The 68,774-nt window shown below is 44.9% G+C and overlaps 1 protein-coding gene across 1 annotated transcript; it reads left to right on the top strand.

Moving 5' to 3' along the window:
* The first annotated feature begins 14,013 nt into the window (after positions 1-14,013).
* On the top strand, positions 14,014-68,071 carry LOC143982852 (cytochrome P450 2G1-like). Its single transcript, XM_077481904.1, has 9 exons — positions 14,014-14,276; positions 39,245-39,407; positions 40,891-41,040; positions 53,555-53,715; positions 54,288-54,464; positions 55,269-55,410; positions 58,788-58,975; positions 65,130-65,271; positions 67,665-68,071. Exons 1-9 carry the CDS (start codon positions 14,097-14,099, stop codon positions 67,844-67,846), a joined length of 1,485 nt encoding a protein of 494 aa, XP_077338030.1. The 5' UTR covers positions 14,014-14,096; the 3' UTR covers positions 67,847-68,071.
* Positions 68,072-68,774: the final 703 nt, after the last annotated feature.

Raw genomic sequence — 68,774 nt, 5'->3', positions numbered from 1 at the left:
CAGGAAAAATGCAGCGTTAAAAACGCGATTTTTTTTTACGTGTTTTGCATTGAATTCAGTGCACGTTAAGCCGCGTTAGCTTTCAGCTGCATTTTTCTGTCTCTATTCAAAAACCAATGGCTCCCTATGGGAGCCAATTGATTTGAATAGAAGTTGTACCAGAAGTTGGATCAAGATGATCCGACTTGTGTGCTGAGAATCTTGAAGGGGAACCCCGTGGAAATTTAAAAAACAATTTGCATGAGGTTCCCCCCCAAGGACGATACCAGGCCCTTCGGTCTGGTATGGATCTTAAAGGGAACCCCCACAATGAAAAAAAATGATGTGGGGTCCCTCCACGATCCATACCAGACCCTTATACGAGCACGCAGCCCGGCCGGTCAGGAAAGGGGGTGGAGATGAGCGAGCGCCCCCCTCCCTCCTGAGCCGTACCAGGCCGCATGCCCTCAACATGGGTGGGTGGGTGCTTTGGGGCAGGGGGGCGCCCTTGTCCAAAGCAAAGCACCTTGTCCCCATGTTGATGAGGACAAGGGCCTCTTCCCGACAACCCTGGCCGTTGGTTGTTGGGGTCTGCGGGCAGGGGGCTTATCGGAATCCGGGAGCCCCCTTTAATAAGGGGGCCCCCAGATCTCGGCCCCCCTCCCTATGTGAATAAGTAAGGGGTACATCGTACCCCTTCCCATTCACCTGGGGGAAACGTGTCAATAAAAAAAAAACACACAACACAGGTTTTTAAAGTAATTTATTAGGCAGCTCCGGGGGTCTTCTTCCGACTTCGGGGGTCTCTTCTGACTTCTCCCACTCTCCGGTGTCTTCTCCCGCTCTCCGGTTCTTCTGCCAGGCTCCTCCGCTATCTTCTTTCAGCTCTTTTGCTATTGTTGGCCTTGTCTTCTCTGCCGTCGTTGTCTTTTCTCTTCCGATATTGACACAACTTTCTCTCCCACTGTAATGCAGTGTACGCAGGGCGCAACGACCACGCCCCCCAGTGACCACGCCCCATGCCTATATAAATCGTTGCGACCCGCGTACACTGCATTACAGTGGGAGAGAGCCTTGTGTCAACATCAGAAGGGAGAAGACGACGGCAGATGTGCCATGATCTGCAATAATTTAACCCATCAACAGTGACACAACAAAATATCTGAGGAAGCCGAAGCAGTTATCAGAATCAATATGATGCAACCTTTATATAATATAGTCAATATACTATATGTAACCTCACCACCAGAACCTGGACAGTTCAAAGCCCCTGCTCTTGGAGCCTTGACATGTACCTTCTGGGGGGGGGGTGGGGGGGTTACCTCTCATGTGCTCTGTGAGCTTCCCCCCCCCCCCCGATGGCCACTGTATGATATGGCTGAGGTTGGGCCTCAATCCTACAGTGCCAGCAGCAGGTAGAGGTGTTGAACTATTCGATATCATATGTAAAAAATAAATAAATATATATATATATATATATTGTGATATTGGGGTGTTTAGCTAAATTGGTAGATGCATTTTTTAGTCCACATCAGGCAGGCGTTGATGGTTAAGGGCCTGGTAGCCCACGTTTATTATAAGAAAAACAAAATATTAGTCCATCCAGAAATCCCACGCAGGGGTCCAAGCTTAAAGCGGTTCTTCACCCTAAAGGGGAAGTTCCGCTAGTATTATCCCTCCCCCCCTCCGGTGCCACAATCGGCACCTTTCGGGGGGGAGGGGGGTGCAGTTACCTGGATAATCCAGGTATCTGCACCCACTTCCGGCCAGACCGCCGCATGGCTCCGCCCACCCCTGCATGGCTCCGCCCCCCCCCCCCCCGTTGTGTTCTGGGAAACACACAGTTCCCAGAGACACAGCGGGGGACCATAAGAGAAGCACAGCGCAACTCGCGCATGCGCAGTAGGGAACCAGGCAGTGAAGCCCTCATGCTTCACTTCCCGATTCCCTGACAGAGGATGGCGGCGGTGGCTGCAGCGAGACGAGCGATCGCTCGTTATCTGCCGCCGACATCGCTGGAACCTGGGACAGGTAAGTGTGATATTATTAAAAGTCAGCAGCTGCAATATTAGTAGCTGCTGGCTTTTAATATTTTTTTTTTAGGTGCAGCTCCTCTTTAAATTAAATACAGCAAAATCCAAACGAAAATGCTAGCCCACCTGGCTACTCTTCAGCAGTAGTGCTGCTATAGGTACTTGCCCTGTCCAACAAACTGCTTGGACGCACACAGCTTCAAACCCTTCGACACTCAGCACACGGCTCCTTGGACGCACACAGCTTCAAGCCCTTCAACGCACACAGCTTTGGACATGCACAGCTTCAAGCAGCAAGCTGCTCACACACCACCATCCTACACACTCTACTCCCAACATCCTTTCATTATATGGCCTGTCTGCAGCTGGGCACACATCCTGCTCGTTATCATCCAGACCTGGACACAGGGTTGGAGATCCCTTTTTCCTCCAATTTTACAGGGACAGAGCCTCGCTCTGTCACATATCCCCCCCCTTTGTTTCGATCCGGAGGGAGGAACACCAGCACCCATCATGATGGTTGGGACACCTCTGTGCTGGCTGTCAGCCACGTAGGCCCAACCTTTTTCCGGGTGTGCTTCCAGGAACATTCCCCCCCTTTGTTTCGACCCAGAGGGCGGAACCCCCAAGTTACTTTTGGCACCTCTGTGCCAGATACCATTTACAGAAGTACACTCCTGTCCAACCTCGCTTCTCCTAACGGGGAACTCTACCCAATGCCTCCTTTGGTGTCTCCCTCTAAGCCTTACTGTCACTCTGCTATGAGCTTTGATGCAACCTTCCCAACTTTTCTTCCGAGTGCATTTCCATAAGCACTTCCTCTCCTGAAATCTTAATGGGTTCCCGTTGGTCTTTCTACCAACCCTTCTGCCTCCACGCTTCAGGTTCCCAGGTTTCCCCAAAACTTTCTCAGCAGTACTGTTGTGAGACTGTAGGGGGCCTATTTCTATAGTGTTTAGAACGGAAACCCACCTCTTATTTCTGGTACCTGACTCAGCAGTCACTAATTGATTACCAGGTTTACCTGTACCTTTGGGCACCACATTATCATGTACCATTAACACATTATTTGGTTCATCATTGACAGACATATTCAAACCAACATTAGACCTCTCAATGTTGCACATGTCACCAATGCCTTTTTTTTCAAAATGTGCTAGGGCAGAGTCTGCAGAGGGCACGCATACCAGAGGGCCGCCATCACCCACAGGAACCTCACAGGACGCCACCTCCCCTGGGTTCACCCACTCTGCAGGCAGCTGTCCTACCACTTGACCCGTTCTGATGCCATCTGTATTTTTATCCACCGGAACAGGCAAGCTCTCGTCTGATCCACATACCATTTTTACCACGCTCCTTGCCCATTCCCCTGTCCCGGGGACCTTATTAGGTTTGTCACCTAAACCAAGCACTGGACTGGGGACCCCAGTCTCTTTAGTCACCTTTGTTTGAGCCCTGGTCAGGATCTCTGCTGCTTTCAGGTCCACACATGGCCCTTCCACCTCATGTGGTTTTTCTACTGGTACAGTATACACGCCCTTCACCAACTGACCAGCACCACACTGGACCATAGCAGCAGAAATGCTTCTCTTCTGGCTGTTAGGAGGTGTAACCACAGGCAATTTAGGCTTATTTTCAACTTCTCCAACATCTGTCTCAAATATTTCTTCTGGATCTAATCTAGCAGCATACGTAGCGGCAACTTTTAACAAAAGTAGCAAATTTAGGAATAAACCATTCCTGTCCCGTTTTGCTTTGCTCTGTACAGCCTGCCATACAGTGTTCCACCTAGTGGTACTCCGCAATACCAGACCATCAGACAGTGGAGGAGACACACTAGTATAGATTGGCTGTACATCCCAAAGTTCAAGCATCTCTTTTAATGCTTCGGTTATAAACCAGGCCCTTGACTCCAGACCTAAGTCCTTCCTGGGGATTTTCATGACACTGGGGATACAGAGAGACTCACTTGCTGAGACTTGAAAAGTTGCGACGGTTAACGGAACCTTCTCGCAGCTGGAGGTAAACACAGCCTGGTGCTCCACCAGAGCGCTGCCAATTGCTGGACTCATGCCCAACTTCTCAGGCTCGGCATCAGTGAACTGCTCCAGAACATTACCAGTGACGTCACGTTGACACTCCATGCCAACCTCAGTTTTGTGGGTCACGGACAATGTCTCTGCTGTGCCCTTATTTGGTTCATCCTGCTCACCAGGGTTAACCCCTGCAGCAGCCACCGCGCCCTCAGGTACAAGCTGTTCTGCAGCCCCTCCTGCTGGCCCAGCAGAAACCGTGTCCACCTTATTTTTGTGCATAAAAGCCTTATCTATCAGGGAGATAAGATTTTCACCCCAACTATTCCAATCTATTGTATGTGAGCTCCCTTCTGCGGTACTCCTCAGCACCGATCCTTCTGCCCAAGGAGACACATAAGAACAGACTGGCTTAGTTGCAGACTCATAACACCAGTCATTGTAAATCATGTCAGACTGTGGTAGCACAGGTTGCAATACCTCATATTCACCACCTTTCTCTGCTTGCATTTCATAAGCCTCACACACTTTTGCATTTTTCACAGGTTGTGTTAATCTACCATTTACCTGCACATTTTTAGTACTAGCAGCTTGCACTAACACATTACTATTACACGGTACAGTTCCATTCTGTCCCACCAGAGTGACATCGCAGTTGTCCAGGGCAACCTCTGACTCCAACACATGAAGTTCCCTGGAGATTCCTGTGGACAACTGTGCTGTCTTACCACCAGTTGCTACAGGCAACGGCCCACATTTGCTAACCCCAGGTTCTTTCAGAGCAAAAGTTTTCCCAACAGCATTAAACTTTTCATTAACAGTAACACTTATAGCATTTTTCGCATTTGTAGGTTGTCCTAGCCCATGGTCAACTTGAGCCTGATAGTCATTAGACACAACACTTTTAGTCATCAACACAGGTTCTATTTGGATTTTAACCCTTGCATTCCCACTATATAGGGAAAAGTCATTCTCAAGTGCACATTCAGTGGCCCCACTAACTGGGGTCACTCTCACATCGTCATGGACAGTCTCGTAACCAGTCCTTTTATACATGAAATCAGCAGTTCCTGCCATCATTTCATTAAAGACAGTCTTACCCACCGCAGTAGTTGGGGTCACCATCTTCATTTGAGTACGTCGTCTTATGCACCAGTCCTCTGCTGCACTTTTACTGGCCAACTCCTCCTGGTGGCCATAGGATGAAACTACAGCAGGCATCTCCCACCGTTTAGCACCCCCTGCAGGCACAACAGGAAACTTCTTGTTGCTAGGGATGACTGCAAACATATTTTCACCGGAATCTTGGCCTACAGACAAAACTTTCTCAGCAACATTATCTCCAGCCGTATTCCACAACCTAGGGCAAGAAAACATGCCATGCCCCAGCTGGCCACATTCCAGGCATGGTACTGGACGATTTTTTTCCAAAGCGATTCTCTCCTGGTGATTCCCAGCTGGCCGGTATGCACAGGCCTCTTTGTGGGGACGCTGAACCAAACCTCTACTGCAGCTCCTTTCAGGCATAAATTTCACTCCGGTTGCCATGGGAGACCGCACTCTCCCAGCAGAACTTTGCTGGCTCTCTCCAACATGATAAATTGGCTCCTCCTTAAGCCACTTTCCACGATCCTTATTAGACATAGCCCATGGTACAGAGATAGCCCGACTGGCTTCCTCTGCGTTGCTATGGGCAACCACTCTCATCCTCAGCCTTTGATCAGCCTCGCTCCTTGCATATAGCATGGGCTTCTCTCTGCTGGATCCCGTCTCATGTTGTGACACATTCACATCTTTCACAATAGCTGTTTTAACTGCATCAGCTTTGCCAGGGGCAACAACAGCCCTCTTCCAGTTATGGACATCCAGCGGCTTTCCCCTTGCACTGAGGGTTGGCTTCCTTTCCTCTGTAGCTTGGTTCAGTACTGCTAAATGCCGCTTGCACCAATCCACTGCAGATTCAAATGCTGGTGGACTCTCCATAACAGCAGTCACCTGTGCACTCATTGCACCAGTGTTGCTAGGGACAACCCCAGCCCCTTTTCTCCTTGATAAACGCTGATCAGGTATGTATGGGGCTCGTTCAGGCGGTAACAACCCCTCCAACCACAGAGCTCTGTCTCTCATTTCAGCAAACCTGGCCTCTTTTAAAGCAAGTTGCTTTTCTCTTCATGCAAGCTTTCCTCACCTGCACATTGCACACACTGATTGTGCTGTCTCATGCACACAAACACAGTTCATAGCAAGAAAAAAAAAAAACAAATTTGACTTTTCATTCACAGGTACACCACCTGCAACACGCAATGCCTTTTGCCTAGCTGCACTTCCACACACAGCCAATAGTTCCTGACTTGAACTTACTGTAGGGCAAGGACCCGGATTCCACCGTCTAATGCCCGCATTCGAACACCACTTGTGATATTGGGGTGTTTAGCTAAATTGGTAGATGCATTTTTTAGTCCACATCAGGCAGGCGTTGATGGTTAAGGGCCTGGTAGCCCACGTTTATTATAAGAAAAACAAAATATTAGTCCATCCAGAAATCCCACGCATGGGTCCAAGCTTAAATTAAATACAGCAAAATCCAAACGAAAATGCTAGCCCACCTGGCTACTCTTCAGCAGTAGTGCTGCTATAGGTACTTGCCCCGTCCAACAAACTGCTTGGACGCACACAGCTTCAAACCCTTCGACACTCAGCACACGGCTCCTTGGACGCACACAGCTTCAAGCCCTTCAACGCACACAGCTTTGGACATGCACAGCTTCAAGCAGCAAGCTGCTCACACACCACCATCCTACACACTCTACTCCCAACATCCTTTCATTATATGGCCTGTCTGCAGCTGGGCACACACCCTGCTCATTATCATCCAGACCTGGACACAGGGTTGGAGATCCCTTTTTCCTCCAATTTTACAGGGACAGAGCCTCGCTCTGTCACAATATATATCTATATATCTATATATATATCTATATATATATCTATATATATATAGATATATATATATCTCATATATCAAAAAAAAAATATATATATATATATATATATATATATATATATATATATATATATATACAGTGGGGATCGAAAGTTTGGGCACCCCAGGTAAAAATGTGTATTAATGTGCATAACGAAGCCAAGGAAAGATGGAACAATCTCCAAATGGCATCAAATTACAGATTAGACATTCTTAATATATGTCAAAAAAAGTTAGATTTTATTTCCATCATTTACACTTTCAAAATTACAGAAAACAAAAAAATGGCGTCTGCAGAGTTAATATCTTGTACTGCCCCCTTTGGCAAGTATCACAGCTTGTAAACACTTTTTGTAGCCAGCCAAGAGTCTTTCAATTCTTGTTTGAGGTATCTTTGCCCATTCTTCCTTACAAAAGTGTTCCAGTTCTTTGAGATTTCTGGGCTGTCTGTCACGCACTGCTCTTTTAAGGTCTATCCATAGATTTTCAATAATGTTGAGGTCAGGAGATTGTGAAGGCCATGGCAAAACCTTCAGTTTAGGCCTCTTGATGTAATCCCCCGTTGATTTTGAGGTGTGTTTAGGATCATTATCCATTTGTAGAAGCCATCCTCTCTTTAACTTCAGCTTTTTCACAGATGGCATCAAGTTACCATCCAAAATTTGCTGAAATTTTATTGAATCCATTTTTCCTTCTACTCGTGAAATGTTCCCTGTGCCACTGGCTGCAATACAACCCCAAAGCATGATCGATCCACCCCCATGCTTAACAGTTGGACAGAGGTTCTTTTCATTAAATTCTGTGCTCTTTCTTCTCCAAACGTACCTTTGCTCATTCCGGCCAAAAAGTTATATTTTAACCTCATCGGTCCACAGAACTTGTTTCCAAAATGCCTCAGGCTTGTCTATATGTTCATTTGCAAAGTTCAAATGCTGATTTTTGTGGTGAGGACGTAGAAGAGGTTTACTTCTGATGACTCTTCCATGAAGACCATATTTGTACAATTATCTCTTTATAGTGGAATAGTGTACCACAACTCCAGTGTCTGCCAGATCTTTCTGGAGGGATCGTGCAGTCAAACGTGGGTTTTGAATTAATTTTCTCACAATCCTGCGAGCTGTTCTGTCTGATATTTTTCTTGGTCTTCCAGATCTTGCTTTAACTTCCACTGTTCCTGATGACTGCAATTTCTTAATTACATTCCGAACAGAGGATATTGACATCTGAAAACGCTTTGCTATCTTCTTATAGCCTTCTCCAGCTTTGTGAGCTTCAAATATTTTCAGTTTCAGTTTTCTAGACAACTGCTTAGAAGAACCCATGGTGATGATTGTTGGGGCAAGGTCAGATGAGTCTGGCCATTTAAAACCTTTGAGATTGACATCACCTGGTCTTCCCAGACGATGATTGAGAACAATCCACGACACTGGCAGGTCTCAGCTTTGCAAAGGGGGCAGTGCATGCTATAAATTCTGCAGGGTGCCCAAACTTTTGCAGATGCCATTTTTTTGTTTTCTGTAATTTTGAAAGTGTAAATGATGGAAATAAAATCTAACTTTTTTTTGGCATATTATAAGAATGTCTAATCTGTAATTTGATGCCATTTGGAGATTTTTCCATCTTTCCTTGGCTTCGTTATGCACATTAATACACATTTTTACCTGGGGTGCCCAAACTTTCGATCCCCACTGTATATATATATATATATATATATATATATATATATATATATATATATATGTATAGATAGATAGATAAATAAACATATAAAATAGAGATGAAATATCATGCCCTCTGTTGAAGTCGAACCGGAAACCGGAAGTGACGTTGTGCGCTCCACCGCGCTCTGCCTTCTACCCAGAAGTGTAATACAGTGTCTGCAAGGAACAGCACACTTCCAGCGGATGGCTGGAGATGGTGATAGCGCCCTCTATTGTATTTCTTTATGCTTTTTGATTGCATTTTAAATGTAAGCAGCTAGGATTAAGGGGGGATTCTGCTGTATGGGTATGTTGCATTATAATAAACAGGATTACGCTATGTACATCTATCCTTGTGTTTTATGATACAATCGGAGTACCTTTACCAGTGGACCTTCTGGATAAGTGGGGTGTCAGCACAGAGCGGTGTTTGGACACTGATACAAGGCTCTCTTTCTAGTGGCGTCTGGTGAGTTTGTACCCCAGAGGGGTGTGTGCTTCACGATTTGGATAATTGCACTCTTACTCTGGTGGAAGGTGCACGCTAAGAGAAAAGTGACTGTGAATTATCTGAACTGTCCACATATCCATCTGCTACATAAAGACGGTTGGCCGTGGTGTTTGCCATTGCCCTATGGTTTCATTACCATCAATTTTTTATTTCTATTTTTATTTTATTTTTAGCACTGTTTTAGTATTTATCTGATGCAAGGAGGACTTTAGCTCTGATGATACTACTGTAATACTGTATTTTGTATTTTGCCCAAAAAACTTTATACAAAGAATTTAAAAAATATACACTCTCTGAGCAGATTTAGGCTAAGTTCACATTGGCTTTAAAAGCAGGCATTTGAGGGTCATTAAAAATTCCCCTCAAATGCCTATGCAAATTATACAAAATACAGCACAAAGTGCCATTCACATTATCAAAACATGAAGCGTTAGTGTTGCTTCAAAATTCAAGCCTAATGTCGAGTCAGGAGGCGTTTGAAGCCTTTCAACGCCTCCCATTCAAGTCTATGGTAACTCTTCCAAACACTCTGGCAGGCAGTTGCAGCATGGTTGCAGTGCGGTTGCGGGGTGTTAAAATTTGTTTATTTTCTGTAATGTCCTCCCTTCATACTGTATATTACAAATTGGGTCAAACACCAGTGATAAAAACAAAGTCCCAATGTGATAAAAAGGTTCTTTGGTAACATCCGCCACCTTCAATTGATTGATCCCGTGAAAGTCACCTCCACCATCAATAAAGTGCTTGCTTACCAGATTGCATGGACCGTCTATCACATGTGAACACATTAGGATCAAAACAAGCCGGCTGTCTAATCGCAGCTACCTGTTGTTCCAGGATTCTGGGGGGTGGCTCCTATTCCTCTGGAGGAATCTATGACATCACATTCCACGTATCTGCATTGAAATCAGAGGATTCCGGGCGCACTTTGGAATCTGTCTGTGATGTTTATTAAGTGGGGGTGGTCATTGGTATAGCTGATCCTGTGATGTTTATTGGGGGGGGGTAGGGGGGAGATAGTAAAACTGAGCCTGTGATGTTTATGGGGGGGGGATAGTAAAGCTGAGCCTGTGATTTTTATGGACGGGGAGGGATAGTAAAGCTGAGCCTTTGATTTTTTTTATGGAGGGGATGTCGTTAGTACAGCTAAGCCTGTGATGTTTATGGGGGGGGGGGGGAATAGTAAAGCTGAGCCTGTGATGTTTATGGACGGAGGGGGAGATAGTAAAAATGAGCCTGTGATGTTTATGGGGGGGGGGGAATAGTAAAGCTAAGCCTGTGATGTTTATGGAGGGGGGGATAGTAAAGCTGAGCCTGTGATTTTTATGGGGGGTGTCGTTAGTACAGCTAGGCCTGTGATGTTTACGGGGGGGGAATAGTAAAGCTGAGCCTGTGATGTTTATGGATGGGGGGAGATAGTAAAGCTGAGCCTGTGATGTTTATAAGGGGGGGGTCACTAGTAAAGCTGAGCCTGTGATGTTTATGGGGGGAGTCATTGGTACAGCTGAGTCTGTGATTTTATGGGGGGGGGGAGAATCATTAGTATAGCTGAGCCTGTGATGTTTTTGGGGGAGTCATTGATACCACTGAGCCTGTGATGTTTATGGGGGGGCGTTTTTATGGGGTGGGGGAGATAGTAAAGCTGAGCCTGTGATGTTTATAGGGGGGTCACTAGGAAAGCTGAGCCTGTGATGTTTATGGGGGGGGAATCGTTAGTAAAGCTGAGCCTGTGATGTTTATGGGGGGGAGTCATTGGTACAGCTGAGCCTGTGATGTTTATGGGGGGAAGAATCATTAGTATAGCTGAGCCTGTGATGTTTATGGGGGGGTGTTTTTATGGGGTGGGAGAGATAGTAAAGCTGAGCCTGTGATGTTTATGGGGGGGAATCGTTAGTATAGCTGAGCTTGTGATGTTTATGGGGGGGTAATAAAGCTGAGCCTGTGATGTTTATGGGGGGGGTCACTAGTAAAGCTGAGCCTGTGATGTTTATGGGGGGGGGGGTTCATTGGGACAACTGAACCTGTGATGTTTATGGGGGGACACATTTTTATGGGGTGGGGGGAGATAGTAAAGCTGAGCCTGAGATGCTTATGGGGGGTGTCGTTGGTACAGCCGAGCCTGTGATTTTTTGGGGGGGGGAGAATCGTTAGTATAGCTGAGCCTGTGATGTTTATGGGGGGGGGGGTGTCGTTAGTACAGCTGAGCCTGTGATGTTTATGGGGGGGAGAATCATTAGTATAGCTGAGCCTGTGATGTTTATGGGGGGGGGGGTTTATGGGGTGGGGGAGATAGTAAAGCTGAGCCTGTGATGTTTATGGGGGGGGGGAATCATTAGTATAGCTGTTTATGGAGGGGGTTGTTGCAAACACCAACGTTTGTTGTGTGATGATGAAATTCTAATGTGTGAATTGTGATTTTGCTCTCTGCACCTTCCAAGTCTGGCTTTGGCGCCTCCTCATTTTTTGTATTGTAGTCACAATAGCAGGAAGTCAGGAAATAACCCCCCAATGGGGTCACAGACAAAAATACAACCCTGAAAGTAATTCTAAAGTCTCCCAAAACAACAAAACCCTCATTGGATGGAGTTGGGAGCAGAGTCCCCTGAGGAACACAAACTACACACATGGGAATCACTCAGATAACTGACAACATAGCCTGCCATCACACACCATTGTATTCCAGCATCTGACATACAATAAAACGACCACAAGGGTCGTTCGTCATTCAGAATCTTACCCCTGACACGCCCCTTTAAAGGAGAATTGTACAAAAAAAAAGTTCTTTTTTTTTTACCACTATTATTCCTTTATATTGGCTTTTGGAATTTACAAATGCAGCAATTTAGGTGAAAGGTTTAGCACTGGGAAACGTTTTGATAGATAAGTAGTAGTGGATATTATATACAACTATATAGATCAGACCAAAATGAGGGACAAATGAGAGGGAAAGAGGGACATTGTTAAATATCAGGGACAGTTCCTCGAAATCAGGGACAGTTGGGAGCTATGGTTGTATGACAAGATGTCAGATTACAGAGGGTGGGGGAGGGGGGGGTGGATTTAATTGGTAGATGACAGTATAAATGTTTGTACAATCTAATATGCAGTTTATTACATACCTGGTGAAGGGTTCCTGCATAGCTCTGAAATGTTGCACTGTACCACTGTGATGTCAGCACTTGAATAAATGTTTGGACAACATTTTTCAAAATCCATGGTGTGCTGGCAATATTTACTTGGTACAACTTGAAATTCCAAAGGTCTGAAGTAACTGGCTACATGCAGTATTTCTCATGACAAGTTACCTTTTAACCACTTACGGACCGCCGCATACCGATATACATCCTTACTTTGAATAGGAATATTGTTGTTATGGCAGCAGCTAGCTACCATAACCCCGATATTCTCTTCTCTTATCCGGCGGTCCACTTTCCGATAAAAGTGGTCTCTGTGGTGGATTCGCTGCAAGATCACTTTTATCGGTGGGCGAGAGGACCCCCCCACCATGCTTCGGTGCCCTGCTTACCAAAGCCGTTGGCAGTGGCGGAGGCGATCGGATCTTCACCCCTGCTGGGCATGGAGACAAGTGAGGGGAAGATGGCCCCCACCCGTCTCCATAACATTGCAGGGCGGAAGTGACGTCAAAACAATCACTTCCACCCATAGCTCTTAAACCTTTTTTTTTAAATTAAATTACACATTTTTTTTACATTTTTTTATATTGCATTTTAGTGTAAATATGACATCTGAGGTCTTTTTTTACCCCAGATCTCATATTTAAGAGGACCTGTCATGCTTTTTTCTATTACAAGAGATGTTTACATTCCTTGTAATAGGAATAAAATTGACACAATTAAAAAAATAAATAAATAAATAAATAAATAAACTGTGTAAAAAAAAAAAAAAAAAAAGTAAACTAAATAAGAAAAAAAAAGAAATTTTTTTAAACGCGCCCCGACGAGCTCACGTGCAGAAGTGAATGCATACGTGAGTAGCCTGCATATGAAAACGATGTTCAAACCATACATGTGAGGTATTGTTGCGATCAGTAAAGCGAGAGCAATAATTCTAGCCCTAGACCTCCTCTGCTACTTAAAACATGCAACCTGTAGAATTTTTTAAAACCTCGCCTATGGAGATTTTTAAGGGTAAAAGTTTGTCGCCATTCCACGAGCGGGAGCAATTTTGAAGCATGTCATGTTGGGTATCAATTTACTCGGCGTAACATTATCTTTCACAGTACAAAAAAAAAGGGCTGACTTTACTGCTGTCTTATTTTGTAATTCAAAAAAGTGTATTTTTTCCCCAAAAAATGCGCTTGTAAGACCACTGTGCAAATGCGATGTGACAGAAAGTATTGCAACAATGGTAATTTTATTCTCTAGAGTATTCAAAAAAAAAAAGTAGGTTCTAAGTAATTTTCTAGCAAAAAAACTGTTTTTAACTTCTCAAAAAGAGGCTTGGTCTTTAAGTAGTTAATATTGACTAAAAATCAGATTAGAAACAAAAATCAAATAGTAATTGGTCCCATTCAAAGCCTTAGCTTTGACATAAGAGAAAAAAAATTGTGACCTTAAAATGCAAAAAAAAAGTTATGTGCTATAGATTTTTAATTCAGCTTTTGGAAGCATCCAGGTTAGCTGCCAGGATAGCATTTGTAAATTGCAATTTGCTTTTCTAGGAAAGTACCCAGACTGTGCCCCCTTCTTTCTATTCTCTATCAGCTCTTAAAAGAATGATTGGCAAAATGCCAATCAGCGCACACTGCAGGATTCAAAGAACTCCGGATTCTGGCCTCTTGGATGAAGTCCATGTAAACACAGAGGCTGCAATCATATATTAAATCTTTCACTAACAAACATGGAGGCATCAGAATGTGGGACTCTTCTCCTCACTGCTCTTCTTTGTCTTATAATTCTGTATGTTATCTGGAACCAGGTGTCTAATAGGAGACGACTTCCCCCGGGTCCTACCCCTCTCCCACTGATTGGGAACCTTCTACAGGTCAGGAATGGAGACATGGCAAACACTCTCATGGAGGTTAGTTGGTTTCTCTACAAAAGGGAAAGTATACAGTAGTGTATTGACAAAGTGTGTATTTTGAGACACTGTTGTCTATACCCTAAAGCAGACGAAAAGGCTTAAATAACCAACGTCTTAACTATTTTCTTTTATATCTGCCGCATACACTTTGTAAGAAATTTCGGTGGAACTACTTAGATCGCTCAATCAGCATCATAGACAGCACATCCACTGGGGCTTTGTGGTCCATCATGTGATTGCTTGAAGGAATATTAAAAAGGCATTTCCTTTGAGATTTATTACAAACTGTATGCAGCAAGTATAAGATCAATGGGTCATTTTAGCCTTTTGTTTTGTTTTAAAGCTGAAGTTTACTTATATTTTGCTATTTGCTATACATTATAGAAGAAGGTCGCCATGTGACTCTCTGTCTGCACCCTAACGTGTCCTGGGGTGGGTCTGCCACCTGTTGGAAAAACACTAATGCTGGGGGTTATTATTGCAGTCACTGACACTAATGCTGGGGGTTATTACTGCAGTCACTGACACCAACGTTGGGGTTATTACTGCAGTCACTGACACTAATGCTGGGAGTTATTATTGCAGTCACTGACACTAATGTTGGGGGTTATTATTGCAGTCACTGACACTAACGGGGGTTATTATTGCAATCACTGACACTAATGCTGGGGGTTATTATTGCACTCACTGACACTAATGCTAGGGGTTATTATTGCAATCACTGACACTAATGCTGGGGGTTATTATTGCAATCACTGACACTGATGCTGGGGATTATTATTGCAATCACTGACACTAATGCTGGGGGTTATTATTGCAATCACTGACACTAATGCTGGGGGTTTTTATTGCAGTCACTGACACTGACGTTGGGGGATATTATTGCAGTCACTGACACTAACATTGGGGGTTATTGTTGCAGTCACTGACACTAATGCTGGGGGTTAATCTTGCCGTCACTGACAATATCGTTGGTAGTTAATGCAGTCACTGACACTAACGTTGGGGGTTATTATGGCAGTCACTGATACTAATGCTGGAGGTTATTATTGTAGTTACTGAGACTAATGCTGAGTCTCTAACTACACATACAGTGCCTTGCAAAAGTATTCACCCCACTTGGCATTTTTCATGTTTTGTTGCCCTGGGCATATCAGGAGAAGCTGGGGCACACAATTAGAGTGGGCGTGCCATTCATGGAGATCCGGCCACCCAGCAGGACAGTCTGAGGCTTCGGCCTGCAACGAGGAGTGGCAGCCATCTTGCTCCACCTGGAGGCTGAGCTCCGGTGGAATACAAAGCCCAGGGGCACTTTTCTCCACCTGTAGATTGCCAGGGACATCCAGCCTGCCACCTGGGGCCCGAAGTCCTCCCTGAGTCACCCTGGGATCAACCAGAAGGGTCCTGGTAAGTGACGGCGGCCATCTTGGTACACCCGGTGGCCTCTCTGTCTTCCCTGGGCCCAATCCCCATCCACCCCCAGGAGCACTCTAGCCTGATCATCAGAGACATCCAAAGGGGTTATTAAGGGAGCATACACTTTTATCTGGCTGTATTTGCAGCCAGGGCCCTGGCTACAGAGAATTAGAGGGACGGCTATCTTGCTACACCTCCATCTCTTCTGGGCCCCATCCTAGACTCACTAACCCCCTGGAAATCGTGGCCTGGCAGCCTGTAGAAATAGACAAGGATACCCTCAAGAATCTACCCCCCATTAATACACGGGCTGCTGATACGGTCCCAGAAGCCAAGAAAGGCGGCCATTTTGGTTCACCCAGGCTGTATGCACACACACTCTTGAGCTCCCTCATCCCTATGAGCCTGGATCTCTACATACACAGCCTCAAAAGCAGTCCAATCAGATAAGTGCTCACCTGGGGTTTCCGTCCGTTCAACTCCGCAGAGAAATGGAACAATCATGTCTGGCTGAAGAAATGTCCTGCTGAGTCCCGTGACTAGGGATGAGCTTTGTGTTCGAGTCGAACATACGGTTCGCCCGTTCGGCGAAGTCCGAACGTTTTGGTCCGTTCGCACCAAATTCGTGTGACGCTCACGGCCCACAATGCACTGCGATGGCGCAGTGCATTGCTGGCTCATGATTGGCCAAGCATGCACTGTGACCCCGCATGCTTGGCCAATCGCAGCGCCAGCAGCGAGGAGAGCCACAATTGGCCACAGGCAGGATGCATGTGGCCAATCATAGCACAGGCTGTGTAGTGCACGCCCCACACTATATAAGGCCGCCAGTGCGGTGGCCTTGTATAGTGTGTTGGCGTCTGAAGCAGTTAGTGGGTGTTCTGTGTACCTTCAACACAGTACACACCAATCGTTTTCGGCCAATTTTCGCTATATTCACCTCACCTATATAGCTAGTGATCTATCTTTTATAATAGAGCTTGCAGTCAGTAGTGTTAGGAGCTTGTCCGTGCTGTCTGTGTGCTGTGTACCCAGTACATACCGCTATATCCACCTACAGAGCTCTTCTCTATTTGAGCCCACTTGCCATCTGCAGGAGTTATTGGAAGTTGTGTGTGCCTCCAGCACAGCACAGTAGACATGTGCAGAGTAAAATATTTCATTTCGGAATTTTGTTTTCGTCCGAAAACTTAATTTATTTAGTTACTCCCGAAATTCGTTTTTATTTATTTTGTTTTTCGTTCAAAAATTGCATTCGTCCGAAAATCCACATGAATTACGGTCGAATCTGTCTTTGAAGGCTTATGGTGTCTGTCGAATGTATAAAGAAGATTCGACGGAGCTAGTATATAGCATACTTTAGAACCCTATTAAAGTCTATGGGACTCCAACGTTCAAAATCTAAAGTGCTAATTTTAAAGGCTAATTTGCAAGTTACTGTCCTAAAAAGTGTTTGGGGACCCGGGTCCTGCCCCAGGGGACATGTATCAATGCAAAAAAAAGTTTTAAAAACGGCCGTTTTTTCGGGAGCAGTGATTTTAATAATGATTAAAGTGAAACAATAAAAGTGTAATATTCCTTTAAATTTCGTAGGGGGGGGGGGGGGGGGGGGTTGTCTATAGTATGCCTGTGAAGGGGCTCATGTTTCTGGTGCTTAGAACTGTCCCTGCACAAAGTGTCATTTATGCAGGAAAAAAAGTCCTTTAAAATCACTCGCAGCTATTATGAATTGTCGGCTCCTAATACAGAGAACACTCATTGAAAGTCATTGATAAAAAAAATAAATAAATAAATAAAAAAAGCGTGGGGGTCCCCCAAATTCAATTACCAGGCCCTTCAGGTCTGGTATGGATATTAAGGGGAACCCTGCCTCAAATTTAAGAAAAAATTAGACGTGAGGTTCCCCCTAAATATCCATAACCAGACCCTTCAGGTCTGGTATGGATATTAAGGGGAACCCCGCGTCAAATTAAAAAAAAATTGACGTGGGGTTCCCCCTAAAAATCCATACCAGACCCTTTATCCGAGCACGCAACCTGGCAGGCCGCAGGAAAAGAGGGGGGGACGAGAGAGCGGCCCCCCCTCCCTCCTGAACCGTACCAGGCCACATACCCTCAACATTGGGAGGATGCTTTGGGGGTCTGTGACCCCTCAAAGCACCTTGTCCCCATGTTGATGAGGACAAGGGCCTCATCCCCACAACCGTGGCCGGTGGTTGTGGAGGTCTGTGGGCGGGGGGCTTATCAGAATCTGGAAGCCCCCTTTAACAAGGGGACCCCCAGATCCCGGCCCCCCCTGTTTGAAATGGTAAGGGGGTACAAAAGTACCCCTACCATTTCACAAAGAAAGTGTAAAAACTGGTTAAATAAAACAAACACACTTTTGAAAAATTCCTTTATTAAAAATAAAAAAATAAAAAAAAGATTCCAGCGGCGGTAATCCACTCTTGCTATCCAGCGACGGACGGTCATCTCTTCAGCGATGGCTCATCTCATCCAGCGCAGCGAATCCATCCTTCTTCTGTCTCCGTGGAGGAGACACTGCAGGCATTCCGGCGGCTCGACGTTTCTTATATACGGAGGGCGGGGCCACCCGTCACCTGACCCCGCCCCCTCTGACGCAAGGGGAAACCCGGGGTTCCCCCGTGATGTATGGGTGACCCCGCCCCCCTCTGATGTAACGGAAACCTGCCTGTGTTACATCAGAGGGGTGTGGGGTCACCCATACGTCACAGGGAACCCCGGGTTTCCCCTTGCGTCAGAGGGGGGCGGGGTCAGGTGACGGGTGGCCCCGCCCTCCGTATATAAGAAACATCAAGCCGCCGGAATGCCTGCAGTGTCTCCTCCACGGAGACAGAAGAAGGATGTATTCGCTGCGCTGGATGAGATGAGCCATCGCTGGAGAGATGACCGTCTGTCGCTGGATAGCAAGATATTTAACCATTTTTTACACTTTCTTTGTGAAATGGTAGGGGTACTTTTGTACCCCCTTACCATTTCAATCAGGGGGGGGCCAGGATCTGGGGGTCCCCTTGTTAAAGGGGGCTTCCAGATTCTGATAAGCCCCCCGCCCGCAGACCTCCACAACCACCGGCCACGGTTGTGGGGATGAGGCCCTTGTCCTCATCAACATGGGGACAAGGTGCTTTGAGGGGTCACAGACCCCCAAAGCATCCTCCCAATGTTGAGGGCATGTGGCCTGGTACGGTTCAGGAGGGAGGGGGGGCCGCTCTCGGCCTGCCAGGTTGCGTGCTCGGATAAAGGGTCTGGTATGGATTTTTAGGGGGAACCCCACGTAAATTTTTTTTAAAATTTGACGCGGGGTTCCCCTTAACCACTTGCCGACCGCCGCACGACGATGTACGTCGACAGAATGGCACAGGCAGGCATAAGGGCTTACATGTACGTCCTTGCCTGCCCGCCGGTCGGGGGCCCGATCGGGCCCCCGCCCAGTGCCTGCGGCGGTCGGTATTCATTCGGGAGCGATCCCGGATGAGGGGACGGCCATTCATTCATGGCCACCCCCTCGCGATCGCTCCCGACGAATGAAAATGTCCCGTGACATAATTTCCTCTCCTGTAATGTAAACACAGGAGAGGAAGTGATGTATTCTCTCCTCCGTGTCGGTATTTTTCGTTCCGGCACCGAGGAGAGAGGTTCGGTGAGTTGCACCAACACACCACACATACAGTAGAACATGCCAGGCACACTCACACCCCCCCTTTACCCCCCGATCACCCCCCAATTACCCCTGCCCCCCCAGTCACAGTGACACCAATTGCTTTTTTTTTTTTTTTTTGCATTGGTGTCATTTGTGACTGTAATAACTGTTAGGGCAGTTAGGGTTAGCCCCCTTTAGTTCTAATGTGCCCCCCTAACCCCCCCAATAAAGGTTTAACCCCGTGATCACCCCCCGTCGCCAGTGTCACTAAGGCTGGGTTCACATTGCAGCGGTTTATGAGAACGAATGTGATTCGCACCGCACTGCAGTGCAAATCACATCCGATCTCTGTGCGATTCGAGTTCAGCCATACAGATAGTATGGCTGAATTCGTGTCGCACCCGCCGCACCCGCCGCAAATTCGCACGGGACCCTTTTTTTGGCCCGCAGCAGAATCGGATCGCATGGGTGTTCACACCATGCGATCCGAGTTTGAAGATCGCACTGCGATATGCGAACTGATCTGGGGGTGTCATTAACATTTCACTGACACTCCCAGCAGTTCGCATAGGGCAGTGTGAACTGCCGCCGGGAGGCATGCGATGCGGGAACCCGCCGCGGATTCATGGCGTTCCCGCATCGCTCCAGTGTGAACCCAGCCTAATAAGCGATAGTTTTTCTGATCGCTGTATTAGTGTCACAGGTGACGCTAGTTAGGCAGGTAGGTATTTAGGTTCGCCGCAGCTTTTTATAGCGCCAGGGACCCCCATATACTACCGCATAAAGCCCCCTGATTGCCCCCTAGTTAACCCTTTCACCAGTGATCACCATATAACTGTTACAGGTGACGCTGGTTGGTTAGTTATTTTTTTATAGTTTCAGGGCACCCGCCATTTATTACCTAATAAAGGTTTAACCCCCTGATCACCCGGCGGGTGTCTTTTTTGACTGTAATAACTGTTAGGGCAGTTAGGGTTAGCCCCCTTTATTTCTAAGGTACCCCCCTAACCCCCCCAATAAAGGTTTAACCCCGTGATCACCCCCCGTCGCCAGTGTCACTAAGGCTGGGTTCACATTGCAGCGGTTTATGAGAACGGATGTGATTCGCACCGCACTGCAGTGCAAATCACATCCGATCTCTGTGCGATTCGAGTTCAGCCATACAGATAGTATGGCTGAATTCGTGTCGCACCCGCCGCACCCGCCGCAAACTCGCACGGGACCCTTTTTTTGGTCCGCAGCAGAATCGGATCGCATGGGTGTTCACACCATGCGATCCGAGTTTGCAGATCGCACTGCGATATGCGAACTGATCTGGGGGTGTCATTAACATTTCACTGACACTCCCAGCAGTTCACATAGGGCAGTGTGAACTGCCGCCGGGAGGCATGTGATGCGGGAACCCGCCGCGGATTCGTGGCGTTCCCGCATCGCTCCAGTGTGAACCCAGCCTAATAAGCGATCGTTTTTCTGATCACTGTATTAGTGTCACAGGTGACGCTAGTTAGGCAGGTAGGTATTTAGGTTCGCCGCAGCTTTTTATAGCACCAGGGACCCCCATATACTACCGCATAAAGCCCCCTGATTGCCCCCTAGTTAACCCTTTCACCAGTGATCACCATATAACTGTTACAGGTGACGCTGGTTGGTTAGTTATTTTTTTTATAGTTTCAGGGCACCCGCCATTTATTACCTAGTCTCACTAGTGTACCCCTAAATTTAGGGGTGTCTACTTTCCAAAATGGGGTCATTTGGGGGGGGGGTTTGTGCCATCTTGGCATTTTATGGCCTTCAAAACTGTAACGCCCTTAGAAAGCCTGAAGGCGGTGCTTGGTTTTCGGGGCCCCGTACGCGGCTAGGCTCCCAAAAAGTCCCACATATGTGGTATCCCCGTACTCAGGAGAAGCAGCAGAATTTATTTTGGGGTGTCATTTCACATATGCCCATGGCATGCGTGAGCAATATATCATTTAGTGACAACTTTGTGAAAAAAAAAAAAAAAAAGTTTGTAATTTTCCCGCAACTTGTGGCAAAATATAAAATATTCCATGGACTCAACATGCCTCTCAGCAAATAGCTTGGGGTGTCTACTTTCTAAAATGGGGTCATTTGTGGGGGTTTTGTGCCATCTTGGCATTTTATGGCCTTCGAAACTGTAATAGGTAGTGAGGAGTGAAGTCAAATATTTACGCCCTTAGAAAACCTGAAGGCGGTTCTTGGTTTTCGGGGCCCCGTACGCGGCTAGGCTCCCAAAAAGTCCCACATATGTGGTATCCCCGTACTCAGGAGAAGCAGCAGAATTTATTTTGGGGTGTCATTTCACATATGCCCATAGCATGTGTGAGCAATATATCATTTAGTGACAACTTTGTGAAAAAAAAATAAAAAAAAATTAAAGTTTGTAATTTTCCCACAACTTGTGGCAAAATATAAAATATTCCATGGACTCAAAATGCCTCTCAGCAAATAGCTTGGGGTGTCTACTTTCTAAAATGGGGTCATTTGTGGGGGTTTTGTGCCATCTTGGCATTTTATGGCCTTCAAAACTGTAATAGGTAGTGAGAAGTGAAATCAAAAATTTACGCCCTTAGAAAGCCTGAAGGCGGTGCTTGGTTTTCGGGGCCCCGTACGCGGCTAGGCTCCCAAAAAGTCCCACATATGTGGTATCCCCGTACTCAGGAAAAGCAGCAGAATTTATTTTGGGGTGTCATTTCACATATGCCCATGGCATGCGTGAGCAATATATCATTTAGTGACAACTTTGTGAAAAAAAAAAAAAAAGTTTGTAATTTTCCCGCAACTTGTGGCAAAATATAAAATATTCCATGGACTCAAAATGCCTCTCAGCAAATAGCTTGGGGTGTCTACTTTCTAAAATGGGGTCATTTGTGGGGGTTTTGTGCCATCTTGGCATTTTATGGCCTTCAAAACTGTAATAGGTAGTGAGAAGTGAAATCAAAAATTTACGCCCTTAGAAAGCCTAAAGGCGGGGCTTGGTTTTCGGGGCCCCGTACGCGGCTAGGCTCCCAAAAAGTCCCACATATGTGGTATCCCCGTACTCAGGAGAAGCAGCAGAATTTATTTTGGGGTGTCATTTCACATATGCCCATAGCATGTGTGAGCAATATATCATTTAGTGGCAACTTTGTGTAAAAAAAAAAAATAAAATTTTTTTTGTCATTATTCAATCGCTTGAGGCAAAAAAATAAAATATTCAATGGGCTCAACATGCCACTTATCAATTTCCTTAGGGTGTCTACTTTCCAAAATGGGGTCATTTGGGGGGGGTTTGTACTGCCCTGCCATTTTAGCACCTCAAGAAATGAGATAGGCAGTCGTAAACTAAAAGCTGCGTAAATTCCAGAAAACGTACCTTAGTTTGTAGATGTGACAACTTTTGCGCAAACCAATAAATATACAATTATTGACTTTTTTTTTACCAAAGACATGTGGCTGAATACATTTTGGCCTAAATGTATGACTAAAATTGAGTTTATTGGATTTTTCTAATAACAAAAAGTAGAAAATATCATTTTTCTTCAAAATTTGCGGTCTTTTTACGTTTATATCGCAAAAAATAAAAATCGCAGAGGCAATCAAATACCATCAAAAGAAAGCTCTATTTGTGGGAAGAAAAGGACGCAAATTTTGTTTGGGTACAACATTGCATGACCGCGCAATTACCAGTTAAAGCAGCGCAGTGCCAAATTGTAAAAAGACCTCTGGTCATTTACCAGCAAAATGGTCCGGTCTGAAGGTGGTTAATAACCATACCAGACCTGAAGGGTCTGGTTATGGATATTTAGGGGGAACCCCACGTCAAATGTTTTCTTAAATTTGAGGCAGGGTTCCCCTTAATATCCATACCAGACCTGAAGGGCCTGGGAATTGAATTTGGGGGACCCCCACGCTTTTTTTTTAATTAATTTATTTATTTTTTATCAATGACTTTCAATGAGTGTTCTCTGTATTACGGAGCCCGACAATTCATAATAGCTGCGAGTGATTTTAAAGGACTTTTTTTCCTGCATAAATGACACTTTGTGCAGGGACAGTTCTAAGCACCAGAAACATGAGCCCCTTCACAGGCATACTATGACAGCCCCCCCAGCTACGAAATTTAAAGGAATATTACACTTTTATTGTTTCACTTTAATCATTATTAAAATCACTGCTCCCGAAAAAACTGTAGTTTTTAAAACTTTTTTTTGCATTGATACATGTCCCCTGGGGCAGGACCCGGGCCCCCAAACACTTTTTAGCACAGTAACTTGCAGAATCTTTTCTCTCTGTCAAATCTTTTTTCTCTGTCGAATATTTTCTCTATATAATCTTGGACTAATAGAGGTAAGGTTAGGCACATTCGACCACAGGTTCTATTGACAGATTGTTATTGTCAGAGTCATGTCGAATCTCCTATTCTATATCGAACTTTGTAACAATGAAAACGAAAATAAAGCATTTATTTATGTCGGATCTTTCGTTTTTCGGATTTTGTGCTTTCGTTATCGTTTGTCAAAACGAAAACGAAAATAGCTGAAATTCGGACGAAAATGCATTCGGACGAAAACGAATGCACATGTCTACAGCACAGTATACATCTGTATATACCCCTTTATCTCTGGTGTTCTATAATAAAGGCATCTGCAGGAGTTAGTGGGTGTTTTGTGCCTCCAGCACAATATACACCTGTATCTACCCTTTATTGCTGTTCTCTAATAGAGCCATCTGCAGGGCTTAGTGGGTGTTGTGTGACTCCATTACAGTATACCCCTTTATCTCTGGTGTTCTATAATAAAGGCATCTGCAGGAGTTAGTGGGTGTTGTGTGCCTCTAGCACAATATACACTACCCAACTGCTTTTTTACCTAACTCCCTTCAGGCCATTACCATGTCTGGAAGGCCAGCAAGGAGAGGCAGACAGGCGCGAGCCGATAAAAGAGGGCAAGCAGGCTCTGTGTCTAGAGACAACAGTGCTGGTCGTGGACGCGGTGCATTGTCATCAGCACGTGGCCATGGGACACGCTTGTCCTTCTTTTCGGCAGCTGGACATGTTGAGCCGCAACATGCCAACGACTTGGTAGAGTGTATGACCAAGCCCTCTTCATCCTCCTCATCCTCTCTCATCCAGTCTCAGGGTACTAGCAAAGCAGCTGCCAACGCATCGTCTTCCCTCCTCTCAATGTCATCATCAGTGACTCCTTCCCTAGACCCACCACGTCCTCCTGAGGAGTCTCCTGAACACTTTGAGCACAGTGTTGGGTACATGCTCCAGGAGGATGCCCAGTGTTTTGTAGCCTCTGATGATGACACTCAGCTAGAGGAAGGCAGTAGCGTGAATGCAGAGAGAGGGGATGCTCAAGAAGGACAACAATCTGGCAGTCATGTTCCACAAGCTGCAGCATACTGCCAGGTTTGCTACAGCGATGAAGAGGGAGGGGATGATGAGGGCACTGACTCCACGTGGGTGCCTGGTAGGAGAGAGGAGGAGGAGGCACATGTCCAACGAGGCAGGATGCCCTCCGGGGGCCAGCTTAAGGGAAGCACACCGACTGAATCACACCGCAGAGCTCCGCCTGTGCAGGGCGCTGCCTCTGCACGTTATTCTAAAAGTTCTTTGGTGTGGGCCTTTTTTGAGAAGAGTGCATCAGATCGCACCGCTGCTATTTGCAACATATGTCTCAAGCGTATCTCGCGTGGCCAAAACATCAGCCGCTTGGGCACCACATGCTTTTTTTTTTTAATTATTCTTTATTTATCAATTTTATCAAATAATCACATTTCTTACAGAATTCATCCTTTTTACATTGTCATCAATAAAAATCCCTTTTATACCCCCCCTCCCCCTCTCACTCGATCCTTCCCTTATAGCCATTCCTTAACATTCGAGTAGCTTCCAATAATTATCCGTTTTTTTTAATTGTAACCAATGCCTCCACTTATTCAGATACCTCTCCTCTGAACTTTCTGACTTAGAAATCATAGCTTCAATATTTCTTATCTTTTCCAGTCTCTCTACCCATTCCTTCATAGTGGGGGGATCTTGACTTTTCCATTTCCGTGGAATCAAAGCTTTAGCAGCGTTCAACAGACAAGGGGTCAGGGACCGACCATACGCTTCATCTCTATCTTCTGTGCTATGAAATAAGCACACCCATGGGTCACTCCTGATCCTTTCACCTGTTACATTTAAACTTGCTTCTATTATTTTCCCCCAGTATGCTTGTATTTTAGGGCACTCCCACCATAGGTGAGCAAAGGACCCTACCGCCGAGCAACCTCTCCAACACCCAATGGGGTTTTCCTTACTAATCTTATTTCCTTGCTGTGGGGTTATATACCACCTAGTCAGGAGTTTATAAGACATTTCCCTTGTTTGTGAGTCTGTCGCTACCGTATACGTACGTCTCAGTATTTTGTTTCTTTGTTCGTCATTGCATAAAGGGCCTATTTCCCTTTCCCATTTCCCCAGGTACTCAGGATATTTATTTTCCGTTTCCTCTATCAGGATTTTATATATTTTTGCTATCCTTTTTTCCAGACTATGCCGGTTCACTAGTAATTTTTCTAGAGGCCTCAACTTCTCCTTTCCCCTCAATGGATGCGGCAAGGCCTGGGCAAAATGGAATAACTGTGAGTGTCTCCATTTATCTAAAGGCTTGTGTCCCCACTTCCCTATAATTTCTTCATATGTGCATAATCTATCACCTACCATGACCTCGTGTAATCTAATACTATCTTTCCCAGCCCACCTACTGAAATATATGTACTCTTCCTGTCCTGGTCTAAAAAAAAAGTTATCCAACAATGGAATTAGTGGAGAATTATGTGTCCAACCATATCTCTTATTTATTGTGTCCCACACCCACAGTGCATTTTTCGTCAGTGTACTTGTGTTTGCCGCTAACTCTCTAGTTTTTGCTGGTATCCATATTAATTCTCCTATATTCTTTGTGCTTAAATTAATTTCTAATTCTGCCCAGTCCTTGCCTTCCTTGTTATATATCCAATCCGTAATGCGGGATAACATGATAGCCTCATAATACTTTTTAAGATCGGGTAGGGCCAACCCCCCTCTCTCTTTACGTCTAGATAACATATGCATTGCTACCCTCGCTGCCTTCCCCCTCCATATAAATCTTCCAATCATAGTTTTAAGTTTATTTAAATACACTGGGGATAACAAGATAGGAATCATTTGGCAGGTGTAAGTGAATATCGGTAAGATGAACATCTTTATAACATTTATTCTTCCCGTCCACGAGAGGGCTCTATATTGAATCTTACTCAGTTGCTGCTTAATTTTATTAAGAAGGGGGATATAGTTAGCCTCGAACAAACCTCCCATTTTTACCGTCAAATGAATTCCAAGATACCCTAATTCTTTCAAGCACCATCTAAACGGTAACTTCCCCTGCAACGCCTTCTGTTCCACTGTCGGTAGGTTTAGGTTTAGTATCTCCGACTTCGCCATATTCACTTTAAAATTTGAGACCTTCCTAAATTCTGTAAGTTCTTTCATGACTACCGGGATAGAGATCCTTGGGTTAGCCATATACAGTAGGAGGTCATCGGCGAAGCATGCTATCTTATACTCCCTACCCATTACTTTTATTCCTTGGATATCTTGGTTTCTCCTAATGGCTACCAGAAGGGGTTCTAACACCATTATGAAAAGAAGCGGTGAGAGGGGGCATCCCTGCCGCGTCCCATTAAATAACTCAAGGGGGCGGGACAGGGATCCATTGATTCTTATCCTGGCTTTGGGATGATCGTACAGAGCCTCTATCCATCTTCCCATCCTTTCACCTAATCCAAAGTATCTTAGTACCTCAAACAGGAAGCCCCAGCCGACCCTGTCAAATGCTTTTTCAGCATCAATCGATACCAGAACGGTAGGGGCTCCCTGTCTGATCGCCTCCTGCATCAACACAATAGTTTTCAGAACGTTATCTCTCCCCTCTCTCCCCTGAACGAAACCCACCTGATCTTTCTGGATCAAATCCGGTACATAGGGCCTCAATCGTTCCGCAATAATTTTTGCAAACAGCTTTATATCCGCGTTCAAGAGGGATATTGGTCTATAGCTTTCAACTGCCATGGGGTCTTTAGCCTCCTTCAAAATTAATGCTATATGTGCCAGCATTGTTTCTTCTCTAAATTTCCCCCCCCCCCCTCTCCTACCGCATTGAAGTACTCACATAGTTTTGGCGCAAGTTGTTTTTGGAATTTCTTATAATATAGGATCGGGAACCCATCCGGACCTGGACATCCTCCCACTGTTGTGTTTTTAATTGCTCTTTCCACTTCCTCAATCGCAATTGGGGCTTCTATCGAGGCCGTTTCCTCTTGCGTTAGCTTGTGTAGATCTAGCCTCCTCAGGTATTCGCCTATTTCCTCTTGGGTCGCACCCCCCCCCCCCATGTTCAATATTATAGAGAGCACCAAAGTACGCCTGGAAGGTGTCCATTATCTTTTCCGGGATAGTTTGTATTTCTCCCTTCTTATCTCTTACCTTTGGGATAAAAGTTCTATTTTTTTTTTCCTTTACCTTCCTGGCCAACCATTTTCCTGATTTATTCCCCCAAAGATATCTCTCCTTTTCTAGCATGTGATAAGCAGCCTTCCTCTCTTGTTCCAAACATTCTTCTAACTCACTCTTCATTTTTTTCAACTCCTGACTCTCCGGGTTCCCCTCCATCCTTCTGCTCTGTTCCTCTCTCTGTATTTCCTCATACAATAGTCGCTTCCTTCTCTCCCTCTCTTTTTTCTTTCCTGCCCCTATCCCAATTAGTATGCCTCTCATTACGACTTTATGTGACTCCCACAGTATTGAGATAGAGACTTCCGGGGTATTATTTAACCTAAAGAATTGTTCCATTTCCTGTTCAATCTTATTTATTGATTCCTTATCTTGTAACAATAATTCATTGGGCCTCCAGCTTGTCCCCGGCTCACGCATTCCCCCCATCTCCAACTGGATCAACACTGGCGCATGATCAGAAACCGTTATTGATTTTATTTCAGCCTTCCTCAGAGCTGATAGGAGATGGTACTCTAAGAAAATGTAATCAATTCTAGAGAAAGAGCCGTGTACCTGGGAGAAGCAGGTATAGTCCTTGTCCCTTGGGTGTAATGCCCTCCAAGCATCCTGCAGTTGAAAATCTGCTAAAGCTTTTATCAACTTCCTCTGTTTGACCCTAGGTGGCCCATTTCCTGTCTCCCTGATGTCCTCCTTCTTCGCGTCCATGTTCCAATTAAGGTCGCCTGCTAAGATCAGGTTGCCTTCCTTAAAATCTTCTATCTTTTTTAACAGTTTGCTTAAAAATTTATCAGCATTCTTATTCGGAGCATAGACATTGACAATTGTACATTTCATACTTGATAGCATCCCTTTTACACACAAATATCTCCCCTCTGGGTCCACTAGACGCTTTTCTAGTTCAAATCTTGTTGCTTTACCAAAACCAATCGCCACTCCTCTAGAGTAAGCGGAGGGAGAATCCCCATATATCCACACCGGGAAGTCCACTGTGTTAATCTTTATGCCTGAAGTGTGTGTTATGTGTGTCTCCTGGAGACACACCACACTTGCTCCCATATGCCTTAGTTCATCATTAATCCTAAATCTTTTCCTTTTTGTATTTAGACCCCTTACTTTGGTTGCAAATTGAAAAAGGTTAATTTCCTCTCTTTCTGACGCGTCCAGTGGTCCCAGGTACCTCTACTCCTACTGAGTCTAAGGAAGGATCGAGTGAGAGTCCCCAACAAAACCATTCCCACCCCCCCATCCACTCCCTCCCCCCACCCCCCCCCTGTCTTATAACGGAACATCTCAATGGATTGGGTAAGACAACCCTTTTCCCGTTATTACCATGGTTCTGGGCGGCCTCCCCACCTGGTCGGCCCACCTCCATAGTTTCCCTAGGGTTCATTCAAGCCCACGACCATAGGAGACCCCACCTCGCTCGCCTCCCCCCCCCCACCCTCCCCATCCCCCGCAAAAACCCCCTCACCACCAATTGACCCTCTTCCTCTCTGCCTGGTCCAAGGCTCCTGAGTCCTCCCATTTTTAATAGTTCTCCCTATCAACCCTACCTCCTCATCCTTTTCCCATTCTAACTGCGGAGGGGGATTTAAACCTAATCGCTCACAGAAATCCTGTAAGTCCTCCGGATAACGGAGCACCGCAGACCGTCCCTCTTTCTTCCCAATTAGGCATGATGGAAATCCCCATTGATAAGGGATATTTGCTGCCACCATCATTTCTGTGAGCGGTTTAAGTCGCCTCCTTCTTCTTAGGGTCTCTGCTGCCAAATTCGAATAAATCTGCAGTTCTACACCCCCATATGATAATCCTGGATTAGTTCTAATTTTCCCCATCACCTGAGTCTTTTCTTCCACGTAGTGAAACCTCACTATTACATCCCGCGTATATTCTGACCTCATTCCTGACGATCGTGTTATCCTGTGTATTCTATCTATTCTCAAAGGTTCTGAGATTTCTCTATCTAGAAGTGGGTTGAAAATTTGTTGGGCTACTTCTTTAAGCGTCGAACTGTTATGGGACTCAGGGAGACCTTTTATCCGTAAATTCCTTTTCCTGCTGCGGTTTTCCTGATCTTCTAATTTATGCATTAATGTCCTATTTCCCTTCCGTAGTGCTGTGACCTGCTCTCGTATTTCTTCTATTTTCTGCTCATGGGTCTCTACTCTATTTTCTATTTCCTCTACTCTCCCCAATACCTGCCCGATATCTACCCTTATTGTGGCAATTTCTATCTTAAGGGAGGTTTCCATTTTTGCAAACATCTCCCCAAGCATCTCTTTTAAATGTGAGGTTTGTACTGAAGATGGCGACCGTCCATAATCTCCCGGGGGTGTCCCTCCTTCCTCCGCACCTTGTCTCTCCTCCTCCTGCACCTCCCTCTGTCTTCCCACCTCCCCCTGTATAGCCCTTCCGTTTTTCTGGGTCTCAGATAGTTTTGTGGGGAGATTCCTCTCTATTCTGCTATCCCCCCCTCTCTGTCTGCTGGATCCCGCCCGTGTAGATTTCTCCACTCTAGGGCTTCCACTCTCCTCTTCTCTTATAGAAGAATTTGCCGCCATATATCTTTGGATCCCTACCGGGCTTGAAACTGGGGTACTCGTTTTTGTTTTACTCGATTTCCCCTTCATATTGACCCACAAAACAGGGAGAGGAAAAAAAAAGAAAAAAAAAAGGGGGGGGGGAGAAAAGAGGAAAACACCATATAACCAAGATACTATCAAATATAAGTCCAAATAAGATACGTATATAGGCTTCTTCCGTCCGCCTATTCCGAGAGAGAGACTTTTTACTTACAGCATACTAACACACAGTCTCCAGTATTACTAAACTGCCAATCGAGCAGGTTAAGTCAAACATTTACCATTACCATTATTCTCCTTTAGCACTCTTTATTTCAGCTCAGGGCAGGCATAAAGCAATGTTCACTGTGGGTAGTTTAGTTGGTTCACCCACCTTAGTCAATGAGGAGACATATGCGATATAAAGAAAAAACTTCAGCAATGCAGGGACTGCTACAATACAGGAACATCTTGGCACTGAAATATTTCTTCCTTATAATTCCCGTATCAAATACAGGTACTTCTCTTCCAGGCTGCCTTATAGGGGGTCACTGTCAAATCCTTACTTTTATCCTTGCTGCCGCACTCCCCTCATGGATACCAGACAATTTTGTTCTCCTTCAAATTCTATTATTACATCTCAGTGTAAACATAAGACAATGTTCACTATAAGGACTTTGCTTATTTCTCTCGCCTTGGTCATTAAGACCGTACCCCTTTTTTTTTTTTTTTTTTTGCTGTTTACTATGAAAAGGCTCAATAACCCATTTGCAGTGATGTAACTTCCACAATACAGGAACCTCAGCGATACTCCAGCGATACAGTGACACTTGACACTTGATTTTAAATAGATCTTCAATATAGTATCCGTCTAGGCTACTGGTATCTCTCTTCCGATGTATCTATGTGGGATTACTATTAAGTCCTTGTACTTCCTGCAACACTCTCCAGTCCCAGGTCTTTCTCCCTCTGTCACTGCCACCACACTCCCCCTCACAGGTAACAACAAGCAAGTGTACTATTTAGCTACGTTGAGCCCTCACAGGCTGTCAAGCTTACCACCTCCCTGGTTCAGCCATGGGGAATCTGTCCCGATGTTCCGGCGTCAGCTTTGCTCATCCAGGGATTGCTGTCTTTACTCACTGCGCTGTTTGGAAAGTGCGAGCAGTGGTACGCGAACTGTGGGAGTGTGGGTCAATTAGCCAGCATGTGCAGAGTGTGCAGCAGACGGAAAGCGGCGGTGTCCCACCTCATCCTGGAGTATCCCCGGCACCTAGGTCCGCTGTTCGGCCGATGAAGTAGCCCCTCCAGTGTCCGAATCAGCTGGCCGGTCCGTGGAGTTCGTGCGTCCAAGCAGAGCGCCGCGCTCGGTGCGGCGGGAGGCGGAGGGAAGGCGAGGGAGAGCGGGGAGGACGCGGAGGCTCAAGCTCCGAGGCCACGCCCCCTATGTCATGACGCTATCACGCCCCTCCGGGCACCACATGCTTGACCAGACATATGTTGACCTGCCATGCAGCTCGTTGGCAAGCGTACCTCAAAGACCCACACCAAAGAACAAAGCGGCCCTCTCCTTGCTCCTCATCAGCTGGCATCTCCAACCCCACTAGACCTTCAAACCTCTCTGAAACCTGCTCTGAGAGAAATGAAAGTGTAGAATTAGGTGTGTCACAGCCAAGTGTTTCCGGGCACTCTGCTAGCAGTACACCCACATCCGATTATAGCAGGCAAATGTCCCTGCCCCAGCTGCTGGACCGGCGAAAGAAGTTCACTCCCAGCCATCCACATGCCCAGCGGTTGAATGCTAGCTTGGCTAAATTGCTAGCACTTCAACTACTGCCTTTTCAGTTGGTAGACTCGGCCCCCTTCCGTGAGTTTGTACAATGTGCGGTTCCTCAGTGGCAGGTCCCCAAACGCCACTTTTTCTCACGGAAGGTGATTCCGGCTCTCTACCGGCATGTGGAAGGCAATGTCCTTGCCTCGCTGGACAGGGCGGTCAGCGGTAAGGTGCATATTACCGCTGACTCATGGTCCAGCAGGCATGGACAGGGACGTTACCTGTCTTTCACGGCCCATTGGGTCACTCTTCTGGCAGCTGGGAAGGATGCAGGACAAGGTGCAGTAGTGTTGGAGGTTGTTCCACCACCACTCCTCCAAAATGCTACTATTGGTTGTGACACACCTCTCTCCTCCACCCCCTCCTCTTCTTCTTCCTCCATGGCCTCTTCCAGTGCTCTGTCCTCAGAACCAGCGGTGCTCCGTAGGCGTTCCAGGGGCTACGCAAGTACGCAGGCAAAACGATGCCATGCCGTGCTTGCGCTGGTTTGTTTGGGGGACAGGAGCCACACTGGGGCGGATGTTTTGTCAGCTCTGCAGGGGCAGGCCGAGAGGTGGTTGACGCCACGCCAGCTTAAGCCAGGAATGGTGGTTTGCGACAATGGCACCAACCTCCTCTCCGCCCTCCGACAGGGACAACTGACCCATGTGCCCTGTGTAGCTCACGTCCTTAACCTGGTGGTACAGCGGTTCTTGGGCAGGTACCCCGGCTTACAGGATGTCCTGAAGCAGGCCAGGAATGTCTGTGTGCATTTCCGCCGATCATTTATTGCCTGTGCTCGGCTGGCTGAGCTCCAAAAGGAGTTGAACCTGCCCAAGAACCGCCTTATATGTGACATGCCCACCAGGTGGAACTCAACGTTGGCCATGCTGCAGCGGCTGCACACGCAGCAGAGGGCCATCAATGAGTACCTGTGCGACTACGGCACCAGGACAGGGTCAGGGGAGCTCAGTTTTTTCTCACCATGCCAGTGGGGCATGATCAGGGATGCATGCACTGTCCTGTCACCGTTTGAGGAGGCCACAAGGATGGTGAGCAGTGACAGTGCATGCATCAGTGACACTGTACCTCTTGTCCACCTCTTGGAGCATACGCTGCGTGGAATAATGGACAGGGCACTTGAGGCAGAACAGAGGCAGGAAGAGGAGGACTTCCTTGCCTCTCAAGGCCCCCTTTATCCAGACAGTGTTCCTGCTGTGCCACCCATCACACAGGAAGAGGATGAGGAGGAGGAGGAGGAGGATGATTGTGTCAGCATGGAGGTGGAGACTGGCCCTTAGCATCAGCAGCAGCAGCAGCAGCAGCAGTCTTGTAGGGATGATTTACAGTCCCAAGAAACACGTGGACTTGTACGTGGCTGGGAGGAGGTAGCTGCGGATCATGTTGCCCTTAGTGACCCAGAGGACTCCGGACCGAATGCCTCAGCTAACCTACGCTGCATGGCCTCCCTGATCCTGCAAAGCCTGCGGAAGGATCCTCGTATTCTTCGGATCAAGGAGAGGGACCATTACTGGCTGGCCACTCTCCTTGATCCACGGTACAAGGGTAAGGTTGCCGACCTTATCTTGCCATCGCAGAGGGAGCAGAGGATGAGACATCTCCGGGAGGCCTTGCAGAAAGGTCTGTGCAACGCGTTCCCAGAGACTGGGAGGTTACAAACTCCTGGTCCTGGACAACGTGTTGCTGAGGCATCGGTCAGAAGGAGCGGTGGAGAAGGTGGCCGTCTGACTGATGCTTTCAGACTATTTTTTAGTCCGCAGCCCCAAGGTATGATCGGTTCCAGAAACCATCGCCAGCGTCTGATTTACATGGTGCAGGAATACCTAGGGGCAAGGTCAGACATGGACACCTTTCCCACCGAAAATCCTCTGGCTTACTGGGTCTTGAGGATGGATCACTGGCCAGAGCTTGCACAGTATGCAATTGAGCTACTGGCCTGTCCTGCATCCAGCGTTCTTTTGGAACGCACCTTCAGTGCTGCTGGTGGCTTTGTTACCGATCACAGGGTGCGCCTGTCTACCGAATCAGTTGATCGACTGAACTTCATCAAGATGAATCAGTCTTGGATCACCCACAGCTACCAAGCACCTGAAGCTGATGTAACCGAATAATTTTTTTTGAAATATCACATCCCTTCAAGACTGCCTATGCTGATGCTGAGTGACTGTCCTGTTATGTTGATTGTCTATCCTCTTCCTCCTCCGATTATATGCTGGAAGAACATTTCTGGTTCTGGGTGATGCCATCAGCCCAATTTTTCTGCCCCTGTTTAACAGGGGCGTTTAAGTACAATTTTTGATGCAATGCTTTGTAGCAGGGCTAATTCCTGCAATAAAACAAGAGTATATGGGAGAGGTTGCAGTGTGGTGGCAAAAGCACCAGTGCCTAAGGCCCAATTTTTCTGCCCCTGTTTAACAGGGGCATTTAAGTACAATTTTTGATGCAATGCTTTGCAGCAGGGCTAATTCCTGCAATAAAACTAGAGTATATGGGAGAGGTTGCAGTGTGGTGGCACCAGCACCAGTGCCTAAGGCCCAATTTTTCTGCCCCTGTTTAACAGGGGCATTTAAGTACAATTTTTGATGCAATGCTTTGCAGCAGGGCTAATTCCTGCAATAAAACAAGAGTATATGGGAGAGGTTGCAGTGTGGTGGCACCAGCACCAGTGCCTAAGGCCCAATTTTTCTGCCCCTGTTTAACAGGGGCGTTTAATTACAATTTTTGATGCAATGCTTTGCAGCAGGGCTAATTCCTGCAATAAAACTAGAGTATATGGGAGAGGTTGCAGTGTGGTGGCACCAGCACCAGTGCCTAAGGCCCAATTTTTCTGCCCCTGTTTAACAGGGGTGTTTAATTACAATTTTTGATGCAATGCTTTGCAGCAGGGCTAATTCCTGCAATAAAACTAGAGTATATGGGAGAGGTTTCAGTGTGGTGGCACCAGTGCCTAAGGCCCAATTTTTCTGCCCCTGTTTAACAGGGGCGTTTAATTACAATTTTTGATGCAATGCTTTGCAGCAGGGCTAATTCCTGCAATAAAACTAGAGTATATGGGAGAAGTTGCAGTGTGGTGGCACCAGCTACAAGTGCCTAAGGCCCAATTTTTCTGCCCCTGTTTAACAGGGACATGTAATTACAATTCTTGATATAATATTTCACAGGAGGGCCCGTTCCTGTGCCCACCCAGAGTAACTGTGAGGACTTATAGTGTTGTGGCACCAGCACCACAACCACCAAAGGTAAATTTTTCTACCACTGTTCAACAATGGCATGTAATTACATTTCTTGATATAATCGTTCACAGCAGGGCGCTCCAGCGCCCACCAAGAGTCACTTTCAGGGCTTACAATGTTGTGGCAAAACCAACACCTTGTTCGGTCATTTCTGCAGAGGATATAGGGCAGGCCCCTACTTTCAAACATCCAACTTACAAACATCTCCTACTTGCAAACGGAAGGAGACAACAGCAAGTGAGATGAAAAAAGATGGACGACAAAACAAATTATACAGGGGTGATAATCCTTCCCTATGTTTTCCAAAAAGCTTAAAAATATCTTTTTTTGACTGGAGCTACACTTTAAAAATGTACCAGTTGAAAATTACAAACAGATTCAACTTAACACAACAAACCTACACAGTCCCTGTCTTGTTTGCACCGCCTGTATACTGCTGTTCTGAGTATATAGGGCCTGGGGGCCACACGCATTTCCTTTTTTTAATATGGGTACGAGGTTCCCCTTAATATGCGTACAAGACCCAAAGGGGCTGGTAATGGGCAGGGAGGGCTACCCATGCCATTTTTTCTCAATGATTTTCAACCATATTGCAGGAACCAGATATAACATTAAAACCACAAGCAGCTTTAAATGACGTTATTTCTGTGAAATGTCATTTTGTGCAGGGACTGTTCTAAACACGGGAAACACGTGGCACTTCACAGGCATACTACAGACACCCCCCAGGCACCATATTTAAAGGAATATTTCACTTTTTTTCCCACTTTAATCATCATTGAAATCAGTGCTCCCGCCAAAACGGACGTTTTTAAAACTTTTTTTTTGCATTGACCCATGTCCCCTGGGGCAGGAACCAGGTCCCCAAACCCTTTTTAGTACAGTATCTTGCATATTAGTCGTTAAAATTAGCACTTTTAATTTCGAACGTTCGAGTCCCATAGACTTCAATGGGGTTCTAACGTTCGTACGAATTTGGGGTCCGTTCGAAAGTTCTGGTGTGAACCGAACCGGGGGGTGTTCGGCTCATCCCTACCCGTGACTATCCGTAGCAGACAGGCTATACCTCAGACATTGCACATCCCTGAAAAGCATGTCCACACACAGCTCTTGATCTACCGAGTCAACGGATCTATAACAGGGCACAATCCAGCAATACCTGCTCCGCACATCTCAGTCCGATCCCCACACTCCCAAAGACAAGATGGCACCCGCGCTTAACCCAGGGAAGAGCAAACCTCCTCCTCCTACTCAGCCGGCAGTGGACAGCGGCAGGAATCAGATGACCCCCCCGACCCAGCACTCCGTCCTTCCAAGTGTAGCGTCCAGATCTGGCACCTCTATTGTCCCGCTTCCAGATGCAGGCCCTGGAGCTGTAGCCCCTCCAACATCAGGAGAATTACCTAGATCTGAAGCCTTGACGCTTCTAGTGGCCTTCTGAGCGGAGTTTGGGTCCTGGGCGGTAAAAATGGAGACCTCACTCCACATAGACCTTCAGGCCATCCAACAGCAGGTCTCCACTAATCAGACCACAATCTCTGCCCTAACTGATACTCAATCTGACCATGCAACCCGCATCACATCCCTTGAACGGGCCTCCAAGGAACACCTGCACCATATTCGTCAACATCAACTGCGCATAGAAGACGGAGAGAATAGGAGCCGCAGGAATAATATATGACTACAAGGCATACCGGAGGCCACGGCGGGTACGGACTTGAAACCATCTGTCACTGCCATCCTCAACCTAGTCCTGGGAAGAGTTTGAATTTGTCCCCTATTGAGATAGACTGGGTGCACAGAGTGGGGGAGCCCAGGAGGGAACATAGTGACCGCCCACGTGACGTCCTATGCAGGGTTCACTATTTCACCCTTAAAGAAGAAATTATGCACAAAGCATGGCGTTTCTCCCACAACGCCGCAGACACCCGAGGTCTGCATCACACTCTGTTGATCCTGGACCACGTCACCCCACCTCTCCGGAAGACTAAATTAACTCCAATAAACCTTTTGGACTTATCTCAATGCTCATTGTATGACTAGCACCATCTCAGTACTATACCTATCCCTTGTCTCCTGGACAGGACGCATTTTTTTCTTTTTTGGGGAAGTTTTTCTTTTTTGTTGTTTCTCCCCCCCCTCTCATCTTACTTGTTCCTCCATATATTCGGTTGGTTATGCCACGATGGGAGATGGGGTGGTCGGCTACATACACTAATGCCTCAATACAGCTGGTGCACCAAAATGACGGACCTCCTCCCTGCCCTTTGCTAGTGTATTGTAACTGACTGGGGTTCGGGAGAGGCAATGTAACAGCAGGTTGCTAATGAATGCTCGGATTATCTATTGAGAAAAAGAAAAGAAAGAGGGAAGGGGGAGAGAATATTCTGAAGAGTCACTGCAGTCCCATGGGGGGGGGGGGGGGGGGGTGTAATTTAGTGCATTTTTTATACAAATGTTGAGTTTCTAATATACTTTACTGTACAGGTCTACTCTCTAGATGTCCAATAGACCTTATTTTGTACAGTAAACGTTCATGGGGAAATTTGTTAAATGCTTTTGCAAAATCCAGATGCACCACGTCTACGGGCCTTCCTTTATCTAGATGGCAACTCACCTCCTCATAGAAGGTTAAAACGTTATAGTTTTGAGAGTCTCCAAGTTGCAGTAAATCTAGCAGTGGATAAATTAAGGGCAGGTTTGTCTGGAGAGAGCTCACTCCTCCCTAAAGGCACAGGGACATCCAGCAAGAGCACAATGCCAGCTAAAGGTATCCAATGTGTCCCCATGCCAAATCCAGCAAACAAGCTATGCAAAAAGATGGCAACCAGATTCTCTGGGTGTTGATATAAAAAAAAAAAACTGTTAAATGATCAATTGCAAGGATTCTTTTGCCTTTTACTATTCAAGGGTATTAAAGCATAATTAAATGCAAACATTATTTTAAATTTAGTTAAACCAAGATTAGAAATATGCACAGGACGCTTTTTAAAAACAGACTGCAGCCACCCTGGACATATGTGAACGGGCTCCATTGAAAGCAGTTTGGTTCACATGTTATGCGAATTGGATGCGGTATGTAAATGTTAGGTATGGGCACAACTAACATTTGGTAACAGGTAAAAGACAAACAAAGCAATACTAGATAATAATGACTTGTGATGGAGAACTGTGGCCACAGAACCTACAAAACACAGAAAAAAAAGTAAACTGAAAAATATATTTCACATGTAAAAGAGTATAAATTAAGAAATCTTTCATGTCCAGGAGGAAGAAGGAAAGTCAATGCAGAAATTGATATTGCCATAATAAAAAAAAACAATTTTGCATGAGGTTTCACACAGGGATTTACACCCTTGTTCCCTTCAAAACATCTCACTTCAGGGACCCTCTTTGTGATGGCTCATGTTTTTGAATTGGCATTGCATAGGACTGTATATGTAATAAGAGCCAAAATGTAAGATTTTAATACATTGCAGGAGACTTTCCTGTTTTATTGAAAATTGAATCTATTGTGGCAAGTGCACAGAGGCACCCTTAAGCCAAGATACTCCCAAACTTCTCATCCAGAGTTAGTAGCTGTCATGTGTAGGCCTAGTGTGTGTTTAGTGCATGCAAAAATGTATGCGTCTTGCATTTATTAGACATAAAACACATACAGTATATAAAACCTCTAAGAAGCTTTTCCAATGTTTGCTCTCTTCTGCTCACAGCTGGGTAAGCAATATGGCTCAGTTTATACCTTCTACTTTGGCCCGCACCCTGTGGTTGTGTTTTGCGGCTATGATGCAGTGAAGGAGGCGTTGGTGGATCACGGAGAAGACTTTACGGGACGAGGAAGACAACCAACAGTAGATAGAGTCTTCCAAGGCTATGGTAAAAGATAACACACTATGATGTCCTATGTCTATGGAGGGTAGATTAAAATTGAGCTGTGGTCATGTTGAGTGGTCAGGTCTTGTTAAAACATTGAAAGGTAGTAGCCTAAGTTTGTGTAAAGTAGATAGATCATCAAGAACATCTAAGGGCTGCAGGGCACCCAATTGTAAATAAAGTCTTCCAAAAGTAAATGGTAAGGTGTCCATCCGTCACTACAAACCCAATTGTTAGATAATACTGGAAATTGTTAACTTGGCTTTTGTTGGAATTTTATTTTGCTGAATAGATGAATCTTAGAAAGCACTTACAGTCTATTGGGAATAGAAAGCTTTGATGGTTTAGTAAAGAAATTGCAACTGCCTAAGTCTATGTAGTATGAAAACAAAAACCTGCTAATCATGTTTAATGTTAAAATCAGTTGAGGTTGTTGTGATCCCTAGCGGGGCTCCCTAAACTTTTCAGTACAAGTACCATGTCATATATTTTATAAACATTAATGGGCCAGATAATGGACCACTTTGGCCAGAAAATTGTTGCAATTGCAAATGTTTAGGCATTCTCATCTTTATTTTTTTGTTTGTATTGGTATAACACAAAAAAGTGGAGAAACAAAATGCCAAATCTGACACATTCCATGCAAAACTCTAATAATGGATTGAACAAAAATGTTTGGCACCCTCAATTTATTATTTGGTAGCACACTCCTTGACTTCCTCAGGCAAGGTTTGACAAACTCCAATCTGGCTTTTTTATGTCTCTGTGTTGGCAATGGGGTCCTCCTGGGTCTCCTACCATAGTGTGCCGTCTCATTAAGATGGCAACATATAGTGCGAGCTGACACAGTTGTATCCTGTGTCTGTAGGTCAGATTGAATTTGTCTGGAAGTTGATCGAGGTTCTTTTATCCACCATTGAAACAATCTTTCTTTGCAATTATTTGATCAATTTTTCTCTTTCATCCTCATCCAGGGAGATTAGCTACAGCGCCATGGGCTGTAAACTTCTTGAAAATGTTGCGCACAGTGGACACAGGAACAATTTTTGTTTTCAAATCCTCAGACAATTCTTTACTACTTTTTCTCTTCTTCATGCTCCTTGTGGCACACAGACACATGCAACCGAAAGGTTGAGACAAATTTTCACCATTTTAACTGGTTGCTGGTGTGATTTCTACATTGTCAACACCTGTTAATTGATGCAGGTGAGTTTAATTACAAATGACAGGAGCATCACAAACTTGGAATGCAAATATTTCTTACAATTTTGAGAGGGTGCCAATAATTCTGTCCAGTCCACTTTTGGAGTTTTGCTTGGAATGTGTCAGATTTGGCTTTTTGTTTCTCCACATTTTCGTGTCATACCAATACAAACAAAAGAAATAAGAACGAGAATACATAAACAAGTGGTGCATTATCTGACCGAAATGACGGATTGTCAATATTTTTTGCCATGACTGTATCTAGGTCCTCATTATTTTTCAGGGTTAATAGCTAGTGAAGGAAATCGTTGGAGACAACTTAGACGATTTTCTCTGACAACACTGAGAAATTTTGGTTTGGGAAAGCGCAGCATTGAAGAACGTATTAAAGAGGAATGTGGCTGCCTGGTGGAGGAAATCAGAACGTACAAAGGTAATATATTGTAACAAGGAAATTATCATTAAAATATCTATTATCTTCATGTATTAAGTTTTAAAAAATGTACTAAATTGCACCCCCCCCCCCCCCATGGGACTGCAGTGACCCTTCAGAATATTCTCTCCCCCTTCCCTCTTTCTTTTCTTTCTCTCAATAGATAATCCGAGCATTGCATTTCTTTCTCACTTGATTGGCTGATGGATCCTTGTAAGGGCACCTGATCCAGCTGAAGTAACACTTCTTTTTGCAAAAATATCCAATCCACAGTAGGTAGGTTCAGTAATCTGACAGCTCCTTAAGGTGTGATAGAAAGGTCTTCACAGAATATTCCAATCACCGTGATTAAAGCATAAAGTGCAATAGCAGATTAGTCTTTTAACTGTGCTCCACCTTCAACTGTGCATGAGAAATGCAAAATGTACCAAAACACTATAACAAATACGCCTTGTAGTAATTAACTCTCTCAATCGGCAGAGTATATGTGTAGTGGTACCTCCCTAGGGGCTGCTGAAAGTTGTGGCCCACCTGTCACCCTGCCCAGCCCGGTATTCACTTCCCAATCACCTTGGAGACAATGAACAGTCCATATGTTTGTTTTTGGCATTTTATTGAGGGAATAGAACTTCGATGGGTAAGGGAATTTATGGAATGCCCAGTGGAACAAACAATTGGGTGATTATTTAGCAATCAATTGTTGAATTGTATAGCAATCGATTGGGACAGCTATATCCATCCGTTACTCCAGTCTCCTCCAGCACAACTCTGGCTTGCAGACTGTTACTCTCTCTTTCTCTCTCTCCAGCACATCTCTTACTTCCCAGGCACAGCTAGCACATGGTTTAGGCCTGACATTGGCTCAGCCAGGCCTCAGCAAGCGCCCTTTGCAGGCAGGGACCGCGGGCCCCTTTTAGTGTAGCACAAATAGGAAGTCTCTAGTGCTAGCTGTCCTGACTACTGCTCCCAGTAAGCCCTCTTCAGGCCCTGCCAGCCCTCCTGGCTGCAGCTGCCCGATTCCACTGCCGTGAGATCACAGTCCTTACTGCTGGCTCTGCACCCATCCCAGATTGCCCACTTCCAGTTAGGGTTGCACCGATACCAATTTTTTGACACAGAGTACGAGTACCAATACTTTTTGTTAAGTACTCGCCGATACCGATTACCAGTACTTATCACCTAGGAAGAGTAGGTAAAGGGGTGGTTTGGGGAGAGTTGGGTGAGGCTGGGGTGAAGATGTGCTAGATGAGGAAAAAAAAGGTGAGCTGATAAAGTCGGGAGGGGAATCACAATCCTGGGTACTGCTCTCTATTCAAATAAAACATAACAAAATGTATGTGCTGCCACTTAAATAGACATGATTGAAAACATTCAGCTGGTGCAAACACCCAGTGTATGTTCCCCGTCAAAAAAAAGTATAAATATATGTGCTGCGCTGCTGTATCAAATTCTAATTATATAGTTTTAATAACATAAAACAAAAATTGCTGGCAAAGAAAAGTGAATATTGATGCCCAAATATATCTTGGCGAGTTAATAATCTGAAAATGAGCATATATATATAGTGTCCATGCATAAACAAAATTTCATACATAATACACCTGGCTGCACCTGGCAGGAGGGGGAGGACAGTGGGATGGGGGGAGCTGGGCTTGCTCACCTCTAATGCAGGAAGTTTCCACAGACATGCGGTCCTGAGCCTGGTTATAGCTGGCGAGAGGGGAGGAGGAGGCAGGGAGGCAAATCCCAAGGACACGTGATTGGTTGTTAAGGACGCGGTGGCCCCATTCTTTAACAACCAATAATTGCCAGCATTTTTTTCTTTACTTTTCAGCTGTTAGCGGGAATTCCTGCTGACAGCTGAAAGTACAGAGCCCGAGGGTATCGTTTTTGGGTAGCGAGACATTTGCAGGAGTACCGATACTCGTGCAAATGCTTAGTATCGGCACCGATACCAGTATCAGTACTGGTGCAACCCTACTTCCAGTCCTCTCAGGCATGCCTCCCCAGTCCTCCTGATTGTGCCTGTCACTCACCAGCCCTCCTGCCTGCGACCGGTGGTTCCCTCATGGAGATTTGCTCGGCAGCACTAGCTCCTGCTGTCCTCTGACTCCTCCTGTGCCTCCTGTTCAGGTCCTTCATATGTTCTTGAAGGGCTCCATCCTACACCCGAGTCCCAGACCCAAGGTCGTGTCCCCCCAGACTGGGGAGCTCCCTCAAAGGCCCTGACAACCCAGTACTCCATCAGTTCCTCCACCCGACAACTCCTCTCCAGCTGGGCTGACCCTGGGTATTAAGAAGGCCTGTCCCCTTCCAATCCTAGTTGGGGATTGGTCAGTGCTCCCTGAAACACCCCAGACAGCTCCACCTCTCTTCCCCTCCTCCTCTTCTAGAATCCTCTAGAAGAAAGAGGGAGGTGACAGTGAGGTGATGCTGTCTGTGAGTCACCAGCTGCTACTTTAGGCCACTCCCAGCACACACAGATCAAAACAAACAGGCCTAGCTTCCAGCTAGGCCTGCCTGAATTTGCCTGTCCTCACAAAATCCTAACCTCTAGCACCTACCTAAGTAGAGGGCACTACATATGAAAGAGATGGTTCTCAGCAACAGAGGTGTCTCCTTAAAATGATCTAACATAAATGGCTTGGGTGAAGCATATTGGAAATCATAGTGCAGTATATTTATTAAAAAGTCAATTCCAGGGGCGTGGCTTGACGCTGTTCCGAGATGGCCGCATAACTCCCGAGCTCCCGTCCACGGGACCCTGCTACATAGGCTAAGGCAAGTGACAGTGTGCTTTTTACCTCTGAATTGCACTCCTTATCGCTCCACTATGTCGGCGGCTAGACCCCGCTCACCCCTGGAGCCTGAGACTCACCCGCACTGGCAGATTCCGGAAATCTTCCGGTCGCGGCCTACCAGTAGCTCCCGAGCCGCGGCCTCGAGTGAATCTCGCTCGCACAGCAGAAGCCCGCTGCGCACTAGGCCGGATGCAAGTCCCGGGGAACAGCCGGCGATAAGCCTAGAAGACTTACGCAGTGTAGCAGCGGATATTAAGCATACCCTATCCGCTGCGATATCCGACCTGAGGGCTGACATTCATTCCATGTCGCTTCGGGTGGACGAATTAGAAGCTGTGCAGACCCGCCATGATGCCTCCCTCTGCCAAGTGCAGCAGCTTTCTGAGTCCCACGCCATACACCTGAGGGACATCAACAGGCACCTGGAAGACCTTGATAACAGAGGGAGACACCGCAACCTGAGGGTGAGGGGCATACCAGAGTCCCTGGACCCTAACCTGCTGTCCCAAAGAGTCACCCATATCTTCAATGACCTCCTGGAAAGACCTCCGGACACCCCAGTGGCTTTTGAGCGCATACACAGAGCCCTGCGCCCCAGAGGCCATGATACTGACCCCCCGAGAGACGTGATATGCTGCCTGGTGGACTTTCCCCTGAAGGAGGACATTATGCGCAAGGCGAGAGAAAGGAACCAGATTACCCACAGAGGAGTGAACATTAAGATTTTTCAGGACCTTTCCAACATAACCCTGCAGCGTAGAAGGGAACTTCGACCCCTACTGGAAGTGCTGAAAAACAGAGCCATTGCATACCGCTGGAAATACCCTTTCTGCCTCTCTGTTTCTCACCAGGGTCGCATAGCAAACCTGCGAGTCCCAGAGGATCTTGAGCATTTCTGTACCGCGCTTGACCTCCCTTCCGTTGACCTCCCTGACTGGTACAGTGACTTCAGGCTGCCTACTCTCCGTAGAGTATCCTCCATGGAGGTGATGGACGAAGCGGGCAATTATGCCATTGGGAGACGCCGGAGACCTGACCACCAACCTCCTCCCCCTCACTCGCCACAGAGGAATGCCTCTCCACCAAGAAATGGTAGTCCCACAGCTTCGCCTGCTCACCGCAGACCCCGCCGTAGTTGAGAGGCCACCGACATCCTCTCCTACTTGTTGAATGACGCTTTCCGTTAATAATGCTGGACCTAGTTGCCGTATAGGCCTGCGGACACAACCCTCTTGAACTCTACACCCGTCGAACTTCTTTTCAGTGTGCTCCTACACCGAGAATCTTCGACTGATCCCTGCTTCTTGAAGACTTCTACCTATCGTCGAATCTTCAGCTTAAACCCAAAGTCTCCCCAACTCCACCTGCACAGGTGATGAAACGTCTGGTTCCCTCCTTATGACAATACCCACGTCGAGTCTGGATACATTCCCTTCGTCCATCGTCTTCTGTCAAGTCGTCTGGAACTCCCGGCATCTTTTCTGTCTTTTTTCCCATGTGCTCCGACTTTAAGTCCCTAAAGGCCCCCAGTATACTATTGCTTTGCCTCCCACTACCCACGGCCTCGGATTGCTCCATGAGACTCTCGCAAAACTTTGCCTCTTCCGGCACCAGTTTGCCAGCATGCTGTGCCCACCTCAGCATACCTCAACCAGACGTGTCCATGACACCACCATCTACTTAAGTGGTATACTTGCCTGTGCTTCTCTCACTTCTGCCTCTCTCCCCTCTTTCTCTACTCCTCACTGTTCCTCTTTTCTTACTTTTCTTTTACAGTGTCTACAGCTAAGGTTTATTTGCATCAAGCTGACATAAAATGCACTAACTCGTAACCTTCCTGCGAGTCGGAGGTGAGGTGCAGGACAAAATTAGATCTTGAACCCCGCTGCCCAGTTATTGTCTCGTTTTCGCCCACTATCCTGGGCGCTCGCCTGCATACAATATGACTGGCCCCATGTGGCTTCTCCTCCACGCCTGATGGTTGACAGAAGCTTTTGGGACCATTAACACGTGGAATGCACGCAACCGGATGGCAGTGACCAACGGTGACTGTTTACCAATTCCCATTATAATGAGTACCCCCCAATGGAATGCTTACTACCCACCAGACTTGTCCTGCCCCTCACTTCCGGCTCCGGGGTCTCCGCCTTTCTCCATAAGGCTTTCAGGTAACTGTTATATATCCCATGGGTGTAGGTGCCAAAGTATTACCTTCCTTGTTTGCCTTGTGTCCGACTTCCTTGTTCATGCATTATATTGTGTCATTCCAATCCTTTGTTTATGGAACATGTTACGTTATAGTCTACTTGCTAGAAAATTTTATTTGCATACCTGTGATGTGCCCCGCTCTGATGTTCCCCCTTATGCACGAGTTATCAGGTCTATTTCATGTCACCCTTTCAACTGCCAACTTATGGCCAACCTCTTATCGCATTCCTCACAAACCTCTGACCCTACCTCCTCGGTTTCCCCTGAACTACCGTTCCTATTTCACATCACCACCCACCCCCTATTTGGCCCCAAACAGTATTAATTGCCCCGACTCTCTGGTTTCACTGTTTCAACTATGGCACATCCGCATCCACTTGTTCTCTCGCTCCCCCATAGCCCTTTCATTATAGCTACTATGCTAATAATTTCTGATTGCATATCCATTATCTTGATCAATTGCCGATCTTCTGCCTCTCTAGGTCTCTTAGTGACGGAGACCTCCTACATCTCGTGTGACCTCGCCCGCCACCCCCGCACAACGGACGCTGGTAGTCAGAGTTGACCCGTCCGGTGCCTCCCTCGGTTTTCCGAGGGGTTGACAGGTTCAACCCACCCACCGGTCCCGCACTCCCCGTACCCCTTCCAGGTTCACTCTTCCCCTAACACCCCCCCCCCTCTCTCCTGTCCCCTCCTCTCCTCTCTCCCCCCCCCCCTTTTTTTTTTTTTTTTTCTCTTTTCTTTTTCTTTTCATCTTTCTTCTCCCCCCCCCTGGGACCCCCCCCCCCAGAAGCTCCTAAACTAACCTTACCTCTCTCACAATGTTACCGACATCGCAAAGCTCGAAAAATTTGTCACTACAGCTTGTCTCCCTAAATGCCAAAGGCCTAAACACTCCTGAGAAGCGCCACCAGACGCTAACGCTAATGCAAAAACTGAAGGCAGATGTGGTCCTCCTTCAAGAGACCCATTTCCGTGCTAAATCTATCCCCAAACTGTCCAACCATGCCTTTCCTGTAGTATTTCATGCTACCAGTCCATCTGCTAAATGTAAAGGTGTTTCCATACTCCTCTCCAAGCGCTTTGACCTTCAACTTACGGATACCCTAGCAGACGATGATGGAAGATTCCTTTTCATCAAAGGAACATATAAAAATAGAATGTTCACCTTCGCTAATATATACAGCCCCAACTCCTCACAGGTGCCTTTCTTTCGGAAAGTGGTGCGTAAACTGCACTCTTTCACGGAAGGAATGCTGATCCTCGTGGTGATTTTAACGCTCCCTTGGATCCCTTATTGGACACCTCTTCAGGGTCCTCCAGCCTGACATACCGTGCCCTCAAACAAATCAAGAAAAGTCTCCAGGAACTACTACTCCATGATACATGGCGATCGCTTTATCCCAAAGACAAGGATTTCACCTTTTTCTCCATCCCGCACAATAGGTATTCGCGTATTGACTACCTCATAGTTTCCCAACACAGCTTACATAATCTGACCAAGGCCTCAGTTGAGCCTATGACGATCTCAGACCACCACCCCATCACAGCCCTGTTCACATTCCCTGAAAAACTTGACCGGACTTGCATCTGGAGATTGGATGCCAGTATCCTCACAGACGAGCTCAGAATAAACGAAATTAGGGACTGTTTAACCCACTATTTTTCAGAAAATGACACACCAGATGTTTCCCCCCTTACTCAATGGGAAGCACATAAATGTGTTGTAAGGGGAAAGATTATCTCCCTGGCCGCTGCCCTCAAAAAAGAAAGAGCTGCCGCGCTAACAACACTATTCTCACAACTTAGGTCCCTAGAAGCCCAACACAAGAGAACTCTTGCGTTGGATACCCATGCAGAACTGACGAACGTCCGCACCCGAATCCTAGACATATTGGAGTATCAGACGAGAAAGAGATTCGCCCTATCCCAGAAGCTCTTTTATGAGCATGGGAATAAGTCAGGGCGCCTCCTGGCCCGAGCCCTGAGAATTAAAGCTGCTAATCGAACGATACACCGTATAAACTCTCCCGCGGGTTCGGTCCATGAGTCCAACACAGATATAGCCTTGGAATTCGAACGTTACTACACCTCTCTCTACAACCTCAATCTCTCGACTCCACAATCCCTGGACCCCCGTAAACGACTCGGTGACATCCAGACGTACCTCTCGAAGCTCCCCCTTAAGACTATCCCCTCAGACACCCTCCAAGCCCTGGAAGCCCCCATCTCTTCAGCGGAATGGTCGCAAGCAGTTAAACAACTGAAACCTGGAAAGAGCCCCGGCCCAGATGGGCTGACCTCAGCTTATTATAAGTTGTTCGCGGAGACGCTTCAAACACCTTTTCTGAAGGCCTTCAATTCCACTCCAACCTCGAAATCCCTCCCCGGCGGTATTTTAGAAGCCCACATTGCTGTCATACCCAAACCAGATAAGGATCCCACACTCACTAGTAGCTATAGGCCGATTTCCCTACTTAATGTGGACGTGAAAATATTCGCAAAAATTCTCGCCAATAGAATCCTCCCATTCCTCCCGACCCTGATATCCCCCGATCAAGTAGGTTTTGTCCCCGGACGCGAAGCAAGAGACAATACCCTGAAATCCATTAATATTCACCATCTGATCACGCAATCTCAACAGAAAGCCTTCTTCTTATCCCTAGACGCGGAGAAGGTGTTTGACAGAGTGGCCTGGGACTATATGGAAGCAGTACTCACCGCCCTAGGACTCGGCCCTCATATGATTAATATGATCATGTCCCTTTACTCCACACCAACAGCACGGGTACGGGTCAACGGCACTCTGTCAGGCGCCTTCTCCATCAGCAATGGTACAAGGCAGGGATGCCCCCTCTCCCCGATCCTTTTTATTCTTACACTGGAACCTCTCCTCCAGACCCTTACCTTGAACAGTGACATTAAGGGCGTCCACACTCCAATAAAAGAGTTCAAGTACGCGGCCTTCGCCGACGACATCTTAATGTATCTCACGGAACCTATTACCACCATCCCAATTGTCCTCTCAGAGTTTCAAAAATTTAAGGCTATATCTAATCTTAAGATAAATTTTTCCAAGTCCTATGCCCTTAGTATTTCCCTTCCAGAAACACTCCAGACGCAATGTGAATCGAATTTCCAGATACGCTGGAAACCAGATTCCATTACGTACTTAGGCACCCAAATCCCTCGAAAGTTAAAAGACCTGTATACGAAAAATCATCTCCCCATCTTGCATAAATTGACGACGGACCTTGAAAGATGGAACAAACAAAATTTATCCTGGTTTGGCAGGATCGCGGTCCTCAAAATGAACGTTCTACCCCGCCTATTATACATCCTCCAAACCATACCCATACAAGTCCCCCAATCTTTTTTCACAACCTACAACAACATCTGCTCCTGGTTTGTATGGGGTAACCGGAAACCTAGAATCTCACTTAGGACTCTTTCTCGCCCAAAACATCTAGGAGGCCTGGGCTTCCCAGATATTCTTAATTACTACAGAGCGGTCCATCTGACCAGGGTAGTGGATTGGAACATTCAGGACCCCTATAAAGAATGGGTTCCGCTGGAGGCTTCTTTCTCATCTATACCACTTGCTTCACTACCCTGGATAAGATCTACCCACATCCCCACTTCCGCCAACCTACACCCTCTCCTACACCCCACTCTGAAATGTTTTCAGCAAATATGCTCCCGTACAAAAATCTCCTCGATCCCCGGGCCCCTAACTCCACTCAAGTGCAAGCCAGACTTCCCCCCCGGCGGGTCCCCCGACTTTTTATCAGCTCACTGGCCACAAGACAGATTACAAGCCTACCATATGTACGACAGAGGCAGACTCATCTCCGCCCCAACCCTTGCCAGCACCGTGGCTAGACCTCCTATTCCCCCCTGGACTTACCTTTTAATTGCACACTATCTGCAATCCTTAAACAGAAATTCCCTATGCTCCAGACCTCTCTCGCCCTTTGAGAAACTTTGCACCCAAACAACCCCCCAGAGACACGTAATAGCCCTCACTCACAACATGTTGTGGGATGGGGAACTCCCCGGATCCACCTTGGCCTGCAAACGCTGGGAGGAAGACCTCTCCCGGCCAATATCCGATGAACAATGGAGCTCCATTTTCCAGACCATTCATAGAGGCTCTTCCAATGTTAGCACCCAGGAGAATAATTATAAAATCCAATCGAGATGGTATCGCACCCCTTCAATTGTACACAAATTCGCCCCCAATGCCACCGACGTCTGCTGGAGGTGTCTCCTGGAAAAGGGTACGCCACTGCATATTTGGTGGTCCTGTGCCCTCATTCAGGACTACTGGAGAGAAGTATGTAGAATCACCTCCCAAGTTACCACCTACAATATTGAACCCTCACCATCACTATGCCTTCTCCACCTTTCGCCCTTACCTAGGCGAGTCTACCAGGGCTCCCTGGCGATGCATATGCTCAACGCGGCAAAACAGTGTATCCCTGTTCATTGGGGGTCTCCCAGAGTCCCCTCCATTAAAGAATGGTTCGCCAGAATCAACAAAATGGCTGAAATGGAGGAGCTGATTCATATTTCCAAAGACACCCTTCGAAATTTAGCACAAAATGGGCCTGTTGGAAACACTTCCAGACCACCACAACTTACTCAGAGGTTTTCAAATGATGGCTTTGATTCACAGATTTACTGCCTTTACCCTACGGGGCTTTATCTACTCTCCACTACTGAACTTACTATTACATAACTGAGAGAAAGGTGAGAACCTACGTTACATGACCACTGCTCTGCTTCGGGGGGGGGGGGTCACGGGGAAGGGGGACGCCTCCCCCTCGACGTGATCCCTTCTTACCCTTCTCCCCCCCACTTTTTTTTTTTTCTCTTCATTCCCTCCTTCTCTTTCTCTCCTTTTCCCCCCTGCCCCTTTCCCTCACCCTAATTTTATTTCAAACCGTCCCAAAACAGACGTTCACACATCTTAGCCCCCTTAAACACCACATACCCCCAACAACACATAGCCCTCCCCATCCTAGGTGGATCCCCTCCTAGGTCTCCCTTGCCATGTCCCCATACACACACTAACCCCTTGTTCTCATATGGCTTGACCCACCGTAATATATTATGAATCCCTTGACCCTTACGAAAACCCTGGGACAATTCCTTTCAAAGTAACATGTTCAGGACCATACCTGATAGTTCGTATTCTGCTTATCCACCGGGCAAGCTCCTAGTCAGGGTTTTCTCCTACGCAGATCTGGTCTTGTGATTTTCAGAATGTTTCTATATTTTGTACACCTTATTGCTCTGTAACTCGGCCGTGTATGTATTCTAACTGTTGTTGGAAATTTCTGTTCGTCTGTACTTTTAAGCCTTTTCTGAATAAAATATGTTTAGAAAAAAAAAAAAAAAAAAAGTCAATTCCAACAGTTATCTAAAAAATGCACACTTGTAAGTCAGCTGTGAGATGTAAGAGCTGAGAACCACCCCTTTCATATACACTGCCAATCGAGACATTACTACTACTACAAGGTGTATTTGTTAAGGAATCCAGAAAGTCGACAATGGGAGAGAGAAAATCCACCGCTCCAGGCTGATCCACCGAGAAACTGGCCACTCTTCCTCCAAAAAGATAGGGGTCCCAGGTGCAGGCTAATTGCACTAGCCAGATGGAAAGGAACAGAAAAACTATGGATAGCCGCACTCCGGATCAAGTAAAATAAATAGTGCCTTTATTGTTTCCACTCCAAAAATCTTCACATCATACAGGTCACAACAGCAAAGGGATAAAGAAAATAGACCAAACATTCTGACGCGTTTCACGCTGAAATTAGCGCTTATTCCGAGTTTTTCTGTTCCTTTCCAAGGTGTATTTGTTATAGTGTTTTGGTGACTGGATTTCTCACACACGGTTGAACGTGGAGCACGGTTAAAAGCCTAATCTGATACTGCACTTTATTCTTTAATCACTGTGATTGGAATATTCTGTGAGGACTTTTCTATCATACCTTGTGGAACTGTCACATTACTGAACCTACGTACTGTGGATTGGATTTTTTTGTTTGATGGGTATGGATTTATGTTTCGATGATGATTTTTGTTTGAGTTAGTGCCATGCCTTTTTATTGCCAATTTTTTTCACATGTAAGGTGGTTTATTCCACTTTGAAGGGTGTACTGCACTCACGGAATTTTATCATTCTTTGGTGCCATCAATTGTCATTTAATTATTTACTCACTTATTTTTGCAGGCCTGCCATGTACGCTTTTTTTTAGTTACCGGTAGCTGTTGGGCTGCCTATCAGGTCTGCCAAATGGGCAATCCAGTGGCTAACTTAAGGCCCGTACTCACCAGGCTGACAACATTTTGATATAAAAAAACACACAAAATAGTTCACCAGTTCATGCGCTGATCAAGAAAGCTCCCAAGTCCAGCTGGTAATCCTGATCACAGAAAACAATTCTATCGCTAAAGATGCTGCAGCTCTCTTTATAATCCACTGGGTGGTGTACATGGATCTTTGCAAACAGAGAAAGGAAAAGAGCGGATGACTGTCCTAGTATAATACTGTTTATTTGAGCAATTCATAAAAAAATGTTCCATAAATTGCACTCACATTTGGAAGCATGATTAAGGGCATGTAGTATTGATGTTCTCCTGTCCTCTCCTGGATGGTCCCAGTAACCGAGGAACAGCCAATCTCCTCAGAGCCGGATGGCAGCTCACAAGCCGACCAACATCACCTCTGGCATTCACTGTGGACCGTTCATGCGCAATTGATAAAAAAATGTTCCATAAATTGCACTCACATTTGGAAGCATGATTAAGGGCATGTAGTATTGATGCTCTCCTGTCCTCTCCTGGATGGTCCCAGTAACTGAGGAACAGCCAATCTCCTCAGAGCCGGATGGCAGCTCACAAGCCGACCAACATCCCCTCTGGCATTTACTGCAGACCGTGCATGCGCCTGGGCCAGCCTGCATCGTGCTTTGATGATTGTATCGGCTGCGAAGGGGAGTCAATGGTAAGGGAGATCAATATGTCACCCAATAAGGTTGCTATAATGACGCATTTCGAAGGCGTGGCCTTGACTTGATAAGGGAGGCCATGTCTCCAAAACGCATCATCATAGCAACCTTGTTGGCTGAAGTATTGATCTCTGCATCGGCTCTCCCCTGCAGAAGGTACAGTCATCACAGTGCAATGCTGGCTGGCCCGGGCGCATGCGCATTCCGCAGTGTATGCCGGAGGTGTTGTTGGGCAGCTTGTGAGCTGCCATCTGGCTCTGGGGAGATTGGATGTTCCTCGGTTACTGGGACCATCCAGGAGAGGAGAACATCAATGCTACATGCCCTTAATCATGCTTCTAAATGTGAGTGCAATTTATGGAACATTTTTATCAATTGCTCAAATAAATGGTATGTGCATGCTTTTCCTTTCTCTGTTTGCATAAAATATTTTGACGCATTATAAATACAATGCAAATCTAAACACTATTCCAAATTTCATTCCAGAGCTCCAGTTTGACCCAGCTATTCTCATCACCAAAGCTGTATCTAATGTCATCTGCTCAATTGTGTTTGGAAATCGCTTCCAGTATGACGATGCCAAGTTCCATAGAATGCTGAATATCTTCTACGAAACATTTGAGCTCATGAGCTCCACCTGGGGGCAGGTACAGCCATTGTGAAATGCAGAGATTCGGTTGTTATACCTATAAACAAATTACCCTTTATTCTTTAACAGAGAACTAAACTGTATCCGAGCACCACAAAATGAGAACATTATTTCATACATTTTTATTATTCAAAGCAAAACGGAAGCATTTTTTCCCCTTCAGTCTATGGGCAGAATTAAATAAGCACAATGGATTCCTCCATCCACACTAAACTGAGCTCCTTCCCAGTTTCCATCATATTATTCATACATACATTTCCATCATATTATATTTTATTTGCTTATTACGTTATTTGGTTATATTATCATAAACCTCACATTGATCATGATGTCATGTTTGCACATCATTAATAAACTAATATATTGATTGTGAGAGCCTTTTATAGTGTTAGAGCATTTTTAGACTGCTAGGAGGAGGACGGGTTGATTTTTGATGCAGGTAACAATAACAAATGGTCCTTGATGTGTAATACGCCTTTCTAAATTGTATGAGAAAACAACATGGCATAAGCTGAGATTGTCTTCATACTCTCCTAGACCATGAAGCACATCTATAATATGTATTTACAGGTACAAGACATGATTCCAATGATAATGAACCACATTCCCGGCCCTCACCAGAAAATCACTGTGCTTCTGGAGGAGCTGAACGATTTTGTAGCTGAGAGAGTGAAGATCAACCAGGAGTCCCTGGACCCAAATGAACCCAGAGATTACATTGATTGCTTCCTCATCAAAATGCAGCAGGTACTCACATTGTGTAAATATGGTTTGATGTGAATCAGGATAAAAAGTAGTGTAATATACACCAGTTATAATAAACCTGCCTGTACTAGTTATCAAGAGTAAGCTTAGTTATTTTGCGGATATCTTATTTCTTATAATCACTTGTTTAGAAATTCAGCACCACAGTATGAGCCTCTAACAAATAGGTCCACACTGTAGCTGTTATTTGGCTATAGTGTGGACGGGAACAGGTTAAACATAAGGAATAAAATCAAGCCAAGCAAATGCATTCTAGCCATTTAGGCCCTAGGCATAACCTAAGGCCTGAATGGATGAAATGCATCAGTTCTCTGTTAGTGATGGTTACAGCGCAGACCTACATTGTCGGGAAGCCAGTCCCCCCCTTTGCATGCTCCCCGCGTGCCCCCTGCGGGTCACATGCAACGCGATCTGTGATCACCGAGTCAATGAGACTCTTGTGTGATCATGTGTAGGCAAGACCATTTCAGCAGAACTCTGCCGGAGTTTATTCTGATGGAAAAACCGGTCGTGTGTACGCGATATAAGTCTAACTTTTAATTAAACAATATATTTTAGAGTTTTTAATTAGTATATTTTTCCGTGACCGTTCTGGGTGATAATAGCACAATTACCTACAAATTTTAATCCTGCCATTGTTTCATGGTGTGGCCTCAATTTTTTATTTCTTATAGAAGGTGTAGAAAAACAATGCTTGGGGGCTCAGGGATTTAATATTGTCCTCATTTTATGTGTTAAAAAGCAGGAACATATGTGCTCATCTGTATATCTTCTTTATGTTTTCAGGAGAGGGATAATCCAGACTCAGAATTCAACATGAAGAATTTAATTCTGACTCTTAACAACCTGTTTTTTGCTGGTGGTGAAACTGTAGCTACCACTCTGAAACATGGATTCCTCATACTTCTGAAGTATCCTGATATACAAGGTGTGTTAATAGCACAGTAAAAAAAAAAACATTTCTTAGATACATTTGTCTGTCTTTTTGGTTTGTTACACATTTTGGACCATTGGATGACCAAAGGGGCAACAATATCCTTGAGAGCCAACTTATCAATAACCATTAACCCTAAACCTAAAAGTAAGCCTAACCCTAGAACAGGTTACCTATTGGAATATTTCCCTTCACCTCCTGTTCCAATAAAAACAAAAAAATGTTGGGCTTTCTATAACTTTTTATGTCTAAGTTAATGGTCACCAGGTCTAAAATTGATTATGACCCATCCCATCAAAAATTCAAAGACACAAACAGATGTACAACAGCAGTCAGGGATTCGAACTCTTCCACAGTCTATCCAAATAAAAAATGTTGTTTTTTTTTTAAAGGTATCTAAGTTCCGAGCTTTAATTCCTGTGATATAACAGTTCCTGAGTATTGACAGTCTGAAAAGTATCTTTGAATTTAGATGACCATATGTGGGTTCTTTGCAGACATGTTTCAACACATAGTGCCCAATGTTTTAATAGACTCACAAACAAAATTTAGCACCATCAAAGTCCATCAGTTAAATTTTTTCTCTCTACGATTAACTTGTCTGTTTGACAACAATGCAAAGGCTCACATCTACAGTTCTCTGTTGCAATGGTATTTAACATTCTTCTGGCTTGGGGCATTGGGGTTATTTACTATAACTGGAGATTGCAAAATCTGGTGCAGATCTGCATAGAAACCAATCATCTTCCAGGTTTTATTGTCAATGCCTAATTGAAGAAGGTAAAGTTAGAAGCTGATTGGCTACCATCCACAGTTGCACCAGTTTCTGAGTGCTCCAGTTTTAGTAAATCTACTAATGTTGAAAACTTAAAAAAAGTGCATTGTGCATTATAAATTTTGAAATATTTTCCATAACTAGCAAATGTCATGGACATGAAAATATACAAAATTTCATTGACTGCTCAAACAATTGTATTGAATGGCAGCAAGTCGTAATAAAGTCCCACAACCTCCTGTACCTTTTGTATTCAACTGTACTGTAATTGTGTTGTCCCCCCTATACATTGTAAAGCTCTGCGTAAACTGTTGGCGCTATATGCATTGTGTATAATAATAATAAAACAACATGCACTTTGGGTGCATCAACCTGGAGTTTGGCATTAGTGTCATAACTATAATGAACATAATGAGCGTCAACTTAAACCGATCATTGATTACATGTGTGTTAATGCTTATTATGGTTTAAAGCAGTGGTTCTCAACCTCAGTCCTCAAGTACCCCCAACGGGCCATTTTTTTTTGTATCCCTTAGATAAAATAGCTGTTAGTAATACCATGTCATTGATATTGATTTAAAATCGCTACATCAGCGCCCACGGGTCCTGCGGACTCAATGTCTGCCCCTTGGCCCACGATCGTGCCATGGAGAGGTAGAACGGGGAGATGTAAACAAGGCATGACAGGGATCTACTGCTCCCCGTGATCAAGAGCAGTGATCTCTGTCATGTTCTAGTGAGCCCATCCCCCCTACAGTTAGAACACTCCAAGGGAACACACTTAACCCCTTGGTCACCCCTAATATTTAACCCCTTCCCTGCCAGCTATTTACACAGTAATCAGTGCATATTTATAACAATGATCGCTGTATAAGTGCCAATGGTCCCAAAATAGTGTCAAAAGTGTCCGATCTGTCCGCTGCAATGTCGCAGTGACAATAAAAATCGCAGATCACCGCCATTACTAATAAAAAAACATGAATAATAAAAATTCCATAAATCTATCCCCTATTTTGTAGACGTGAGGACTTTTGTGCAAACCAATTAGTATACGCTTATTGCGATTTTTTTTTTTTTTTACCAAAATATGTAGAAGAATACATATCGGCCTAAACAGAAGAAAAAAATTGGGATATTTATTATAGCAAAAAGTAAACAATATTGCTTTTTTTTCAAAATGTTCGCTCTTTTTTTGTTTATAACGCAAAAAATAAAAACCGCAGAGGTGAGCAAATACCACCAAAAGAAAGCTCTATTTGTGAGGAAAAAAGGACGTCAATTTTGTTTGGGTACAATGTCGCATAAACACGCGATTGTCAGTTAAATTGACGCAGTGCCGTATCGCAAAAAAGGGCTTGGTTAGTAAGGTGGTAAATCCTTCATGGGGTGATGTGGTTAAAGGGCAACACAAGGATCAAAATATTTCTTGCTTCAATACATACAGTTATTCAAAATGTAATCCTGATATATGTAGTAGTTGCAACTAATCTTAAGCCCCATACACACTATCAGATTATCTGCTGAGTTTTTCCTTCAGATTTACCAAAACCATATAATATGAGGACAAACCTTAGGAGTTTCAATGTGCATGCAATCAAACAGGCCCTTCTACTACATGGTTTTGGTAAATCTGAAGGAAAAACTCAGAAGATAATCTGATAGTGTGTATGGGGCTTAAGAAACTCCCTGAATAGTGTTATTACTCCACTGAACTAAATGTGGCACAGTTTGAAAGTACATACACTATATTACCAAAAGTATTGGGACACCTGCCTTTACATGCACATGAACTTTAATGGCATCCCAGTCTTATGCCCCATACACACTGTCGGAATTTCCAACGGAAAAAGTTTGAGAGCTGGATTAAAAATTTTCCGACAACAAAATCCGATCAGACTTTTTCTGATCGTGTGTAGAGAATTCTGACGCACAAAGTGCCACGCATGCTCAAAAAAAATTGGAGATGAAAGCTATTGGCTACTGGCCTCTACGTAGCCCCGTCGTACGTTACTAACGTCACCTCGTTCTGAATGATCAGATTTTCCGTCAACTTTTTGTGACTGGAAGCCTTCTGGGAAGGCTTTCTACAAGGTTTAGGAGTGTGTCTATGGGAATGTTTGACCATTCTTCCAGAAGTTCATGTGTGATGTCAGGCACTGATGTGGATAAGAAGGCTTGGCTCCCAGTCTCCGCTCTAATTCAATTCATCCCAAAGGTGTTCTATCGGGTTGAGTTTAGGACTCTGTCCAGGCCAGTCAAGTTTGTCCACCACAAACTCGCTCAGCCATGCCTTTATGGACCATGTTTTGTGCACTGGTCCAAATCATTTGGTGGAGGGGGATTATGGTGTGGGGTTGTTTTTCAGGGGTTGGGCTTGAACCCTTAGTTCCAGTAAAGGGAACTCTTAAGGTGTCAGAAGACCAAGACATTTTGGACAATTTCATGCTCCCAACTTTGTGGGAACAGTTTGGGGATGGCCCCTTACTGGTCCTGCATGACAGCGCAACAGTGTACAAAGCAAGGTCCATAAAGACATGGATGAGCTCTCCTTTAATCAAATCAATAATCTTTTAAAAATTTTATATATTTATGTTAGCTTTGGTCCAAGAGGAGATTGACCATGTGATTGGGCGGGAGCGAGATCCACATATTGAGGATCGGAGCAAGATGCCATATACTGAGGCCGTGATCCATGAGATCCAAAGATTCAGCAATGTGATTCCTATGAATGCTCCCCATTCTGCTATCAAGGACACTATGTTTAGAGGATACACTATTCCAAAGGTAAATAATTAATGTAAAAATTAAAGAAGATAGGGACATGTACTGGTGGACAAGGACATGTTTTATATCTACTCATAGAGTATTCTGACAAATCCATTCTGTAAAAGTGAAAACTTGGTATAAGGCCCTGTTCCCATCTGAGAGATTCAAAATGGGATTGTGGCTGAAATTCTGGATCTGAATCATGTATTCATTTCTAATGGCACCCCAATTTTGCCTAAAAAGGGCATTTTTTCACTTGACAAAATGCACAAAAAACATGCCAAATCAACTCTTTCCAAAAATGAGCCAAAGTTGGCTCCAAAAAAGAGTAAAGGAGCTATTTTGACACATTTTTTGGAGCAGAGGCCAGCCCATTCAAACGAATATCATCGCTCCAAAAACGCTCCAAAAACAAAAAGGCACCAATGACGCCATGCTCCTACATTGCTAGATGTGAATGGGGTCTAAATGCCCCGTGGCTTTAATTTATACATCTGTTTTTTTTTGTTCTTTTTTTGCCTAGCATTTGAATTTGAATAATTTTCCTTGTTTCTAAGAGCAGATCTTTACTTTTAGAGAATGGATTGATCAGTGTGACAACACTATTCTTTAACCACTTGACATCCGCACTATGGCCGAATGACGGCCACAGCGTGGATGTGAATTCCCAGGAGGCCGTCATATGACCCCGACATATGAGGCCGACATATGAAGGCCTCCCCTGTGCATGCTCCCTGCATGCGCCATACAGGGCGCGCGCTGAATACGCTGTGATCACCGAGTCCCGGCCCCTTACCATGTGATCAGCTGTCAGCCAATGACAGCTGATCACATAATCAAAACAAAATCTCGGTGACAGCAGAGAAGAAAAAAAAAGCCAATCACCGGCTCACCTTAAAGGGACATCAGTCCCGAAACGGAAGAGGCAATTATGTCTCATATATGCCATCTGGAAGTGCCCACAAGTGCCACCTATCAATGCCCACCAGTGGTGCCAATCAGTGCCACCTGGAAGTGCTGCCTATCAGTGTAACTGATCAGTGACCATCACTGCCACCCATCAGTGCCCATCACTGCCACCTATCAGTGCCCACCACTGCCGCCTCATCAGCGTACATCAATGATGGACAAAAGTTACCCGTTTTAAAATTTTATAACAAAATAAAAAATATATATATATTTTTTAAATTCTGTATTTTTAAATTTTTCTAACAAAAAATAAAAATCGCACAGGTGATCAAATAACACCAAAAGAAAGTTCTATTAGGGGGAAAAAATAAAAAAAATGTAATTTGGGTACAGTGTTGTATGACTGCGCAATTGCCATTCAAAGTGAAAGCTGAAAATTGGTCTGGATAGGAGGGGGGTTTAAGTGCCCAGTAAGCAAGTGGTTAAAGAGTAAAATCTCTGCAGCATTGTCAACGTACACAGAGAGTTGTTTTTAGATGGACTGCAAAGAGAACCTAAACTGTGAAAGATGTGGCAAAAAAAGTCAAGGAGAGGAGAAATGGGGCACCACCGTGGCTAAGTGGTTAGCACTTCTGTCTGGCAGCACTAGGGTCAGTGGTTTGAATCCCAGCCGTGGCACTATCCACACAGAGTTTGTGTGTTTTCCCTGGGCTTGTGTTGATTTCCATTGGGCACATCAGTTTCCTCCCACTCTCCAAAGACAGGCTAGTAGGGTAATTGTCTCCTGTCTAAATGAGAGAAAGAGAGATCTTTAAAATTATATGACAAATCATGTAGACTTGTGTTCATAATGCCTGTGCAACAGAGCATGACCACCACATATACTAGGACAGTGATGGTGAACCTCGGCACCCCAGATGTTTTGGAACTACATTTCCCATGATGCACAACTACACTGCAGAGTGCATGAGCATCATGGGAAATGTAGTTCCAAAACATCTGGGGTGCCAAGGTTCGCCATCACTGTACTAGGATGTGCCAAGGTGTGAACAGACGTGAAAACATATGGATGGGAGACTTCCAAGTCCCTGAAGAGGGCATATATAGAGCTGACCAGTGCTGAAATTACTTTAGCATGTTTCACTTAGGAATCCTAAAGTGTCCTATATTGGCCTTCTTGACATTGTAGTATAGGTGTGTTTGGTATCTAACCGACTATCATCTTCCTATACACCTGTGTTATTACTTTTTATGAATGTAACCTGCAACCTTCCTTACCATAAGAATTATAGATAGAGTTGAGAGCGTGAAATGTACTACCTGATTTACTTCAATGTGTCTTAAATTATATTGTTTTCTTTTGTGTGTACCTCTCTGCTAGACATGTGCCCTGACAATAAAAGTGTTCATTTTAGTTTTCGTTTCATTTGTTTTTTTGCTTTTTTGAAATTTCAGAATTTAGAAATTCGGAAATTCAGATTTTCAAATTTCCAAATGTTCAAATTTCCAAATTCTCAAATTTCAGAATTTCAAAATTTCAAATTTTCAAATTTCGAATTTACGAATTTTTGGATTTTGGAAATTCAGAAATTCTTAAATTCTAAAATTTGAAAATCTGGAAAAAAAAGAAAGAAGATCAGTAAAATTTGAAATAATAACTTATAATAACTAACTATTAAATTATAGGTATTGGAATTTCCTTTAAAATTTGGCTTTGTGAACGTAACGAATACATATTTTTTCTGAAGTTACGAATTACCTGAAATAACGAATGCCGCATCTGTACAAATGGATTGGGACAAATTCATAATAAATAATAATAATAAAAAAGGTTTTATTATTATTATTGTTATTTATTATTATTAGATCATTACATTCCATTCATTTAGATACGGCATTCGTTATTTCAGATAATTCATAACTTCAGATAAATTCGTACTCATTACGTTCACTAACAGCCAAATTGAAAGGAAACTCCAATACATATAATTTCATTTATTTATTATTAGTTATTATTTCAGATTTTCGGGTTTTCCAATTTTCAGATTTTCATTCTTTTGAATGTTCAGATTTTCATTCTTATTAATGGATTTAAAAATTCCCAAGTTTTAGAATTTTCAAATTTCATGATTTCAAATTTTCGAATTTCCTAATTTAGAATTTTCGAATTTCCGAAATTTCAAAATTCAAAACTTCCAAATTCCTGAAATTTTGAATTTCCAAATTTCAAATTTCCGAATTTTCACTTTCCGAATTTCGATGTTCCAAATTTCCGAAATTTTGAATTTCTGAAATTTCGAATTTCTGATATTCAGAATTTTCCAAGTTGGGAAATTTCCGAATTTCTAGAATTTAGAATTTTTGAATTTTCAAATTTCAGAATTTCTGAAATTTCGAATTTCTGAAATTCAGAATTTTCCAATTTGGGAAATTTCAAATTTCAGAATTTCTAGAATTTAGCATTTTTGATTTTCAGAATTTTCAAATTTCAGAATTTTCGAATTTCTGAGATTTAGAATTTTTTAAATTCAGAATTATCCAATTTTGGAAATGTCAAATTTCTGAATTTCAAAGTCCCGAATTTTCAAATTTCCAAATTTTCAATTTTCTGAAATATCGAATTTCCAAAATTCAGAATTTTACAGTTTTGGAAGTTTCTAATTTTCGAATTTCCGGAAATTTCTAATTTTCGAAATTCCGAATTTTTTAATTTCCAAAATTTCACATTTCTGACATTTCGAATTTCTGAAATTCAGAATTTTCCAATTTTGGAAATTTCCAATTTCCAAATTTCTGGAATTTCAAATTTTCCAATTTTTGAAATCTCAGAAATTCGGATATTAACAAATTTGTCGAAATTTGTTAAAAAAACGAATTTTGAACTAAACGAATTGCACATGTCTACTCTCTGCTGCCTAGCACAAATATGAGATTTAAATCTGACTGTTCTGTTACCAGCTTGCATATTTTGGGGAAAAGTAGGATGGCACTCTGCAATATGAATTCCTCATTCTTTCCAAACTGTATGCTGGCATCACTACATCATTATCATAACATTAATCATATACAGTTTACCAGAATACAATATTTTTTTGCTATAGTGGGCCTTTAATAAACTGAGATCTGAAATAGATAATAGAAACAAGAAAAATTGATTCTTTCTGTACAGAATGTAATGTAAGCATACTTAAAATAATAGGAAGGGACAGCAATAAAATTGATCTTGTACTTCACAGGGCCAGTAAGAGCTACTCTCTCCATACCGCCTTATTGCTTCATCCTTGCTGGAAACATGACTTTGCTAATTGTAAAAGTGGGAAGTTTGAGGCTTCTGATAATTGTTGACCAGCAGTGGCATCACTAGGGGGTGGCTTTTGGGGCTATAGCCCCGAATCTAGGGCCCATAGCCCAGAGTCTCTGCAGGGGTCCCCAAGGGGAGGGAAGGTTCTCTGGGGACCTTCATGTAAGTGGGGGGCTCTCTGGGGATCCTGATGCAAGGGGGAGGCTCTCTGGGAATTCTGATGTAAAGAGGGGGCTCTCTGGGGATTCTGATGTAAGCAGGGGGCTCTCTGGGGACCCTGATGTAAGGGGAGTTCTCTGGGGACCCTGATGTAAGGAGGAGGCTCTCTGGGAATTCTGATGTAAGGAGGGGGCTCTCTGGGGACCCTGATATAAGGGGGGGCTCTCTAGGGACCCTAATGTAAGGGGGAGGCTCTCTGGGGACCCTGATGTAAGGGGGAAGCTCTCTGGGAATTCTGATGTAAGGAGGGGGCTCTCTGGGGACCCTGATGTAAGGGGGAGGCTCTCTGGGGACCCTGATGTAAGGGGGAGGCTCTCTGGGAATTCTGATGTAAGGAGGGGGCTCTCTGGGGATTCTGATGTAAGGGGGTGGCTCTCTGGGGACCCTAATGTAAGGGGGAGGCTCTCTGGGGACCCTGATGTAAGGGGGAAGCTCTCTGGGAATTCTGATGTAAGGAGGGGGCTCTCTGGGGACCCTGATGTAAGGGGGAGGCTCTCTGGGGACCCTGATGTAAGGGGGAGGCTCTCTGGGAATTCTGATGTAAGGAGGGGGCTCTCTGGGGATTCTGATGTAAGCAGGGGGCTCTCTGGGTACCCTGATGTAAGGGGAGTTCTCTGGGGACCCTGATGTAAGTAGGGGGCTCTTTGGGTATACACACACACACACGTATATTACTGTATATACATGAGCATGCCCGCCCAAGCGTATGAATTTCTGACTTTCTTTACTATGCTGCTATGGGCTCTAGCCCCAGATCTTTTGTAGACCTAGCAATGCCCCTGTTGACAAGACTTATCAGTAATACCTAGCCTAATATACACAATTCAGGAATACTAAAAATACGCCTGATCCCAGCGCTCTATGGAATATAAAAAAGTTACAATTAGGAAGTTACTCCTCGCAATCCTACAGCAGCTGTTATAAATAAATCCGTAAAGCAAATAGTATACAATGTGGCTCATTGAAAAATCAGACACTAACAGTGCTAAATATATTTATCTTAACACTTCTCAGACCTCAACTGTGGGTCACAAGGTTAAAATTAAAATACATTTTACCACAGATCTAAATATGTAACCAGTGGTTGATACATCAAAACACCACTAGTCGCATTAAAGGATTGCACTGGTCACATGCAAACAATAGTCCGTGATTAGAGGTGTCAGCAGAGAAGTGCAATCCACCGCAGAGATCAATTTCACCAGCAAGGGTTAACAATCCTACACCGTCACCGTATCCACCTTCTGCAATCCCCCATGGTTGGCTGCTTACCAGAACAGCACTGCAAACAGGCTTTGTACGGTAGACACTTAAATTTCTCTGCTCCTCTAGTCTCTTATTGCCCTACTTTTTGTTGTGTCTCCCTCCCTTCAGTTGGCATTGTTATGGGACATCCCACATAGTAACTATTATGGTGCCACTGTGTCCGGTGATGTATTTCAAAGAAATTAGGATTAACAGCTTACCTGTAAAATCCTTTTCTTTGAAGTACATCACGGGACACAGAGGTCCCTCCTTTCTTTGGTATACACGTGTATTGCTTTTCTACAAAACTGAGATACTCCCAGCAGTGGGAGGGGTTATATAGGGAGTACACATTTTATCTTGGGGCGTGCCAGTGTCCACCACCTGAAGGTGGCCTATAACCCACATAGTAACTACTATGGCTCTGTGTCCCCTGATGTACTTCAAAGAAAAGGATTTTTACAGGTAAGCTGTTTTAAAAATCCTATTTTTTTCTAGGGTACTGGAGTCTGCGCCTTGCTGTGCTCTGTCCTGGGAGATCCAAATTATTTTTCCACCCCTCGTAGATTTAACCCCAATCATTTTTTGGACTCTGATGGAAAGTTCCAGAGAAATGAAGCCTTTATGCCATTTTCTACAGGTATGACAATTTATTAAACCTATTAAACCTGTGTTATACAGTGCTATTAAATGCCATTGTTTTAGAAGTAAAGCGTTATGCTGCGTACACACATGACTGGTTCTGTCTCGTACTTGCTTCACAACATGCGCCGTTTTTGGTCCTTCAGAACAGCATACAGACAAGCGGTTTTCCCGATAGGAATTGGTTCCGTCAGAAATATGTAAAACATGTTCTATTTCTTGGTCCATCAGAATTTTCATTAAAAAAAAAGTCAGATGAGGCATACACACGATCAGAATATACGATGAAAAGCTTCCGTCTGACTTTTTCTGTCAGACATTCTGCTCGTGTGTACGCGGTATAAGTCCATATTAAGGTTGCAATAGGGATGGTAAAGAAAAAAAAATCTAATTCTGCCATAGAAAGCACATGAAAATATACTCTAGGACCTGGACTAAAAATAAAAATCTAAATCTGGCATATAAAAAAACAGGGGCGGATCCAGAGTCTAGTCTCGGGAGGGGCAGTGCTATAAAATATGTTTTTTTTGGGGGCAATTTATATGGGAAATGGCTGATATTGGCACTTCAATCATTACGGCACCATGGTTGTTATGGTGTCAGGATGATTGAAGCGCATCATTTCTCCATAATGCAGAATCAGTGGGAGCCCTGAGGGTGTCACTTGCCATGTCGCCTTCCACCAAATGCGGATTGCCACTTGTCACCAAATGGGGACTGTCACTTGCCACGTCACCTGCCACACACTGCGGATTGTCACTTGCCACCTCACTTGACACCAAATGCGGAATGTCACTTGCCATGTCCCCTGCCACACATTGCGGATTGTCACTTGCCACGTAGCCTGCCACACATTGTGGATTGCCACTTGCCACGTAGCCTGCCACACATTACAGATTGTCACTTGCCACATCACCTGCCAGCCATTACGGATTGTCACTTGCCACATCACCTGCCACACATTACGGATTGTCACTTGCCACATCACCTGCCACACATTATGGATTGTCACTTGCCACATCACCTGCCACACATTACGGATTATCACTTGCCATGTCACCTGCCACACATTACAGATTGTCACTTGCCACATCACCTGCCACACATTACGGATTGTCACTTACCACATCACCTGCCACACATTACGGATTGTCACTTAGCACATCACCTGCCACACATTACGGATTATCACTTGCCATGTCACCTGCTACACATTGCGGATTGCCACTTGCCCTGTCACCTGCCACACATTGTGGATTGCCACTTGTCACATCGCCTGCCACATATTACGGATTGTTACTTGCCACATCACCTGCCACACATTGTGGATAGTCACTTGCAACGTCACCTGCCACACATTGCAGTTTGTCACTTGCCACGTAGCCTGCCACACATTACAGATTGTCACTTGGCACGTCACCTGCTACACATTACGGATTGTCACTTTTCACATCACCTGCCACACATTACGGATTATCACTTGCCATGTCACCTGCCACACATTGCGGATTGTCACTTGCCACGTCACCTGCCACACATTGCGGATTGTCACTTGCCACGTCGCCTGCCATACATTGCAGATTGTCACTTACTGTGTCACTTTTCTGCTAAGGTGGTCTTTTGCTGTGTCCCAGAGAGAAGTTAGACAGCAGAGAGATGATGTAATCTCTCTGCTGCACACAGCTTCCCGCACAGTGAGGGCGGAACTGCAGGGATGCAGGGCAGTGAGAGATGATGTCATCTCCCTGCTCCCCTGCCCACTGGCTTCCTGATTGGCCAGCAGCCCACAGACACTGAGCCACCAAGCTACTCCCCCTCTCACCTGCCCACTCACCAACTGAGCGACCCGCGCTGTCACCCGCAGAACTGGCCATATTGTCATCCGCAATTCTCGGAGGGGGCAATTGCCCCGTTGCCCCCCCTCCGGGATCCGCCCCTGTAAAGAACATACCTCTCTATATTTTAGGAGGTGAGCTGAGAATAAAAACCAATTTGGCATATACTGTACTGTTGGCCTATGATTTAAGGTTATTTTAGGATGTGAGCATCCTAATATAGTAATAATGATCATACAATGATAATATAAGCCACAGCAGACAGGACTCTTGCCAGTCAGGCTGGTGCAGCAAGCATAGCAGATGATGTCTTCTTTGCAGGCAAGATAAGTTTTTCCACATTTATATATTTTACCAACTGCCAAAACAGCCGTCAAAGACAGAGGCAAATTCTGAATGACAATGAGTCTGTTCTGCTCTGACCTGTGAAAAAATTTCTTGCTGATTGACAGATACCACCAATGAGAAATGACCCTTGATTTTGTTTTAAATTTGGGAAAAACTACCAAAGGAACTTTACATATAGAAATATATTTTTACTGTTATCTCTCTACAGGAAAAAGAATGTGTCTTGGGGAAGGCTTGTCTCGTACAGAACTTTTCCTGTTCCTTACCACCATCTTACAGAAATTTACACTGACTTCAGATACCCAGTTCTCAGAGTCTGATATCTACCCTAGGATGACTGGCTTTGCCAATGTTCCCATCCCATATAAGATGGCATTTGTGCAACGTTGAGTGTCCGTTGCCTTTTATTATTTTTATTTTGTGTAACCATGATTTGCTTTTATTCTGTTGTGCATATCTACTTGATTCATTCCTAACAATTGACTTTTATGACCTACTCAACACAACCTGTCAAGGAAGTTCTGAATATTTGTTATGTCTTGTTAATGACTAAAAAAGTAATACACAGAAGGGGATAAACTTCTAAATAACCAATAAATCTGTGTTAAAACACTTGATATTTGTAAGTGAAGAATCTTTCCCAAACCTATTATTAATTTTAAATTAAGGTTTCTGACAACTATGCACTTGATATCAGAACCTCTTGTGATATTTCAGCAGTAATCATCTGGCAGTGTTCTTGCTGGGCCTCCAAATGACTTTACATACTGAGTAGAAGAACAGAGTTAAGGGAGATATCTCCTTCTTCTTATGCCGTGGTGGCTGGTGCTCAAAAGTTTTGGGGGGGGGGGGGGGGCGCAAACAAACTGAAAAATAAAAAAAATCAAATGCAGCCACTGTGCCCATAAAATGCAGCCACTGTGCCCATCAAGAGGCTGAGACTCAGAGAGACTGTCTGGACCACCCCATCCCGCCCTGCCTATCCAGAGAGAGAGAATGTAGGGAGGTGGGGCGGACACTGAAATATGAAGTCAGCTGACACCAATCGAGTGAAGGAGAGGATCTCTTTCTCTCCCCATGAGGAAAGGCATCCCTGGAGGCATTCAAGTAAGTGACTGATGATTAGAATTGCAGTGCAATCGATCCATCCCAAGTCCTCCACCACCTCTGCTTCTTACTGATCCCATCCCTACCCACCCACCATCACTTCTACAACAGAGGTGATGGGGGGATAGGGTAGGGATGAGATCAGTGGTGGTGGGGTATGAGATCAGTAAGAGGCAGAGGTGGTGGTGGTGGTGGTGGGAGAGAATGGCAC

Source organism: Lithobates pipiens, unplaced genomic scaffold, assembly GCF_037356315.1.
Source record: "Lithobates pipiens isolate NorthernLeopardFrog02 unplaced genomic scaffold, aLitPip1_a1.2 Scaffold_1, whole genome shotgun sequence".
Lineage (NCBI taxonomy): Eukaryota > Metazoa > Chordata > Amphibia > Anura > Ranidae > Lithobates > Lithobates pipiens.
The sequence above is the reverse complement of the archived record's forward strand: the minus strand, read 5'-3'. Positions and strand labels throughout refer to the sequence as shown.

Bases quoted from the DNA above. Each gene is read 5' to 3' on its own strand.
- LOC143982852 (XM_077481904.1), top strand. From the start codon at position 14,097: ATGGAGGCATCAGAATGTGGGACTCTTCTCCTCACTGCTCTTCTTTGT. The intron at 41,041-53,554 runs GTAATATATTGT...ATTTCATTCCAG, and splicing joins GGAAATCAGAACGTACAAAG to AGCTCCAGTTTGACCCAGCT. The intron at 65,272-67,664 runs GTATGACAATTT...ATCTCTCTACAG, and splicing joins CTTTATGCCATTTTCTACAG to GAAAAAGAATGTGTCTTGGG.